Below are 72089 nucleotides of genomic sequence, written 5' to 3'. Positions count from 1 at the left end.
TAAGGCCTATGTGGTGGTAGAGACAGAGCCTTGTCCTTACTGAAAACCTCCGCTAAGTCATGGTATTCTTTGGGGACAGATGACAGATCGAGAGGAGCTGAGGGATGAGTTGGGTTACACTTAGTGGGGGGAAACGCTGACCTAAGGCACTCTGAATGGCAGTTAGTGCTCCAACTGAGAATGGTGTGACGTGTCCAATCAATTTGTGGGTTGTGAAGAGCCAACCAGGGGAAGCCAAGGATTAGGGAGGTAGCTGAGCCAGACATAACTCTTAACTGAATGCTTTCACAATGATTGCCAGAAATCACTAGGGAAACGGGGGTGGTTTGATGAGTTATCTCCGCGAGGAGGCGCCCATCAAGGGCTGTGACCCGAATGGGGGTAGGTAGTGGCTCCATGGGGATACAAGCTTGTGTAACGAACTGGTGGCTAATAAAGTTGTCTTCTGCGCCTGAGTCTAAGAGAGCTGAGAGTGGCAGGGAATGACTCTGGAAACGTAAGGTTACAGGTACTTGTAATCGGGGAATGATGGGTTCAGGATCTAACTCTGGGCTCGCAAGTAGACCCACCGTTACGAGCGAGCCTTGTCTTTTGGTCGCTTAGGGCATGTAGCCAGAATGTGTGTGGCGTCTCCACAGTACAGGCACTCACCCGCCTGGAGGCGCCGTTGCCGCTCTGCTGGAGGTAGTCGAGCTCGACCCACTTGCATTGGTTCCTCCTCTGTGCTCGGGATGGGATCAGGAACAAGAAGCTGCCGGCTCCGGGGAGGCGAGACTCGAGTGGTTGAAGGCTGGGGAACTCGTCCTCCTAGATGTGGCCGACCGCCTCTCTCCCGACGCCTCTCCCGCAACCGGTTGTCTAGCTTAATGGACAGGGAAACGAGAGAATGTAAATCATGTGGCTCATCACGAGCAGCCAGTTCATCCTTAATGGCTTCATTCAAACCGTTTAGAAATGCTCCTTGAAGTGCCACATTGTTCCACTTGGAGTCCGCTGCCAACGTCCAGAACTCAATAGAGTACTCAGCCACACTGTTAGAACCCTGCCTCAAATTAAAAAGTATCTTGGAGGAATTACCCACATGGTCAGGATGGTCAAAAACAGTCTTCAATTTAGCAGAAAAATCAGCAAAAGTCAATCCAGTCAAAGTTTGATCTGAGCACACAGCCTCAGCCCAAACCAGAGCTCTCCCTCTTAACAGCCCCAGAACATAATGTACCTTAGAGGAATCAGTAGAAAACGACAGTGGTCTCTGCCGAAAAATCAAGTCACACTGAAGCAAAAATCCCCGGCACTTGTCCAATTCTCCATTGAACGGTTCAGGCGACGTGACAGGGGGTTCCCGACGGAACGAAGCCTGCATAATGTCCGAGGAAACAACTTGGGGTGCATCAAACTGGGGGTCAGAGAGAGATGGAGAACTGATAACAGACAATTTAGAGACTTGTGTAGTTAACTGAGTCACCTGGTTCAGCAGTTGATGATTATCTTCCAAAAGAGTCCGAATCAATTGGTCATGCTGTCCTAGCAACGTTCCTTGAGCCTGGATAGCTTGTTGGAAGCTGTCTTCGTTTGCCCCGTGCTGTTTCTCTGTTGGGTCCATGGCCAGATCGTTCTGTTACGCTATGGTTAAACCCAGCACTCAGAGAAACAAAACACGACTAAGGGAGTGGAAGAAACAAAAATGATTTTAATAAAAGTTCAATTTGTCTTAGTCCAAAAACAACTGAAGAAAAGGAACAGAGTGGGCTAGTCGGCTCCGGAGGAAGGAGAGGCTGAGGCAGGCAGGCAGGCAGGCAGGTTGGGAGGTATGTCTGAACTGAAGACAAAACAAACGACAGGTTAAGGAGAGTAAAAAGCCAGGCTAAAGACAAAGGCAATTAAACTTTACTGGTGAGCCAAGTTACCGCTCTAGTAAGAACAACGATCTGGCGCCGGTGGAGAGCCATGCCCAGGAATTAGTAGTGCAGGTTGATGAGAGAATAGGATGCAGCTGCGTAGGCAGGAATCACTGGAAACAACCCGCAGCTGCACAGGAGAGGCAGATCCTGAGCACGCCCACCGATCCACTCCAGACACACCCACATAATGGGGACAAACACACATACAGATACAACAGACAAAGAGGGGACAAAACAAGGAGGAAGGGAAACAGAAAAGGGAGAGACAAGCTGCCCACATAACACATTCATGAGCTGCGAAGTGACTCCCGCTCAAGACGCCGGCTCATAAGATGAGATTTCTCACAATTTTGTGCGCTGGTCGGTTCGCTTGCTTATGTGGGTGTGTGCGCTGGAAAAATGTACCGTTTAAAATACTTATGTGTGCAATTTTGCTGTTATTTGCTGTGGGATGAGAGTCCGTTCTAAATTTCTAAATTTGTTTGCGCTGGTAACAACGCAAACAGGGGGGAGTGTCTATAACTATTGAAGAATAGAATGAAGGAATAAGGCCAAGGAAAATGTATACAAATTAGGACATTGCGAATCTATGTTAAGCCCTCTAACAAGGCGATCATTAGGATGGGCCGAAAAATCCTAAAAGCACATTAGGTGAATTTAGGTCAGTCCCGGGGACTGGGGGTTGTGGTATATACATTCAGTTGCAAGTTACCGCTCAACTTATAGTTGACGAAGTATGTTTGATGTAACCGCTCATTGGATGTCCGCGAACTCGTGGTAGCATAAATTTAGGAACAATGAAAAAACGGCGCAATGGAGGTAGAATACTGCCTTAGGGGTCCGTAGGAACGGAAAAAAGCCTCTTAAACTGTGTATGTGTGTGTGTGGGAGAGAGAAAAATAATACAATAAAGACGTCTCTGTTGTGTTTAAACTGTGTGTCGACTCATGTTAGGATAAGATTTATGTTAGAGATATATACATATATATGTTTTGGTTGAGGACAGGGGTTTTTGTTTTTATAAGGAAATATGTAAATTAAGGTTAAAAATCTTATGAGTCTCTATAAAAAGAGAACGTTTACTAACTATTAGAATATCATGAGCCTACAGGGAGGAGTTTTTAACAGTGTATAGAGATGTTTTGTAATGGATAAGAAAATAACTATAAATCTGCAGATTAGGATAAGTAAAGTTAAGAAGCTTCAAAGTAGGATTTGTGTTCTATGTTTTGTGTTGGTTTGTGAGCTCTGTTAAGTGTTACTGTTTATCTGTTGGGGGAAAGAACGGAGGTAAAGTTGGTCTGTCTACTTTCTGTTGTTTAGCTGGGAGAGAGCTCCTTCCACTCTGAAATCGCATTGGTGAATGAACTACGCATGCGTGGGATTTTATGAGTTTAGAGTTACGTAGAGCAAATATGCCACTCCCCTGCCTGCACTGAGCTGCTGGGAGACGCAGACTCAGAGCAGACAGAGAAGAAGGGGGAGATTTAGACACTAATAGAGTAGTCTGTTTGTTAAATCGGCTGTTGTTTAACGATGAAACTATTTGATTGAGACCTATTGAATTGATAAACTAGAGATATGTTGACGGATTAAAAATAAATAAAATAAAATGTTATTGAGCTATCTATAAATATTCCTGAGTTAAGTAGTTTGCTTATTTCTTAGCGCGAATGTGAACAGAGGAATATTGAATGGTTGAGATAACTCAGTGAGTGCATAAAATACTAAATTCTTGTCTGTCCTTTGTTCTTCTGTCATATGAGAGACGATAAGAAGGAGGAGACAGAGAGAGAGAGGAGGTGCTGACAAGTACATCACGCGACAGGGTGTGCTGCAATGGATCCAGTCAAATTAAGGCCAGTACTGTTCTATTTACAAAACTTACCTTCCCATACAGGATATTTTGTGTGCCTAGCATATTTGATGTTGTGACAATTTGACAGGGACTTGGCAACAGACTGATCAATTGATGTAATTGCATATTGGAGTTTTTGTGCATAAGTTGGTTTGATTAGAGTTGTGTTGGGAATCGAGTAATGACATTATTCTGTAAAATTAAGGTAATTGGGTGCTTATTAAGCAATTGGTTTGTGAGTGCTGTAGTGTTGCTGGATTATAGGTCTTTCTTTTATGGATTGCTCTGAAGTTGACTACTTTCCTTTACTTTTCCTGATCGGATGTGGTAAAATGGCCACTAATTAATAAATTGGTAAAATAAAAAAATAAAATTTAAATAAAAAAAATTAAATAATTTTTTTTTAAATTAAAAACATTATACATATATTGATTAATTAATTAATTAATTGTTTAATTAAAATAAAAAGAAGACAAAACAAATAAAAATTATATTTAAAAAAATATAATTAAAAGGGAGGATAGTCTAAAATAATAAAATAATTCACAATAAAGGAATATAAAAGAGTCGTTACAATGGGGAAAAGGGACATCAAAACTATGAAAGTAATTACTCCTGTTGATGTAGTACAAAATAGTAATCCTCTAGTTAATGGTATTGCAAGGTTATCTGGAAAATTGAATAAACGTTGGCCTGACATTGAACAACCATGGCCAGTGGAAGGGATTCTTAACCCTGATGTCATCAACATAATGAAAGTGCTTCTGTCAATTTATAAGGCAGATCAAAAGAAGGAAAAAAAAAGGTTACATCGTAAAGAAAAGAGACAAAGAGAGCTGGGTGTTCTTAAGCTGTTTGAAAATGAAGGACAAAAACTGATGAAAGATACCAACGATAAAAGAAACAAAGGTATAGAGAAAATGGTAAAAGAAGTGAAGGTGACAGAAAAACTAATGACAGAAGTCAGTACACCTTTCTCACATACGGATTCAGCAAAAAGACCCCCACCTTATGAGAAAGAAGTAGAGTTTAAGGACGTCTATCCTCAGCTTCCAGTGATCATTCAGGAGGGTGATTATTGCATCAGAGATGAAGATGAACGAATAATAGAGAGAGGACAAGCAGAAACGACCATAAAGATGAATCCAAACTCCAAAAGTAAGAAGAAAACGAGATGTCTGGAAACTAAGGGTGGAGTGATGTTCAGGAGGATGGAACTTGAAGATGATGATGATGATGATCAGAGTGATTCAGAAGAGATCATGGGTGGATATGACCCTGTGATCAGACGGAGGTTGGCCAGAGCGGAAAGAAGGGATGATGGATGTTTGAAGAAGAAGAAAACAAGATATTCTAGTTCTGATGAAAGCGAAGATGAAGACAGCGATAAAGATTTGGAGATTAAAGATGCTTCATATTGAAGAGGATTTTATCCTACAATGACTAGCACAGAAGAAATAGAAAGAGATATAGACCGATGTGTATCATGCCTGGATAAAGCGAATAATTTAGAAGAAGTAAGAGAACTGGAAGAACAACTCAAGAAGCTGAAGATACAGAAGAAAAAACTGCTGAGAAAAGGATCCCAAGAATTTGAGAAAAAGTATACATTGAGGCCAAGGAAAGAGGGCACCAGTAAGAAGATGATGCCAGTGATCATTCGAGGACAAAACCTAGAATATAAGCCTTTGCAAAATACCGATATGTCAGATATACTTGAGAAGCTGCCTACTCTTCAAGATGGAGCATATCCTTGGATTTCAAAATTGGAAGAAATTACGGTGGGAACACAGTCAGCCATAGGAGACATTAAGAGACTTTTGGCTAATCTCCTTGGGATTCCGGATATGGAAGAACTATTTCAGGAGGAAACATCAGAGGGAATTTCAGAGGAAGATACAGGGGTCAGTCAAGATCATCTGGAGGACCGGTGAACCCCTATAGGGGCCTGGATCAAGGATTCTAGGGGTGCCCAGAAGATCCGAAAGGGGGGTGTCAGCTGGTAGCATCAGGACCGGAAAAAGATCCAACAATTGAGGTGAAAATAAACAACCGACCATTGGAAGTGATGGCGGATAGCGGAGCTGCTTTTACCTGTGTTCGGCCTGAAGATGCTACACATCTCCCTATGTCCAATCAACTAACTAGAAGGCTGTCTGGTAGAAGTGCCAAAGGAAAAGGTTTACCAATTGTTGATGATGACAGAGATGGATTCGTCTTTAGTATTCTGGATTGGAAATCTCAGTGAAGATTTTTTGAAGCAGGCTAAGATATGGGAGAAATTTATTGTGGCAAATATGCCAGATGCGAGGCTTCCAGAATATCCATTTCATTGTACGCTCAAGTATTTCAAGAATGCTGCCCAATCGAACTCAGGGGAATGGTTGAGTCATCAACCAAATAAAGTTCAACTCAGCTCATGTTGCATTATTTTAGGACCACAAAGAGCAGCTATGAAGATAAACACAGACGATTATCTGAATAAAGAATTTGAGATTGAGAAGAGTGTGCCACATGTGACCTTGTTGGTTTCGGAAGGCTATGAGCAGAAGCAAATAGGAGAAATGATGACAGAGGCAGAGAAACCTGTTTTCATACCGATGAAAGAGAATTTGGCGATTTGGAGGAGCGAAGATCAGCGATTTCTCAAAATAATGATTTCGGCTCAAGGACAAGGAGAGCCACAAGTTGTACGGATGACACATGAATCTATTTGCAGTGTGCAGATGAATTCAGACCCTATGAAAGAGAAGATGTTGGAACAAGTTCCAGAATGTTTGTGGTCTCAACACAGTACCGATATTGGACAACCTGTGAAAGTTGAACTTCGACCAGGAGCCAGACCTCCTTGGAAGAATCAGTATCCATTGAAAGATGAAGCAATCCAGGGGATTGAACCACAAATTGAAGGACTTTCGAAAGCAGGTGTTTTAAGGACAACAAAAAACCCTCAGAGTAACACGCCTTTGTTGCCTGTGAAAAAAACAGATGAAACTTATTGTGTGGTTCATGATTTGAGAGCAGTGAATGAGGTAGTGCCTGACTTTCCAGCAGAAGTGCCAGACCCGCATACCTTGTTAGCCCAAATTCCTCATGATGCGACACATTTTACGGTATTAGACTTATGTGGTGCTTTTTTTAGTGTTCCATTTAGTGTGGAAAGTCAGGGTTTATTTGGGTTCACATATAAGGGACAATTCTATGAGTACAGTCGTTTGCCACAGGGGTACAAGCATAGTCCTCATATTTTCAATAAAGTACTGAAGGATGATTTGGTAGGGATAGATCAGATATTGCAAAGCACTGTCATTCAGTACGTAGATGATATAATTATTTGCTCACAGAATAAGGAAACATGTCATAGAGACTCAATTAAATTGCTACAGGTATTGGCAGAAAAGGGGCATAAGGTTTCACAGAAAAAGTTGCAATATTGCCAGGAGAGGGTTGTTTATTTGGGTCAGAAAATAACGCATGGACACAGAAGCATTTCGGACAGTCAATTGGAAGCTATTCGTAAGGCTCCGAAGCCTAGAACTGTCAGAGAGATGATGACATTTCTTGGTATTGCTGGTTATTCCTCAGCTTGGGTGGAGAGCTATACTAGTTTGATGGGACCTTTGAGAGCTATGGTTAAGGATACTGGAAGTGGACAACTCCATAGCAATCTTTCCTGGACACAGGAAGGCCATGTGGCATTTGAAACGATCAAACAGAGGTTGCAGGAGGCACCTGCACTTACACTACCAGACTACTCTAAGAACTTTTTGCTATATGTGTCTACTTCTACTGGAGGTAAATATGCATGTGCAGTCCTTTGTCAGCCGACAGGCACAGGGACGAATCCTCAGCCTATTTCCTACTACTCTACTGCCTATTCAGAAGTAGAACTAGGGCTACCACTGTGCTACAGAGCAATGGTGGGAGTATATTCAATGTATGACAAAGCATCATCGGTTACGATGGGTTACCCAGTAACAATTCTTAACCATCATAGTCTCAGAAATCTTCTGAACTATGGGAAATATACATTGACTATGCCTAGGCTCAGAGACTATCATAGGCTCTTAGAGCAGGAAGATGTCACCCTAGTGAGGTGTGATACGGTAAATCCACCCGAGAATTTGCCAACTTCAGAGGATGGTGAGTCACATGATTGTGTCCAAGAAGCAGAGAAATACTAGAGGCTTAGATCAGATTTGCAAGCCTTTCCATTACGTGAGGCAGACCTGGAGTATTGGACTGATGGGTCTTGTTATCGTGTGGGAGATAAATTGTGTGCTGGCTATGCAGTAATTAAAGCCCAAGGAACTGGATTTGTTGTTGAAAAGGCTGAAGTAATACCACAGCCTGCGTCTGCACAACTTGCTGAACTTGTGGGGCTAACAGAAGCGTGCTTGTTAGCAGAAGGAAAGCGAGTGACGATATACACTGATTCAGCATATGCACATAGTGTATGTCATCTGTTTGGGGCAGTATGGAAAGGTCGAGGGTTTAAGAAAACGGATGGTTCTCCGATACAACATCATGCGCAAATAATGAAACTGTTGCATGCTATGATGAAGCCTAAAGAGATAGCGATAGCTAAGTGTGCAGCTCATAAAACAGATGTGTCAAAAGTCACACAAGGGAACAAAGCTGCTGATGAAGCTGCAAAAGCCGTCACAGGAGCGGTCAAATTGGGAAAAGTTTTTCTGGTCACTCATGGAGTGGACTTGGAAGAAAAAATTACGCTTAAGGATGTGATTTTGATGCAGGAAGCTGCTTCTATGATCGACAAACAGCTATGGCTAGACCGAGGGGCGGTCAAAGATGCTACTGGTCTTTGGAGAAACCATGAGGGGTTGATAGTAGCGCCTCTAGACCTATTAGGTCTGATGATTCAGGAAGCACATGGGTTAGCTCATGTTGCAAGGGGGGAGGTTAGGAGAAAGATCACCAAGGGCAACTCTGTTACAGGAGAAGCTGGTGATTCGGTTAGACAAAGTAGGCCCAGACCAGTTAGGAGAAAAGTCAGACCAAAATGTTACGAAAACTAGGGTTGAAGCGAAATTTAGAGTTCAGTGGGAAGATAGATATGGCAGGAGTTTAGATCTGTTAGGAGCAGTTGCACTGAGAAAGTATGCGTTGCTGAATGATAAGAGAAGAATGAAGATTGAGGGTGATTGCAGTATCTATATTTACAATTCCCAGCAGGAAGATCAAGGTGATTATAAATGTATTTTTTTATAATCAACAGTTTGAAAGTGAGGGATTAGAGTTGGGACTGAGAGTTAATGTAGTGACACTAGTCGTGATAGATGGAAATACAAGTAAAGAGTTCAAAGCTTTAGGGAAAATGGATGAATCAACAACAATGACATCAACACTTCAGCCTATTATAACAACAGTGAGAAGCAATTCAACTCTTTCAACATTGACAGTTATTAAAGCTATAAATATATCACATTTGATTACAAGGGAGCCAATCGCTCCAGCACCAATTTTAGAGGAAAATACTGTCATTAGGGTTAGGATGGGTGGTACAGCCCATCTTCCTTATAGATGTGAGAGATGGAGTGGGGGTGGTGACGTTCCTGTTGTTATCAGGACCAGAAGTAGAAGCTGTGCCCCCTAGTCAAAGTGAGTATACAGTGGGGAAAGAAAGTATTTAGTCAGCCACCAATTGTGCAAGTTCTCCCACTTAAAAAGATGAGAGAGGCCTGCAATTTTCATCATAGGTACACGTCAACTATGACAGACAAAATGAGAAAAAAAATTCCAGAAAATCACATTGTAGGATTTTTTATGAATTTATTTGCAAATTATGGTGGAAAATAAGTATTTGGTCAATAACAAAAGTTTCTCAATACTTTGTTATATACCCTTTGTTGGCAATGACACAGGTCAAACGTTTTCTGTAAGTCTTCACAAGGTTTTCACACACTGTTGCTGGTATTTTGGCCCATTCCTCCATGCAGATCTCCTCTAGAGCAGTGATGTTTTGGGGCTGTCGCTGGGCAACACGGACTTTCAACTCCCTCCAAATATTTTCTATGGGGTTGAGATCTGGAGACTGGCTAGGCCACTCCAGGACCTTGAAATGCTTCTTACGAAGCCACTCCTTCGTTGTCCGGGCGGTGTGTTTGGGATCATTGTCATGCTGGAAGACCCAGCCACGTTTCATCTTCAATGCCCTTGCTGATGGAAGGAGGTTTTCACTCAAAATCTCACGATACATGGCCCCATTCATTCTTTCCTTTACACGGATCAGTCGTCCTGGTCCCTTTGCAGAATAACAGCCCCAAAGCATGATGTTTCCACCCCCATGCTTCACAGTAGGTATGGTGTTCTTTGGATGCAACTCAGCATTCTTTGTCCTCCAAACACGACGAGTTGAGTTTTTACCAAAAAGTTCTATTTTGGTTTCATCTGACCATATGACATTCTCCCAATCCTCTTCTGGATCATCCAAATGCACTCTAGCAAACTTCAGACGGGCCTGGACATGTACTGGCTTAAGCAGGGGGACACGTCTGGCACTGCAGGATTTGAGTCCCTGGCGGCGTAGTGTGTTACTGATGGTAGGCTTTGTTACTTTGGTCCCAGCTCTCTGCAGGTCATTCACTAGGTCCCCCCGTGTGGTTCTGGGATCTTTGCTCACCGTTCTTGTGATCATTTTGACCCCACGGGGTGAGATCTTGCGTGGAGCCCCAGATCGAGGGAGATTATCAGTGGTCTTGTATGTCTTCCATTTCCTAATAATTGCTCCCACAGTTGATTTCTTCAAACCAAGCTGCTTACCTATTGCAGATTCAGTCTTCCCAGCCTGGTGCAGGTCTGCAATTTTGTTTCTGGTGTCCTTTGACAGCGCTTTGGTCTTGGCCATAGTGGAGTTTGGAGTGTGACTGTTTGAGGTTGTGGACAGGTGTCTTTTATACTGATAACAAGTTCAAACAGGTGCCATTAATACAGGTAACGAGTGGAGGACAGAGGAGCCTCTTAAAGAAGAAGTTACAGGTCTGTGAGAGCCAGAAATCTTGCTTGTTTGTAGGTGACCAAATACTTATTTTCCACCATAATTTGCAAATAAATTCATTAAAAATCCTACAATGTGATTTTCTGGATTTTCTTTCCTAAATTTGTCTGTCATAGTTGACGTGTACCTATGATGAAAATTACAGGCCTCTCTCATCTTTTTAAGTGGGAGAACTTGCACAATTGGTGGCTGACTAAATACTTTTTTCCCCCACTGTATTTTGTACAACGATATGAAGTGGAAGAGGGTTATGAGTGATTGCTCACGCATTTTGCGTAATGTTACATGGAAAGATCAGGGAGAATATATGTGTACTTATTTAGTGCAAGCATTAAAATTTGTTCCGGTTAAGAATTATTGGTTAAAAGGCTATGTAACTCGTAAGGTGACGCTTATGATGGAAGATTTGAAGTCTGTTGAAGCTTCCACAGTCACCAAAGGAGTTCAGGAGAAGTATATTACAGTAGCCACTCCAACAGTAAATAATACACAGAGGAGATCTGTAACTTTCCCACTGGAAATAGTTAAGAGTGTTAATACATCAACTAAAGCAACTATTTTAATAGTAACTTTGAAAGAGATTAATGGTACGACGGCAATAACAAATTTAGGAAATATGACACAGACACCAACAACAACTTTTCTGAAACTAAAGGATGTAACAAGAGTGACTCAGGAGTTTATGATACGGATGGAGAGTGTTGTCAATGGTAGTAAGGATAGTGTTGAAATAGGAGAGCAGATGGTAGTAGAGAATGGTGTAGATTCATCTGAAATAGTGCAGAATACTATCATGGAGGTACAGGATGAGTTCTTTGATTTTAATGGAAGACAAGAAGATATATCTGATCAATACCGCTCGTTAGGGAAGAGAGAAACTAAATGGAAGGCATATGGATTTGATTCTTCTGTTTTGCAAATTAAAGATGGATGGGCAGGTAGGAATCTTTGGTTCCAGCAGTTAACTCATTCTGTAAGGTCAGTGAGGAATCTTGAGGGTCCATGTCTGTTGATAATTCCAGCACCAGGCACATGGGATTCAATCTTAGAGACGGTGGCTCATCCTCTATCAAGTACGTGTCAATCTTATGCTTTATCATGGCTGTTGTATCAGCAACAGTCATTAACAGATACAATAATGTCGTTGTCAAAGCATTTGTTTAGGCCTAGGTTTAAGTGTTCTTGGTTAAGTGAATTACCCTATGTGAATTTGTTAGATGGGAAGGAAAATCTGTTAACAGCGATTCCTGAAGCATTGGAGGTGAAACCAGTGAGGTCTAAAAGCTGTTTTTGTTCCAATAAAACATATGATGGAAAGGTTATGTTTATGGGAATATCAGATTGTGATGATTATATGATGACTTTGGGTAAGCATGAACATAAGGTTAGTAATGAGAAATATAATGTAACTTTTTATGTTCCAGTTAGTAAGAAGAGCAGGACTTTGATGGTGAAAGATCAGCTTTTGCCTGGTAATGTGACTATTGGGAATTTTAGAGATATTTGGTGGGTTTGTGGTGATAAAGCGTATATATTCTTACCCTATGGATGGACAGGATGTTGTTACATGTCGACGTTGAAGCTTCCATATGAGGTTTTTACCATTAAAAGAGGAGAAGCACCGGACACTGAGTCTAGGTTTGGAAATAGGGTGAAAAGGGACATGGCGAAATTTCATAGTCTGGAAGCCTACCATTGGAGGATAAGTCTAGGAGAGAAGTGGGGACTGGGACTTTTTCCATGGTATGGTGTAAAATTTTTGGCAGATCACATTGATAATATTACCTATACTTTGCAGGGTTTTGCAAATGAAACGATAAGAGGGTTTAACCTTCTGTCGAATACTCAAAGAAGTCACAGACTGACGCTGTTGAAACATGACATGGCTCTTGACTATATTTTAGCAAAACAAGGTGGCTTATGTTTGGCTATGAATTTGACGGGGGATGATTGTTATACTTTGATCCCAGATAGTTCCGATAATATCACTAGTGTTATAGATGCATTGAAGAATATAAGGGATGCGTTTGGTAGATCTGAAGGAGCTGGATGGTCAGCGAAGGCTTGGTTGCAAGATCAGTTAGGCCCAGTGGGAGCAGTGATAGTTCAGATTTTAGTAGCAGCTCTGATAGCGCTGTGTGTGATGTTTTGCTTTTGTACTTTGTTATTGACTTTTGCGAAGGCTATGATATTGAGATGGGTTGGAGTTGTGATGCCTGGAGAAAACACTCAGATGCCGTTGTTAACTGTTACTGATCTAGATGAAGATGAACAAGTGGGACTGGATGGAGTATTGATGGATAGATATCCATTTTGAATATCCGATCATTTTTCACATGTTTTTAAATATTAGTGTGATTTTAGTATTTTGTGATGAATCAAAGAGGGGAAATGGAATGTGATTCATTTTATATATCATTTTATATATCATTTTTAGTTGATATTGATGTTTTAATTTGAATGTGTTGTTTTGCAAAAGATACTCTTTGGTCTTTTCTTTTCTTCCAGAAGCATATAGGGGAATGTGTAGAGGGGATTCAAATACTCAAACATGGACAATATGAATGGACTGGAGGAAGTGGAACAAGGAAGGTGTGGAAATGTTCAGATTCCATCATCGACGTTGCATTGGAAGTCGACACTGCTGAGGACATGAAGTGTAGTGGACTACATTCCAGTGTCTGCAATGATATATAGACATATTTGCATGTGTAATACATAATTTGTGTCATATTCTTTCTGTATTAATTTTTGAAGAATGATATTTGCTGTTATTGGGTACATGTGGGGATCTCAGATGTTTTTGTTTATTTCGTGGATGCTTAGGGATATTGGGTCTAGGCAGGGATAGAGAGAATCCACAGGAGGGTCCGATGGGTCGACCAGCCTGAATGTGGACATTTTTGATTGTATTTTGTTTGCTGAGGCTTTCATGTGTATTCAAATTGCATCATAGTTTAAAATGCATTGATAAAGATTTATGAATTGATCTGGAGTACTTAGGTGGTTGCCTGGGGCAGAGGGGCCGTGAGAGAATTTTACTGTCTTGATTGATTTATGGATATTTGGAAAGAAAGCTGCCAGACAGGTTTTTCGCTCTCACACTCCATAAAGATTTGTTCATATTTCATAGAAATGTATTTACACTCCATAGAAAAATGTGTTTTTGGTTTATTGTTAAAGATACTCAATAAGAGAAATTGTTATTTGTCATAATCCTATTATTTTTGTTTTCGAGACTTAATTAGTCTCGAAGGGGGGAAATATGTGGTGTCAAAGCAATTTATGACTTTGCTAACGTTTGCAAATGGTATCTTAGAGGATGTTGATTCAGCTTAGGGAAGCATCTGGGGAACAGTTCTATAGGGGCACCCTAAAACAGAGGAAGTCTGCTGTGTGGAGTCATGGGATTGGTCTGTAGGGGAAACCACCCATATCATGTTAAAGATTATAAATACTTGGTTGGGACAAAGGAGGACAGACCAACATTTTATTTCGGGTCCGTTGTTCTCCAGATGCCTGCAGATGTCTGTAAACGTACGCTGAAATCCTTTGAAATAATAAACCTTTATAATCAAAGTACAGTGTAAGCGGACTCCTTGTTCTCACAGCATAATTAGCATCATTATTTAGATACCACACATGTGCATTTGATTTCTCAGCAACAGTTTGTTGTGTCCTGTCTGACAATGAAATATGGCTAGCTCTTACCGTACCTTCGACTATAGAGCAGCTAGCTAGTGTTGTAAAAGCCAAATTGCATTGCATGCATTGTAAGGTAGCAACGTGAAAATTTGCCCAAAGTTTGGTGTTGGATTTGAACTGCTGTAACTAACTACCTATGTTTTGTGGAAATATTTAGGACTGGCATTTGGAAGTTTACTAGTTATCATTAGTTACCTTCTGTGTTGAGGTCAGCTGTTGTTCTGGCTCTAGCTAGCTAATGGCTTTAGTTATTTGTGTAACAGACCTTCCATAAACAAATATCGCTAGCTACCTTTCTTTGCCTGTTCATTAGCTAGCTAGCTACAGAGGCTAGTTGCTGGACTTTGGACAAGCAAGCTAACGTTGCTAATAGCAGCTTTATTGTTGCAGAGCAACAGAGTTCCTGACCCGTTTAGATAGAACTCAGAAACGGCTTTAGAGATGTTATCATTGTCAGAAATGCTACAAAAAAAGGAGCTCATTGTTGGTTGTAATGGACGGAAATATTGATGAGCGACAAATTATCAAATGTAATAAAAATCTGTTGCACCTACAAATCCGACAGTTTTTAAATCAAATGATCACTTTATGGTAGCTCTATGCTCGTTTTAATCGGACTTCTAGAATTTGAGCTAAGTGGGCGCAGAAAATACTCTGAAAACTCAATTGCTAAGGACCCTGTTAGAAATCCGGTATATGGTAATCCGTAATGGCTAGACAGCTCATGATGAGAGGTGGGGAGTGTGTTGTGTATCTCCCATGAAGTTCATTTGTGAGATTTAATCGACATTGGTGTCATATTGGCTTTGATATGATGGTAGGGAGATTAATTTATTATTGAGCTTCAACCAATGCATACTCAGCTACAACATAGACTACAACATAATGGAATAATACAATAAAATAGAAAATGTAGCCAGTGCAAATGTGAGATGCAACATACATCATGCAACATGCATACTTATTTCTCCATGGATCTGACTTTACCTGCTGGTTGCGCATTGCTTGCATCGTCAACCTGTGTGCGATATCCTATTAGGTTACTTGGCTGAATTACCACCATGGTTTATTTTGTCTAGCTGTTCAAATGGAAAGCATGGATGTGGAAGATAAAAGAAAACTAGACCTACTAGACCCACAGTAGATATACTTTTCATAAAAGTCAACCAAACTTACCCGATTATTTATTTTGTCAATGCGTTCAGATAAATAAAAGATAGACCACACCTTTTTAAATATCAAAAATCGATGTAAATTGTGATAAATAAACATCTCATGTAGACTAATCTTACATCTGAATAAATCCTACAAAAGCCTGTGGAATTTTATTTGGTTTGAAAACTCGATAGAGGATGGTAACAAAGAACTTCCTGTAAATGCTTTTCGGCTTCTTCTGTGGTTTTTAAGAGGTGCCGCCATCTACAGTACATAGTCTTCAACACTTTTCTTCAAGTGGGTGAGGCGGTTTAGAAAGTCATTTATTGCTAGAAAATAACTGTTTGTATTGTCTCAAATATATAGTATGTTAAATGAATGGCAACATTTTTGGCTATTTTTTCCATAATCAATAAAATCTATTTAAACTATAAATTATTATTTGAATCACGTTTTTGGTGTCATCCTCAATGATTGTAAGTGCATGATGTCCATGTGTGGCAATTGTGTTTCCATTTGCTAATAAAATCTAATTAAAATCACAACAAATCTAAGTTATTTATAGAAACAATAAAAACAGCTTGCTGTTATGGGTGGAAGATGGCAAAACTACAACCTCAAGGTGGTGTATAAGCCAGGGCCAGAGATGTATGTGAGTGACACGCTCAGCAGGGCTACTGCATCAGGCACTCACACACGCTCCATGCATGAACAACACGCAGTGTGCAGCTTACAAACAGAGCAAGTGGATGTTGAACACATCAACCAGGCTGACTACCTCAATGTTACGGACCAGCGCCTTATACAAATCAGACAGTACACAGACAGGGATGAGCAACTCCAGGCATTGAGGTCTGTGATTCTGATGGGCTGGCCCGACTGCAAGGAAGAAACTGCTTTAGCCATCAGAGAATATTGGCCAGTCAAAGAAGAGCTCAGTGTTCAAAGTTGAGTAATATTCAAGGGTCAGAGAGTCGTTATTCCCCGGTCTCTGCACCCTGAGATGTTGGCGCGCGTGCACTCAAGTCACATAGGAGGTGAGGCCTGTTACAGACAAGCACGTGACACACTGTATTGGCCAGAAATGCAGAGTGAAATCAAAGACTGTCAGTAAATGCACAATCTGCAATGAATATGCCATTGAGCAACAGAGAGACGATGATGTCCCACGAGCTACCAATGCGCCCCTGGCAGATAGTAAGTCTAGTTCTCTTCCAGCACAGTGGCAAAGACTTTCTGCTGGTAGTTGATCACTACTCAGACTTCTGGGAGATTTACCTCCTCCCCGACCTCTCAGCAGAGACAACAATCAAATGCTGCAAGGCTCAGTTTGCCCGCTATGGCCAGCCAGATAGGGTAATTTCAGATAATGGACCCCAATTCTCCGGATGTGAGTTCCGAAAATTTGCTGCAGAATGGGAATTCGAGCACGTCACTTCATCACCACGACACCCAACAGCTAATGGGAAGGCTGAGTCGGCAGTCAAAATCGCAAAGAACCTCTGCAAAAAAGCTCTGCGAGAGGGCAAAGATGCCTGGAAAGCAATCCTGCAGTGGCGCAATACCCCGACAGAAGGCATGGATAGCAGCCCGGCCCAGCGCCTCATGGCACAACGTTTAAAAGCAGCTCTGCCAGTAGCAAGCACTCTCCTGGAGCCATGTGTGGTGACAGACGTGCTGGTGAAGCTACGTCACAGAAGACAGGTCTCCAAGTTAATCTACGACAAATCAGCAAAATACTTACCTGAACTCAGGGTGGGTGAAACGGTGCGAAAGAAGCCACTACCAGGGGACCGGACGGGCCTCTGGAGACTCGGATCCTGTGTACAGAAAGTGGCACCACGCTCCTACTTGGTCGAAGTGAATGGATTACTGTACTGTCGTAACAGGGTTGACTTTCGGATTGCTGAGCCAGCATCTACTCAGAACTCTGATGGTCATAGGGGTCGCATGACAAAAGACGGAACCCCAGCAAGTCACATGGGGCCTGAGGCACTGGGCGAAGAGCCAGGGGATCACAGGTCGGCCACTCCCTTGCCCATCAATACTCCCCTTAGACAGTCAGGTGACACGCCTGTGCGGGAGCCCGCAGTCCACGCAGACAAGCCCCCTGTCTTTTCACGCTGCAAGCGTCTGTCCCAGCGAACAAAAATACTTAATCTGTAGGTTTCCCATTAGGGATTGTTGACAGACAGAGATAAAAGTGAAGAGAGTATCAAAATGTGTTAAGTGGTTAACTGAAAATAAATAAAAATAAATACTAAACTGTTCATGTTGGAAATTACTACTAGGTTTGTTTTGTTAGTGAATTGACAGCTCCTGTCCTATTTTATAAAAGGGAAGATGTTATGGGTGGAAGATGGCACAATGATTCCATCTGTTGGTACTGCAACTCCAGTGTTTTACCGGTGTACTTGAGATACCCGGATGTATTGCAATATACTGAACAAGACTGGTTACTCGCATCAATGCCTCTGTCTCGTCATTTAGGGAAAAAAGTATTTGATCCCCTGCTGATTTTGTACGTTTGCCCACTGACAAAGACATGATCAGTCTATAATTATAATGGTAGGTTTATTTGAACAGTGAGAGACAGAATAACAACAAAAAAATGTCAAATGAAAAACGCATGTCAAAAATGTTATAAATTGATTTGCATTTTAATGAGGGAAATAACTATTTGACCCCTCTGCAAAACATGACTTAGTGCTTGGTGGCAAAAACCCTTGTTGGCAATCACAGAGGTCAGACGTTTCTTGTAGTTGGCGACAAGGTTTGCACACATCTCAGGAGGGATTTGTCCCACTCCTCTTTGCAGATCTTCTCCAAGTCATTAAGATTTCGAGCCTGATGTTTGGCAACTCAAACCTTCAGCTCCCTCCACAGATTTTCTATGGGATTAAGGTCTGGAGACTGGCTAGGCCACTCCAGGACCTTAATGTGCTTCTTCTTGAGCCACTCCTTTGTTGCCTTGGCCGTGTGTTTTTGGGTCATGGTCATGCTGGAATACCCATCCACGACCCATTTTCAATGCCCTGGCTGAGGGAAGGAGGTTCTCACCCAAGATTTGACAGTACATGGCCCTGTCCATCGTCCCTTTTATGCGGTGAAGTTGTCCTGTCCCCTTAGCAGAAAAACACCCCCAAAGCATAATGTTTCCACCTCCATGTTTGACGGTGGGGATGGTGTTCTTGGGGTCATAGGCAGCATTCCTCCTCCTCCAAACACGGCGAGTTGAGTTGATGCCAAAGAGCTCAATTTTGGTCTCATCTGACCACAACACTTTCACCCAGTTCTCCTCTGAATCATTCAGATGTTCATTGGCAAACTTCAGACGGGCCTGTATATGTGCTTTCTTGAGCAGGGGGACCTTGCGGGCGCTGCAGGATTTCAGTCCTTCACGGCATGGTGTGTTACCAATTGTTTTCTTGGTGACTATGGTCCCAGCTGCCTTGAGATCATTGACAAGATCCTCCCGTGTAGTTTTGGGCTGATTCCTCACCGTTCACATAATCATTGCAACTCCACGAGGTGAGATCTTGCATGGAGCCCCAGGCCGAGGGAGATTGACAGTTATTTTGTGTTTCTTCCATTTGCAAATAATTGCACCAACTGTTGTCACCTTCTCTCCAAGCTGCTAGGCGATGGTCTTGTAGCCAATTTCAGCCTTGTGTAGGTCTACAATCTTGTCCCTGACATCCTTGGAGAGCTCCTTGGTCTTGGCCATTGTGGAGAGTTTGGAATCTGATTGATTGATTGCTTCTGTGGACAGGTGACTTTTATACAGGTAACAAACTGAGATTCGGAGCACTCCCTTTAAGAGTGTGCTCCTAATCTCAGCTCGTTACCTGTATAAAAGACACCTGGGAGTCAGAAATCTTTCTGATTGAGAGGGGGTCAAATACTTATTTCCCTCATTAAAATGAAAATCAATTTATAACATTTTTTACATGCGTTTTTCTGGATTTTTTTGTTGTTATTCTGTCTCTCACTGTTCAAATAAACCTACCATTAAAATTATAGACTGATCATTTCTTTGTCAGTGGGCAAACGAACAAAATCAGCAGGGGATCAAATACTTTTTTCCCTCACGGCTGGCTTCGGTTTGCTGGAAAGTGGCAGGCCGAATTTGAGATGAGTGTAATTCCTTGCTATTGTCTTTCAAATTAGTTCATGGCTTGATGGCTTGCCTAGGGCTTATAGCCGTCCTCTGAAAGGAAGATGCAAAAGCGGCCTGCCAAGGGCTTGTAGCGGTCCTATGAGTGCAGGCTAAGAAACTTCTATTCGATCAAATTAACCTCACGTAGAAAATAAGCCATTTGTTTTCTGGATGACCAAATTCAACACTCTCATTGACCTGAAAAAACAAACAAATGCCACCACCTCCCTCGAGTTGGGCCTCTCTCTTTGCCTCTTCCTCTCTGACAATGTTCTCTTCGAGAGTCCAGATATTGTTATTGGCTGACGCCCAGTAAGAGTAGCCTTGTAAATACCAGACTGATTACCGATACACTATCCATGCAGTAAACCAGTAAAGCCCGATTTATGTTCAATCCGACCTCTACAGTGGCCATACACAGTGGCGATTTCAGCATGTAAATCTTGGTGGGGCGAACCCCAAACATTTTTGGATGTATGGCCACTGCAGAGATGCATACCAGAAAAGTGTAGTATCTGAACAGTTTATAATTTTGGCTGACGTTTGCAAATGGTGTGTTAGATGAACTTTAATTTGCTTTGCTGAATCATCTGGAAAGCATTACTATAGGGGCCCCCTGAAACAGAGGAGACTTGGATATGTGGAAGCCAGGGATTGGTCTATTCAAAACACCCATATTATGTTACATGGGATAAATACCATGTTTGAACAAAGTCCTGGGAGAATAATCATTTTTAGATTGGGTTAGTTGTTCTCCGGATTTCTGCAGAAATCTGTAAATTGACGCTGGAACCTTTGATATAATAAACCTTTATAATCAGGTACAGTGTCCGCGGATTTCTTGTCTACACAGCATATCAGCATCGTTGTCTCGACACCACATTAATTGGCGACAAGGATTTTTGGGACGTGTTGCGTCTGTTCAACGTTTCATCATGGGCTGCGAGCTGACTCCCGCTACAGAGGCCGGCAGATAAGGTGAGCTTTCTCACAACTTTGGGCGCTGGTCAGTTTGTGTGCTGTGTGTGCGTTGAGGGGATGTACCGTTAAAGAACTTGTGTGTGCGCCTTGCTGTTATTTGCTGTGGGATGACAATCCGTTCTACGCAAACAGGGGGGAGTGTCTATAGGAATTGATAACACTGGGCACAGGGATATTTGGCTTGAATAAAATCAAAAGAGTGTCCAGGAATAGAATGAAGGAATAAGACAAGGAAATAAGGAAAAAAGTATACTGTTAGGACGTTGCTGATCTACGGAAGCCCTCAAATGAGGCGATCATTAAGATGGGCCGCAAATCCTAGGAAAGTCACTAGGTTGACTTTCGGGTCAGTTCTGGGAACTGTGAGATTGTAGAATATATATTAAATTGCATGTTACCTCTCGGAATATAGTTGATGAGGTATATGTCCGATGTAGCCTCTCATTGAATATCTGCAACTCAAGGTAGCAGAAATTTAGGAAGGAATATAAAGGAAAAAAGGAGCGACGTAAGCATGCTTTAGAGTATTGTATGAACGGATGCATTCTTGTTTGATTATGTGTGTGTGTGTGAGACAAAGAGAGCCTATGCGTGTGTGTACATGGGGAGGTCTCTGCTGTGTTCCAGCTGTGTGTCGACTCATGCTATGATAAGATTTTATGTTAGAGATACAGTGGGGAGAACAAGTATTTGATACACTGCCGATTTTGCAGGTTTTCCTACTTACAAAGCATGTAGAGGTCTGTAATTGTTATCATAGGTACACTTCAACTGTGAGAGACGGAATCTAAAACAAAAATCCAGAAATTCACATTGTATGATTTTTAAGTAATTAATTTGCATTTTATTGCATGACATAAGTATTTGATCACCTACCAACCAGTAAGAATTCCGGCTCTCACAGACCTGTTAGTTTTTCTTTAAGAAGCCCTCCTGTTCTCCACTCATTACCTGTATTAACTGCACCTGTTTGAACTCGTTACCTGTATAAAGACACCTGTCCACACACTCAATCAAACAGACTCCAACCTCTCCACAATGGCCAAGACCAGAGAGCTGTGTAAGGACATCAGGGATACAATTGTAGACCTGCACAAAGCTGGGATGGGCTACAGGACAATAGGCAAGCAGCTTGGTGAGAAGGCAACAACTGTTGGCGCAATTATTAGAAAATGGAAGAAGTTCAAGATGATGGTCAATCACTCTCGGTCTGGGGCTCCATGCAAGATCTCACCTCGTGGGGCATCAATGATCATGAGGAAGGTGAGGGATCAGCCCAGAACCTGATCCAAGATGGCGTAGCAGTGCGGTCGCTTTTATTCATTGTCCCTGTGTAAATATCCCGTTTCTTGTTTTTTTGTCTATTTTGTATATATTTCTCAATTTTTACTTTTCATTCTTTAACTAAATATACTTTCCTGCAACCCGCCTCAACCAACGTGGAAAGGATTCTATTATTTCTTTATAACTTTCATCAAGAACCGTAAGCTGAAAATAGTGTAGCTGCAACTGAATGGCTACTTACTATTAGTCACCGTTAGCGTCTTCACCACTGTCCGTGGCCTACACTATCCACCAGCCAGCTCTAGCTCTAGCCTGGACAATTCGTCGGCCAGTCTGCACAGCGTGCTATCGACCCAGCGTGCTATCGACCCAGAGCTTATTGGACTTTCTGCCGGAATCACTGGACCCTAGCGCCGGATCATCGCAACCAGCTAGCTAGCTGCAACCTGTTGTTGGCTGATTACCATTGCCCTATAGCAAGCACCAGTTAGCCTTGAGCTAGCCTCAGGCCCATCTCCCGGCTATCTACCTCTCTGTCAACAGGACGGGACCTCCTAGTGTTGACACTGAGCCCCGCCGATCCAACACGACTGGTCTGCCGACGAAATAGTCTGATGTGGTTTCAACAGGCTTCCCGTTGCGACGACCACGAAGATCCATCTGCCAGCCCCGGCCCGCTAGCACACGCAAACTACAACTGTGCTCCCTGCTAGCTGTGCTGAAGCACCAATTTGAACTGCTCTCGGACTCACATATTGCTGTTCACTGGACCTTATGATCACTCAGCTGCACAGCTGATGCCTGCTGGACTGTTCCTTTACACGGTACCCTGTCCTGTTTATTCTGTTTAGCCTTAGCCCAAACGTTATCGCTATTTCCAGTTGTTGTCTTAGCTCTCTCTAATAACACCTGTGACTGCTTTATGCCTCTCTCCCATGTCAATTATGCCTTGCCTATTGCTGTTTGGGTTAGTTCTTATTATACAATTTCACTGTAGAACCCCTAGTCCCTCTCAAACTGCCTCAAATATTTCCTTTGTTCCACCCCCCATACACGCCGAGACCGGCTCAATCGGTGCCTCTAGTGACGCTATCTCTTTCATTGTTACCCAACGCTTAGGGTTACCTGAACTGTACTCATATCCTTCCATATCCTTTTCTGTACATAATGCCCTGAATCTTTTCTGCAACGCCCGGAGAACTTCCCCCTTTTTTCTATGTACCCAACGCACTAGAAGACCAGTTCTTAAAGCCTTTAGTCATATCCTTATTCTAGTCCTCCTCTGGTGATGTAGAGGCTAACCCAGGCCCTGCAGCCCCCAGTATCACTCCTACTCCCCAGGAGCTATCATTTGTTGACTTCTGTAACCGTAAAAGTCTTGGTTTTCTGCACGTAAATATCAGAAGCCTCCTTCCTAAGTTTGAGTTATTCACTGCGTTAGCACACTCCGCCAACCCTGATGTTCTAGCAGTGTCTGAATCCTGGCTCAGGAAGGCCACCAAAAATTCTGAAATTTCCATCCCCAACTATAACATTTTCCGTCTAGATAGAACTGCCAAAGGGGGTGGAGTTGCAATCTACTGTAGAGAAAGCCTGCAGAGCTCTATCATACTATCCAGGTCTGTGCCCAAACAGTTTGAGCTTCTACTTCTAAAAATCCACCTTTCCAGAAATAAATCTCTCACTGTTGCCGCTTGCTACAGACCCCCCTCAGCCCCCAGCTGTGCCCTGGACACCATATGTGAATTAATTGCCCCCCATCTATCCTCAGAGTTCGTACTGCTTGGTGACCTAAACTGGGATATGCTTAACACCCCGGCCATCCTACAATCTAAACTAGATGCCCTCAATCTCACACAAATTATCAACGAACCTACCAGGTACAACCCTAAATCCGTAAACATGGGTACCCTCATAGATATCATCCTGACTAACTTACCCTCTAAATACACCTCCGCTGTCTTCAACCAGGATCTCAGCGATCACTGCCTTATTGCCTGCGTCCGTAACGGGTCCGCGGTCAAACGACCACCCCTCATCACTGTCAAACGCTCCCAAAAACACTTCAGCGAGCAGGCCTTCCTAATTGACCTGGCCCAGGTATCCTGGATGGATATAGATCTCATTCCGTCAGTAGAGGATGCCTGGTTGTTCTTTAAAAGTAATTTCCTCTCAATCTTAAATAAACATGCCCCATTCAAAAAATACAGAACTAAGAACAGATATAGCCCCTGGTTCTCCTCAGACTTGACTGCCCTTGACCAGCACAAAAACATCCTGTGGCGTACTGCATTAGCATCAAATAGCCCCCGCGATATGCAACTTTTCAGGGAAGTTAGGAACCAATATACACAAGCAGTTAGGAAAGCAAAGGCTAACTTTTTCAAACAGAAATTTGCTTCCTGTAGCACTAACTCCAAAAAGTTTTGGGACACTGTAAAGTCCATGGAAAATAAGAGCACTTCCTCCCAGCTGCCCACTGCACTGAGGCTAGGAAACACCATGCTTTCCACCTGGCTACCACTACCCTGGCCACCAGCTCTGCACCCTCCGCTGCAACTTGCCCATGCCCCCCCCGCTTCTCCTTCACACAAATCCAGACAGCTGATGTTCTGAAAGAGCTGCAAAATCTGGACCCCTACAAATCTTCTGGGCTAGACAATCTGGACCCTTTCTTTCTAAAACTAGCCGCCGAAATTGTCGCAACCCCTATTACTAGCCTGTTCAACCTCTCTTTCGTAACGTCTGAGATCCCCAGAGATTGGAAAGCTGCCGCGGTCATCCCCCTCTTCAAAGGGGGTGACACTCTAGATCCAAACTGTTACAGACCCATATCCATCCTGGCCTGCCTTTCAAAAGTTTTTGAAAGCCAAGTCAACAAACAGATCACCGACCATTTCGAATCCCACCGTACCTTCTCCGCTATGCAATCCGGTTTCCAAGCTGGTCATGGGTGCACTTCAGCCACGCTCAAGGTCCTAAACGATATTATAACCGCGATCGATAATAGACAGTACTGTGCAGCCGTTTTCATTGACCTGGCCAAGGCTTTCGACTCTGTCAACCACCGCATTCTTATTGGCAGACTAAATAGCCTTGGTTTCTCAAATGACTGCCTCGCCTGGTTCACCAACTACTTCTCAGATAGAGTTCAATGTGTCAAATCGGAGGGCCTGTTGTCTGGACCTATGGCAGTCTCTATGGGGGTGCCACAGGGTTCAATTCTTGGGTCGACTCTTTTCTCTGTGTATATCAATGACGTCGCTCTTGCTGCTGGTGACTCTCAGATCCACCTCTACGCAGACGACACCATTTTGTATACATCTGGCCCTTCATTGGACACTGTGTTAACAAACCTCCAAACGAGCTTCAATGCCATACAACACTCCTTCAGTAGCCTCCAACTGCTCTTGAACACTAGTAAAACTAAATGCATGCTCTTCAACCGAACGCTGCTTGCACCCGCCCACCCGACTAGAATCACTACTCTCGACGGGTCTGACCTAGAGTATGTGGACAACTACAAATATCTAGGTGTCTGGTTAGACTGTAAACTCTCCTTCCAGACTCACATTAAGAATCTCCAATCCAAAGTTAAATCTAGAATCGGTTTCCTATTTCGCAACAAAGCCTCCTTCACTCATGCTGCCAAACATGCCCTCGTAAAACTGACTATCCTACCGATCCTTGACTTCGGCGATGTCATTTACAAAATAGCCTCCAACACTCTACTCAGCAAATTGGATGTAGTCTATCACAGTGCCATCCGTTTTGTCTCCAAAGCCCCATATAATACCCACCACTGTGACCTGTACGCTCTTGTTGGCTGGTCCTCACTACATATTCGTCGCCAAACCCACTGGCTCCAGGCCATCTATAAATCACTGCTAGGCAAATCCCCGCCTTATCTTAGCTCATTGGTCACCATAGCAACACCCACCCGTAGTCTGCGCTCCAGCAGGTATATCTCACTGGTCATCCCCAAAGCCAACACCTCCTTTGGCCGCAATTCCTTCCAGTTCTCTGCTGCCAATGACTGGAACAAATTGCAAAAATCTCTGAAGCTGGAGACACTTATCTCCCTCACTAACTTTAAGCATCAGTTGTCAGAGCACCTTACCGATCACTGCACCTGTACACAGCCCATCTGAAATTAGCCCGCCCAACTACCTCATCCCTATATTGTTATTTATTTTGCTCATTTGTACCCCAGTATCTCTATTTGCACATCATCTCTTGCACATCTATCATTCCAGTGTTAATACTAATTGTAATTATTTTGCACTATAGCCTATTTATTGCCTTACCTCCATAACTTGCTACATTTGCACACACTGTATGTATATATGTATTTCTGTTGTATTTTTTACTTTGTTTTGTTTTACCCCATATGTAACTCTGTGTTGTTGTTTTTATCGCACTGCTATGCTTTATCTTGGCCAGGTCGCAGTTGTAAATGAGAACTTGTTCTCAACTGGTTTACCTGGTTAAATAAAGGTGAAATAAAATAAAAAAATAAAAAGAACTACACGGCAGGACCTGGTCAATAACCTGAAGAGAGCTGGGACCACAGTCTCAAAGAAAACCATTAGTAACACACTACGCCGTCATGGATTAAAATCCTGCAGCGCACGCAATGTATCCCTGCTCAAGCCAGCGCATGTCCAGGCCCGTCTGAAGTTTGCCAATGACCATCTGGATGATCCAGAGGAGGAATGGGAGAAGGTAATGTGGTCTGATGAGACAAAAATATAGCTTTTTGGTCTAAACTCCACTCGCCATGTTTGGAGGAAGAAGAGGGATGAGTACAACCCCAAGAACACCATCCCAACCGTGAAGCATGGAGGTGGAAACATCATTCTTTGGGGATGCTTTTCTGCAAAGGGGACAGGACGCCTGCACCGTATTGAGGGGAGGATGGATGGGGCCATGTATCGCGAGATCTTGGCCAACAACCTCCTTCCCTCAGTAAGAGCATTGAAGATGGGTCGTGGCTGGATCTTTCAGCATGACAACGACCCGAAACACACAGCCAGGGCAACTAAGGAGTGGCTCCGTAAGAAGCATCTCAAGGTCCTGTAGTGGCCTAGCCAGTCTCCAGACCTGAACCCAATAGAAAATCTTTGGAGGGAGCTGAAAGTCCGTATTGCCCAGCGACAGCCCCGAAACCTGAAGGATCTGGAGAAGATCTGTATGGAGGAGTGGGCCAAAATCCCTGCTGCAGTGTGTGCAAACCTGGTCAAGACCTACAGGAAACGTATTATCTCTGTAATTGCAAACAAAGGTTTCTGTACCAAATATTAAGTCTGCTTTTCTGATGTATCAAATACTTATGTCATGCAATAAAATGCAAATGAATTACTTAAAAATCATACAATGTGATTTTCTGGATTTTTGTTTTAGATTCCGTCTCTCACAGTTGAAGTGTACCTATGATAAAATTTACAGACCTCTACATGCTTTGTAAGTAGGAAAACCTGCAAAATCGGCAGTGTATCAAATACTTGTTCTCCCCAATGTATATACATATATATGTTTTGGTTGAGAACAGGGGTTTTAGTTTTTTGTAAGGAAATATGTTAATTACGGTTAAAACCTTATGAGTCTCCATTTGAGAGAACGTTTCCAGAATTGTTAAAAATATATGAGCCCTCCGGGAGGACGTTACGGTTAAAACCTTATGAGTCTCCATTTGAAAGAACGTTTTAAACATTGTTAAAAAACGATGAGCCCCCCGGGAGGACGTTATGATTGTATAGAGATTATTTGTAATGGATAGGAAAATAACTATAAATCTGCAGATGAGAGTAGAAAAAGTGAAGATAATAAAGTTAAGAAACTTCTAAGTAGGATTTGTGTTCTATGTTTTGTGTTGGTTTGTGCGTTTTGTTCAGTGTTACTGTTTGTCTGTGTTAGAAAAAACGGAGGGACAGCTGGTCTGTCTGCTGTTTGACATAGAGAAAAGTTGCTTGCGGGAGCTCCTCTCACCATGAAATCGCACTGGTGATTGAGCTGCGCATGTGTGGGATTTTAGGAATTTTGAGTTGCGCGGAGTGAGTGTGCCACTCCCCTGCCTGCACTGAGCTGCTGTGACATGCAGACTTAGAGCTGAAAAAAAGAAAGGGGGAGACTTTGAATACACACGAGTAAAGTATTCTGTTTGTTAAGTGGCTGTTGCTTAATTATGAAACTATTTGATTGAGATCCATTGAATTTATAAATAAGAGTTATGTTGACAGATTAAAAAATAAAAATAAATAAATAAAATAAAATATTATTACGCTATCTATAATATTCCTGAGTTAAGCTGTTTGCTTATTTCTTAGCGCGAATGTGAATATAGGTATGTCTAAAAGGGTATTGTATGATTGAAATAACCCAGTGAGTGCATAAAATACTAAATTCTTGTCTGTTTCTTTTGTTCTTCTGTGATGTGAGAAATGAGAAGGAGGAGACAGAGAGAGAGGAGGTGCTGACCAGTGCGTCACGCGACAGCGTGTGCTGCCCCGAATCCAGTCCAATTAAGGCCAGTACTGTTCTATCCACAAACTTACTTTCCCTTACAGGATATAATAGATACATTGTGTATGCATAGAATATCTTTTGTTTTGTGCATGAGTTGTGGCATTTGAAACGATCAAACAGAGGTTACAGGAGGCACCTGCACTCACACTACCAGACTACTCTAAGAATGTTTTGCTATATGTGTCTACTTCTACTGGAGGTAAATATGCATGTGCAGTCCTTTGTCAGCCGACAGGTACAGGGACGAATCCTCAGCCTATTTCCTACTACTCTACTGCCTATTCAGAAGTAGAACTAGGGCTACCACTGTGCTACAGAGCAATGGTGGGAGTATATTCAATGTATGACAAAGCATCATCTGTTACGATGGGTTACCCAGTAACAATTCTTACCCATCATAGTCTCAGAAATCATCTGAACTATGGGAAATATACATTGACTATGCCTAGGCTCAGAGACTATCATAGGCTCTTAGAGCAGGAAGATGTCACCCTAGTGAGGTGTGATACGGTGAATCCAGCCGAGAACTTGCCAACTTCAGAGAATGGTGAGCCACATGATTGTGTTCAAGAAGCAGAGAAATACTCAAGGCTTAGATCAGATTTGCAAGCCTTTCCATTACGTGAGGCAGACCTGGAGTATTGGACTGATGGGTCTTGTTATCGTGTGGGAGATAAATTGTGTGCTGGCTATGCAGTAGTTAAAGCCCAAGGAACTGGATTTGTTGTTGAAAAGGCTGAAGTAATACCACAGCCTGCGTCTTCACAACTTGCTGAACTTGTGGGGCTAACAGAAGCGTGCTTGTTAGCAGAAGGAAAGCGAGTGACGATATACACTGATTCAGCATATGCACATAGTGTATGTCATTTGTTTGGAGCAGTGTGGAAAGGTCGAGGGTTTAAGAAAACGGATGGTTCTCCAATACAACATCATGCGCAAATAATGAAATTGTTGCATGCTATGATGAAGCCTAAAGAGATAGTGATAGCTAAGTGTGCAGCTCATAAAACCGATGTGTCAAAAGTCACACAAGGGAACAAAGCTTCTGATGAAGCTGCAAAAGCCGTCACAGGAGCGGACAAATTGGGCAAAGTTTTTCTGGTCACTCATGGAGTGGACTTGGAAGACAAAATGACGCTTAAGGATGTGATTTTGATGCAGGAAGCTGCTTCTACAATCGACAAACAGTTATGGCTAGACCGAGGTGCCGAAAACATGAGGGGTTGATAGTAGCGCCTCTAGACCTATTAGGTCTGATAATTCTGGAATCACATGGGTTAGCTCATGTTGCAATGGGGGAGGTTAGGAGAAAGATCACAAAGGAGTATGGTTTTTGGGCACCATATTTGCTTGAAAAGGTTGACTATGTCATAGGCAGGTGCACAATCTGTCTGAAAAATAATGTTCGCAGGGGTGTGACTGTTCTTCCTGGTCACATTCCTACACCGAGAGGTCCTATGCGTGAGTTGGTTATCGACTTTGTTGATATGATAAAACCAGTTGAAGGGAAAAGATACATGCTGGTGGTTGTGGATAGATTTTCACGATGGCCGGAGGCCTGTCCAACCAAGTGAAAAGATGCTCAGTCGGTTGCTAAGTTCTTTTGTAAAGAAGTCATAAGCAGGTGGGGATTTCCCGATTGAAATATCCTCAGATAGTGGGAAAGAGTTTTGTGGATAAATCAGTGAAATTGATTTTTCTAAAATTGGGAAAAAAGTCAGACCAAAATGTTACGAAAACTAGGGTTGAAGTAACTCTAGGAAATGTTGAATATCCGATCATTTTTCACGTCTTTACATATTATTGTGATATTTAGTATTTTCTTATGAATCAAAAGGGGGAAATGGAATGTGATTAATTTTTTATATCATTTTTATATTATTTTTGATATTGATGTTTTAATTTGCATGTGTTGTTTTGCAAAAGATACTGGTTGGTGTTTTCTTTTCTTCCAGAAGTATATGGGGATGTGTAGAGTGGGATTCAAATACTCAAACATTGACAATATGAATGGACTGGAGGAAGTGGAACAAGGAAGGTGTGGAAATGTTCAGATTCCATCATCGACGTTACATTGAAAGTCGACACTGCTGAGGAGATGCAGTGTAGTGGACTACATACCAGTGTTTGCAATGATTTATATACATATTTGCATGTGTAATACATAATTTGTGTCATATTCTTTCTGTATTAATTTTTTGAAGAATGATGTTTTCTGTTGTTGGGTACATGTGGGGACCTCAGATGTTTTAGTTTTTTTCGTGGATGCTTAGGGATATTGGGTCTAGGCAGGGACAGAGAGAATCCACAGGAGGGTCCGATGGGTCGACCAGCCTGAATGTGGACATTTTTGATTGTATTTAGTTTTCTGAGGTTTTCATGTGTATTCAATTGCATCATAGCTTAAAATACATTGATAAAGATTTATAAATTGATCTGGAGTACTTAGGTGGTCACCTGGGGCAGAGGGGCCGTGAGAGAATTTTCCTGTCTTGATTGATTGATGGATATTTGGAATGAAAGCTGCCAGACAGTTTTTCGCTCTTACACTCCATAACAATTTGTTTACACTCCACAAAAATGTGTCTATATAAAAATGTGTTTACTCTCCATAAATTTTGTTTTATTGCTAAAGTTACTCAAGAAGAAAAATTGTTATTTGTCATAATCCTATTCTTTTTGTTTTCGAGACTTAATTAGTCTCGAAGGGGGGAAATATGTAGTATCTGAACAGTTTATAATTTTGGCTGACGTTTGCAAATGGTGTGTTAGATTAACTTTAATTTGCCTTGCTGAAACATCTGGAAAGCATTACTATAACAGAGGAGACTTGGATATGTGGAAGCCAGGGATTGGTCTATTCAAAACACCCATATTATGTTACATAGGATAAATACCATGTTTGAACAAAGGACTGGGAGAATAATCATTTTTAGATTGGGTTAGTTGTTCTCCGGATTTCTGCAGAAATCTGTAAATTGACGCTGGAACCTTTGATATAATAAACCTTTATAATCAGGTACACTGTCAGCGGTTTTCTTGTCTACACAGCATATCAGCATCGTTGTCTCGACACCACAAAAGCAACAACACAACACTAAACAATACATTAATTGCACTATAAGTTAGCGACAAACGGTGCCCACTAACTATTAGGGCCTACATAAAGCTGTCCCAACAGCAAAGCTTTATTTTCAGCACCATGGAGTGCATCCTCAATACCGCTACACCTGGCTATCAGCGGAGCCTTGTCTGGCAGCAGTGAAACAGTTCATTCAGCCTCATTTCCTGCCTTTGAAAAAAACTAGCTTAAACAAATGTGGTTTCTACTGACAAGTGAGATGTACAAACTATGGCAAAAGCAAACGATGAGCGTATAAGAGGCAATCCGTAGCAACGTAGTAGTAGTCAATATAACTATTTGTTCAGCACTTTTGAAATGTAGTGACAGAATTCAGAACATGGGCCGTTATTACAGTATTGTCCCTGTACACCAAGTCAGACCTTAGGATAAATAAAGGGGGTATATAAGCAGACAATGAAAGCTCTTACAATATTTGATGATGACATTTCTCTAAAACAGGCTATAGGCTACATGTACACCACCAAGTCAGAACAGTTGGCTACGTTACGAGGGGGAAAGGACCAAATTATTAGGGAGAGGCACATGTGCTATTAACAGCTTACTGCACAACATACACTTAGTATTACTTTCTTACTACAGTAAACACATTTCCCTGACATATTACATCATTTATGCAGCAGCATACAATACATTTTTGAACTCACCTTGTTGTGCTGAGCACTTCTAATGTAAATCTATGGCAGCACCCAAGGGGCTTGAATTTGATCTCTCCCCGTAGATTTTGCAGTGACGTACAGTAGTGTCCCCATGAGTGACAGAACGCTGAGCCAATCAAGGTGCAACTAGAGAACATTACCAACCCCTACGCACCGTATTATCCGTTGGCTGCCCTACCACCACAGAAAGCACGGAGCTAGGCTGAAACACCTGCCTTACTCAAGAAAGCAAAAAAAAGACCATGTTTGTATGCAGCTTTATAAACTCAATAATTATTAGATATTTTTTACATTGTTTTTAAACTGATATGTGACACGTATTAATACCAAAATAACATGCAATATTTGCCTATGGGACAACTGAATGGGTTGTAGGGATGAATAGAAATAGTGATAACACACAGAAAACTACCATTGCTGCAATGATAGAACACATTTTCCAATTAGGGACATTTTCACCCCAAGTGAACGTGACCGACCCACTGTCTCATTGATTATAAAGCCTACAGAATAATTCAGGTATTTTATTTATCAGTGTGTGTGTGTGTGTCTGACTGTACAGATGTGTACATTTCAAGTGTGTTTGTGAGTGTGTGTGAGTACAAGTGCATAGGTTTGTGAGTGTGGGTTTGCAATTGGTGGAGGGTGGTATGTGCATTAACATTAGTGAAGTAACACATAAAACATTGGTTTAGGTGTTATTACATGATCGGTTGAAGTTATTTTATTCATCAAAAGTTGTTATTCACCTGATAATGTAACTTATTACATTAAATGGAAAAGTTATTACTATAACAATTCAACATTTTATATTACCTGACAATATATTACATTTCCCGGTTTTATTACATAAATCTAAAAGTTATTACATTAACCGTTGTTACACAGTATGCATAGTGCTTGCCTTGACCTCATGGATATTATTATCCAATGTATCTTTGATTCGTTTTAGGAGCATTTTAATCAATTTAGATATTATACAAATATACAATTAAAGTGATAACTTCTTAATTAGAAGATGATTGCATTTATTGATCAATTGAATACATGAATACACCTATTGTTGAAACATTATTCTACATAATGACATTTAATAATAATAGTATCATGAGTATATGAAAGAAGATACAATTATCAACATCCCCCCAACACACACAGGTTCACTATGACATTTTCTATGATAACATTTATCCATTTAGATCACAATGTGTGATATTACATAGACACAGGGGAGACCTGATCCTAGATCAGAGCTGCATATTATGATCCAGAGGTTACCATGGTGATCAGACTAAACTGTTTAAGAATGGGAGATGGATATGACTGTTCACTATTGATCCTTTATTTAGGGATCTGGAACCGGTGCCGGATAGGAGGGAGATGAAATACGGCATGTTTGTGCTTTCTGGTTGTTCTCATTGGCCCTAAATGAACAAAGCTCTTCCCACATATACAATACCAATCAAAGGTTTGGACACACCTACTCATTCAAGGGTTTTTCTTTATTTTTACTATTTTCTACATTGTAGAATAATAGAGAAGACATCAAAACTATGAAATAACACATTGTAAAATAGTAGAAAATAGAAAATAGTAAAAATGAAGAAAAACCCTGGAATGAGTAGGTGTATCCAAACTTTTGACTGGTACTGTATAGGAGTGTCCGAACTGGTACTGTATCTATCTAAGGTTTCTCTCCAGCGTGTGTTCACTGGTGTGAATTCAGGGTCCCTGATTGACTGGACCTTTTCAACAATGATCAAAGCTGTAAGGCTTCTCTCCTGTGTGTGTTCGCTGGTGTGTATTCAGGTGTACTGACTGACTGAAGCTCTTTCCACAATGATCACAGCTGTAAGGCTTCTCTCCTGTGTGTGTTCGCTGGTGTGTATTCAGGTGTACTGATTGACTGAAGCTCTTCCCACACTGATCACAGCTATAAGGCTTCTCTCCTGTGTGTGTTCGCTGATGTCTAGTTAGTTTTTCTGATACAGCAAAGCTCTTTCCACACTGATCACAGCTATAAGGCTTCTCTCCAGTGTGTGTTCGCTCGTGTGTAGCCAAGGTGGAAGCTAGAGCAAAGCTCTTCCCACATAGACAGACATAAGTTCTCTCTCCAGTGTGTGTTCGATGGTGTCTAATCAGGGAGGAAACTACAGCAAAACTCTTCCCACACTGATCACAGCTATAAGGCTTCTCTACAGTGTGTGTTAGCTGGTGTCTAATCAAGGTCGAAGCTACAGCAAAGCTCTTCCCACACTGATCACAGCTATAAGGCTTCACTCCTGTGTGTGTTCGCTGGTGTATAGTTAGTTTTTCTGATACAGCAAAGGCCTTTCCACACTGATCACAGCTATAAGGCTTCTCTCCAGTGTGTGTTCGATGGTGTCTAATCAGGGAGGAAACCACAGCAAAGCTCTTCCCACACTGATCACAGCTATAAGGCTTCTCTCCTGTGTGTGTTCGCTGGTGTATAGTTAGTTTTTCTGAAACAGCAAAGGCCTTTCCACACTGATAACAGCTATAAGGCTTCTCTCCAGTGTGTGTTCGATGGTGTCTATTCAGGGAGGAAACTACAGCAAAGCTCTTCCCACACTGATCACAGCTATAAGGCTTCTCTCCAGTGTGTGTTACCTGGTGTCTATTCAGGGTGGAAGCTACAGCAAAGCTCTTCCCACACTGATCACAGCTATAAGGTCTCTCTCCAGTGTGTGTTAGCTTGTGTATGTTTATAGCTTCCAAATAAGCAAAGCTTTTCCCACAATCAAGGAAGGGGTGAGGCCTCTCCCCTGTATGAATTTGCAGATGAGATTTGAAAGTGTTAGAAGCAGTGAAACTCTTCCCACACTCTGAGCATGTGTAAGGTTTCTCTCCTGTATGGATTCTTTGGTGTACTTTAAGACCTCCTGGACAGGTGAAACTCTTCCCACACTGAAAGCAGCAGTACGGTTTCTCTCCGGTGTGAATAATGAAGTCACTCTGTCTAGTGAAACTCTTCCCACAGTCAGAGCAGCAATGGTGAGGTTTCTTCCCTATATGTCTCTGCTGGTGTTTCTTGAGATGTTCTGATCGGGAGAGACTCTTTGCTGACTCGTCAGCAACATGATGTTGAGGCTCCCCAGATGATAAGCCCCTCCCACTGAGAGAATGACAGTTAATGGTGTCCCCTGTGAAACAAAGACATTGAATAACTACGTTGTGGAAATATGGGTCCATAAACAAATACTATAAAAACATGTTTTTTTGTTTGTTATTTAGCAGACGCTCTTATCCAGAGCAACTTACAGGAGCAATTAGGGTAAGTACCTTGCTCAAGGGCACAGACAGATTTTTCACCTAGTCGGCTCAGATTCGAACCAGCAACCTTTCGATTAGTGGCCCAACGCTCTTAACCACTAGGCTACCTCCCGCCCTTATCACCAATATACACCCCCCTCCGTTCACGAAATTGGATCGACAATTTACTGGCCACTGAGTGTGTATATTGTTTATCAATCAATTAACAGAAGAAGCAGAAGCAGATTGTAGTCTAATTCACACATCCCATTGTTCTTACTTGATGAAATCAAATCTCCCTCTCCCTCCTCGTGTCCTTCTCTCATAGTTCCACTCTGCCCTGGTGTTTTCCTGCAGTCGACCAGCCGCACAGACACCCTCTTCAGACCCAGCAGTAAGGTGCTACCGGGAGAGTTGCGACCAGGGGACTCTGGCAGGGTGGAGGGGGACGGGCAAGCTCTGTCCTGGTGACCACAGCAAGTATCGTACAAAGAATATCATTAGACCAAACATTTGATTACTTTAGTCTAAACCTCTGATTGGAGCATCCTTATAATATCTCCTTTCTCCTGAAGTGTGTAATTGTTCACTACTTTCCACCACAAAATGTTCAATCACTTTGGCAAATTTTTCAAATGGAAATTGTGTATTTTTTTCAAATGTTAAAACGTATAACACTTCTAATGCCCCCTGTATTATGTTCAGAACCTTTGATTGAGCATTCTTTGGAGTTGAACATCTTTCACCCAAGTTAATCTTAGTTAACCCTGAATTTAAGTGTCACGTAATTGGTCAGCCCCTCGATTAAGATCGGTGTTCATACGTGGAGAGATGAAGAGATTCTAAAACAAGGAGCAGAACCGGAATGAGGAGCTCCTCCTTCTTTCAAGATACGGGGCGAATGTCCCCTCCCCTTCAAATATGTGAAAGATGCTAACACCTGCTAAATCGTGATTTGTTCAAATAACCAGTGAGGAAAAACCTAAACACCTGAACTACTGCTGCTCATTATCCCACTATTGGAGCATGTTGAGAAAAATGTCATTCTTACAGTTTCTGTATCCTTATACACTACATGAGTAGAAGAAACCATCAGATATAGGGGTATTGTGGCATGTAGCAGAAGCCTACAGTAAAAAGGTATTGGTGTATCCTGGTGCAATTTCTGCCCCATGCAACATTGCTCAATATCCACTTTTCTATGTGACTTGTTACTGTAAAAGCATCCTCATCTAAAATCACCAGCTTACAGTATATCATTGACATCCAGATGAGTGGAATGAAATGTAATTTACCACCCAAGTATTTCAGCAGTGCATTGTACACTACACCATCATTTCAAATGGTAGCACAGTGACCCACTTTGCCCTACTGTATAGAAGCACACTGGCTGAAGAAGGATGTAGTATATACAGCCATATCCATAAATGATTTGGTTTTACCTTCCAACCTAAATTAAATTATTGTCAATTCATACAGTTTTCAAACTGTACGTAAACTAGACACTATACAATTCTGTCTTCGTAGTTCAGTTTTTAGCAGTTTGATTACATTATAGTTCAATGTATTGTTAACAAATGACAGGGAAATCTTTTAAAAAGTAATCAATTGAAAATGGCCTAAAATATTTTTGTGCTTAGTTGTGAAAATGTATTACACACTGGTGAAAATTGTACCAAAGAGAGAAAAATAAAACGTCATTGGATTGGTGGAGTCATGGGCTAGTGGGAGTATCCGCCATATGTTTTATACCAGTCATTTCCTTTCAAATTAGTGAAGGGAAGTGAACAAGTGCACACTTTGGGAGGAAGGAAAGACAATTAGAGATTCATTAACATAGTATCTAGGCAGAAGTGGAGCTAGCGTGAGGGCCATGTGGGTGACTGTTCCAAAACGAACACACACAAAAACATGCGAAGGTATTCACCCCCCTTGGCATCTTTCCTATTTTGTTGCCTTACAACCTGGAATTAAAATTGATTTTTTGGGGGGTTTGTATCATTTGATTTACACAACATGCCTACCACTTTGAAGATGCAAAATATTTGGGGGTGAAACAAACAAGAAATAAGACAAAAAAACAGAACTTGGGCGTGCATAACTATTCACCCAACCCATAACTAACCCAACCCTGATCTGTACTTCTCCACAACTTTCAGAACAGATGTGTGTATGTGTATATATATATATATATATATATATATATATACTGAGATCATGTGACACTTAGATTGCACACAAGTGGACTTTATTTAACTAGTTATGTGACTTCTGAAGGTAATTGGTTGCACCAGATCTTATTTAGGTGCTTCATAGCAAAGGGGGTGAATACATATGCACGCACCACTTTTCCGTTATTTATTTTTTGAAACAAGTTATTTTTTTCACTTCACCAATTTGTACTATTTTGTGTATAAAAATCAATTTACATTACAGGTTGTAATGCAACAAACTAGGAAAAACGCCAAGGGGGAAGAATACTTTTGCAAGGCACTGTAGGCCTACCATTATTTAACACTATAAAACATAAATTAACATTAAAACATGTAACACTAAACGTTATTTAACACTATAAAACGTTATTTAACACTAAAATATGATGTAACATGGCAAAATGGATACAATGATTTAATTAAATCCTGGAATTGGTCTAGGTGGTTGTTGCTTATTTTATAAAGCAATGTACCCTACAACTGTCTGTCACGATGCCTCCTTGAGGGGCCCCCTGGTACTGGTGGCTGCACTGCTGGTTGGGGTAAGACCAGGGTATTCACATACTAAGTTATTTATTAAGTTAAATATTTTAAATTAAGTTAACACACTGCCGGGACTTGAGGTAGGCCAATCCAAGAAGAATCTAACAATGACGCATGTTGTCTATTTTTTAAACAGTCTAATAAATCTTTAGGCAGGAATTAAGAAACAAAAAACATCCCAAAAAACAGAACAGCATATTCTGAGTTTAAAAGGTAGACTCAGCGATATAACGAAAGCTATATGCACAAAGTAAACAGCATAGTGGGTCACTTTCCGCAATAACCAAGGAAGTTGAAGCGCAGGCTAAACTTCTCCAATATTTTGGTCCCATGGCTAGCATGCTGGAACAGCGTGAAGCGTACCCTTGCACATGCACAGATACTGTGTGTGACTGTGTGAGAGCGAAGTCTTGCATCTCGCTCATTGCAATATCTGCAGTGCTACTTGTGACATCATTTCACTGAGTCTACCTTTAATGTAGCCTATTTTAGTGTGTATGCAATTTAGTAGACACACATATTGCTGTGCCCTAATCATAGTGAAGACATCTATTTTATAGTAAGAATTAAAAACAAATAACTGTTATAAGTGAGAAGTAGGCATTGGTCTGAAGCTTCAAAAGGAAATGCCACTATTGTACATCAAATAATGTTTATTCAGGTTGCTTAGGATTCAAACCTTCTCAAACAGCCCAATTCAGACTCTTAGAGGAGGTGCTCCCACTTTTTTTTATTTTTTTTATTTCACCTTTATTTAACCAGGTAAGCCAGTTGAGAACAGGTTCTCATTTACAACTGCGACCTGGCCAAGATAAAGCAAAGTAGTGCAATAAAAACAACAGAGTTACATATGGGGTAAAAAAAAACATAAAGTCAGAAATACAACAGAAAATATATATACAGTGTGTGCAAATGTAGCAAGTTATGGAGGTAAGGCAATAAATAGGCTATAGTGCAGAATAATTACAATAGTATTAACACTGGAATGCTAGATGTGCAAGAGATTATGTGCAAATAGAGATACTGGGGTGCAAAATAGCAAAATAAATAACAATATAGGGATGAGGTAGTTGGGTGGGCTAATTTCGGATGGGCTGTGTACAGGTGCAGTGATCGGTAAGGTGCTCTGACAACTGATGCTTAAAGTTATTGAGGGAGATAAGAGTCTCCAGCTTCAGAGATTTTTGCAATTCGTTCCAGTCATTGGCAGCAGAGAACTGGAAGGAATGGCGGCCAAAGGAGGTGTTGGCTTTGGGAATGACCAGTGAGATATACCTGCTGGAGCGCAGACTACGGGTGGGTGCTGCTATGGTGACCAATGAGCTAAGATAAGGCGGGGATTTACCTAGCAGTGATTTATAGATGGCCTGGAGCCAGTGGGTTTGACGACGAACATGTAGTGAGGACCAGCCAACAAGAGCGTACAGGTCACAGTGGTGGGTAGTGTATGGGGCTTTGGAGACAAAACGGATGGCACTGTGATAGACTACATCCAATTTGCTGAGTAGAGTGTTGGAGGCTATTTTGTAAATTACATCGCCGAAGTCAAGGATCGGTAGGATAGTCAGTTTTACGAGGGCATGTTTGGCAGCATGAGTGAAGGAGGCTTTATTGCGAAATAGGAAGCCGATTCTAGATTTAACTTTGGATTGGAGATTCTTTATGTGAGTCTGGAAGTTGAGTTTACAGTCTAACCAGACACCTAGGTATTTGTAGTTGTCCACATACTCTAGGTCAGACCCGTCGAGAGTGGTGATTCTAGTCGGGTGGGCGGGTGCCAGCAGCGTTCGATTGAAAAGCATGCATTTAGTTTTACTAGTGTTTAAGAGCAGTTGGAGGCTACTGAAGGATTGTTGTATGGCATTGAAGCTCGTTTGGAGGTTTGTTAACACAGTGTCCAATGAAGGGCCAGATGTATACAAAATGGTGTCGTCTGCGTAGAGGTGGATCTGAGAGTCACCAGCAGCAAGAGCGACATCATTGATATACACGGAGAAAAGTGTCGGCCCAAGAATTGAACCCTGTGGCACCCCCATAGAGACTGCCATAGGTCCAGACAACAGGCCCTCCGATTTGACACACTGAACTCTATCTGAGAAGTAGTTGGTGAACCAGGCGAGGCAGTCATTTGAGAAACCAAGGCTATTTAGTCTGCCAATAAGAATGCGGTGGTTGACAGAGTCGAAAGCCTTGGCCAGGTCGATGAAGACGGCTGCACAGTACTGTCTATTATCAATCGCGGTTATAATATCGTTTAGGACCTTGAGCGTGGCTGAAGTGCACCCGTGACCAGCTCGGAAACCGGATTGCATAGCGGAGAAGGTACGGTGGTATTCGAAATGGTCGATGATCTGTTTGTTAACTTGGCTTTCGAATACTTTCGAAAGGCAGGGCAGGATGGATATAGGTCTGTAGCAGTTTGGATCTAGAGTGTCACCCCCTTTGAAGAGGGGGATGACCGCGGCAGCTTTCCAATCTCTGGGGATCTCAGACGTTATGAAAGAGAGGTTAAACAGAGGTTAAATTTCAGCGGCTAGTTTTAGAAAGAAAGGGTCCAGATTGTCTAGCCCAGCTGATTTGTAGGGGTCCAGATTTTGCAGCGCTTTCAAAACATCAGCTGTCTGAATTTGTGTGAAGGAGAAGCGGGGGGGGCATGGGCAAGTTGCAGCAGAGGGTGCAGAGTTGGTGGCCGGGTTAGTGGTAGCCAGATGGAAAGCATGGCCAGCTGTAGCAAAATGCTTGTTGAAATTCTCGATTATTGTAGATTTATCGGTGGTGATAGTGTTTCCTAGCCTCAGTGCAGTGGGCAGCTGGGAGGAAGTGCTCTTATTCTCCATGGACTTTACAGTGTCCCAAAACTTTTTGGAGTTAGTGCTACAGGATGCAAATTTCTGTTTGAAAAAGTTAGCCTTTGCTTTCCTGACTGCTTGTGTATATTGGTTCCTAACTTCCCTGAAAAGTTACATATCGCGGGGGCTATTTGATGCTAATGCTGTACGCCACAGGATGTTTTTGTGCTGGTCAAGGGCAGTCAAGTCTGAGGAGAACCAGGGGCTATATCGGTTCTTAGTTCTGTATTTTTTGAATGGGGCATGTTTATTTAAGATTGAGAGGAAATTACTTTTAAGGAACAACCAGGCATCCTCTACTGACGGAATGAGATCTATATCCATCCAGGATACCTGGGCCAGGTCAATTAGGAAGGCCTCCTCGCTAAAGTGTTTTAGGGAGCGTTTGACAGTGATGAGGGGTGGTCGTTTGACCGCGGACCCGTTACGGACGCAGGCAATAAGGCAGTGATCGCTGAGATCCTGGTTGAAGACAGCTGAGGTGTATTTAGAGGGTATGTTAGTCAGGATGATATCTATGAGGGTACCCATGTTTACGGATTTAGGGTTGTACCTGGTAGGTTCGTTGATAATTTGCGTGAGGTTGAGGGCATCTAGCTTGGATTGTAGGATGGCTGGGGTATTAAGCATATCCCAATTTAGGTCACCAAGCAGTACAAACTCTGAGGATAAATGGGGGGCAATCAATTCACATATGGTGTCCAGGGCACAGCTGGGGGCTGAGGGGGGTCTGTAGCAAGCGGCAACAGTGAGAGACTTATTTCTGGAAAGGTGGATTTTTAGAAGTAGAAGCTCAAATTGTTTGGGCACAGACCTGGATAGTATGATAGAGCTCTGCAGGCTCTCTCTACAGTAGATTGCAACTCCACCCCCTTTGGCAGTTCTATCTAGACGGAAAATGTTATAGTTGGGGATGGAAATTTCAGAATTTTTGGTGGCCTTCCTGAGCCAGGATTCAGACACTGCTAGAACATCAGGGTTGGCAGAGTGTGCTAACGCAGTGAATAACTCAAACTTAGGAAGTAGACTTCTGATATTTATGTGCAAGAAACCAAGACTTTTGCGATTACAGAAGTCATCAAATGATAGCGCCTGGGGAGTAGGAGTGATACTGAGGGCTGCAGGGCCTGGGTTAGCCTCTACATCACCAGAGGAACAGAGGAGGACTAGAATAAGGATACGGCTAAAGGCTTTAAGAACTGGTCTTCTAGTGCGTTGGGTACATAGAATAAAGGGGGCAGATTTCCGGGTGTTATAGAAAAGAAAGTGATTTGTACCGGATACAAGGATTCTTCACACACCACACTAATCCCATTGTCCTACCGTTTCAAGCTTTAAAAAAAATTATACTGTACAAAAATATAAAATGCAACAATTTCAAAGATTTTTAATTCATGAGGAAATCAGTCAATTGAAATAACTTAATTAGGCCCTAATCTACGGATTTCACATGACTGAGAATACAGATCTGCATCTGTTGGTTACAGCTACCATAAAACAAAACTTAAAATAATTAGCTTCACAATGTGCCTCAAGTTGCACCTGTGTAATGATAATGATGTTTAATCAACTTCTTGATTTGTCACACCTGTCAGGTGGATGGTTTATCTTGCAAAGGAGAAATGCTCACTGACAGGGATATAAACACATTTCTAAACAAATTTGAGAGAAATAAGTTGAGCGTATGGAACATTTCTGGGAAATTTTATTTCAGCTCATGAAACATGGGACCAACACTTTACATGTTGCGTTTATATTTTTGTTCAGTGCACATGAAAGCAAGCTTTGCTTTTATACTTACAAGACCATCATGATTAATTGACTGAACGGTTTTGTCTTGTATAATGTGGTGCCTGCCTGTATTTCCTTAACTTTGTTTTAGCAATACATGTCATAGAGAAAAATATAAATAATTAATAACATTTGTTTGCCCCCATTAGCCCCCACCCCTGGCCATGCATGGCAGAGTTGTTGACAAATATCCAACACATGGGCTAGTCCAGCATCCAGATCGGAGCTGTAAAAACAATCAAGCTGGTTAAATGACAGATGTTAGTTTTGCACTGTTGATCTAACCAGATTTGGATGAAAATGTCAAGAAGACAGGAGAAGGCGCATACTTGAATTTATTCTGGATGTTTGAAACTGGTGAGTTTGTCCTGATCCTAGCCAGCATGCATTTGTTCACTGCAGTGCACAAAGTGCTGTTTACATGTGTATTTGTTTTCTCAGCTACAGTTTCAGTTGTGTCCTGTCTGACTGTGAAATATGGCTAGCTCTTACCATAGCTTGGTATATGGAATAACTAGCTAACTGGTGTTGTAAAAGTCAATTTCATTGCATGCATTGTAAGATAGCGGCGTGACAAATTGGTTTTGAACTTATGTAGCTATGTTTTGTGCAAAAATGTAAGACTGGCATTTGGACGTGAACTAGCTATCGTTAGCTAGCTTCTGTGTCGATGTTGTCTGGTTCTAACTAGCTACCTAGCTAGCTAATGGCTGAAGTTATTTGTGTAGCAAACGTTCCATAAACAATTACAGCTAGCTACCTTTCTTTACCTGTTTGTTAGCTAGCTAGCTACTTTCAGCTGACTGGTGTTAGCTAGCTAAAGAGGCTAGCTGCTGGACATTGGACAAGAAAGCTAATGTTAGCTAATAGCAGCTGTATTGTTGCCAAGCATCCAAGTTGCTGACCAGGTTAGATAGAACTCTGAGATTTGGCTAAAAAAGAAGTTAGCATTGTCATAAATGCTATGAAAAGGTAGCACATTATTGGTTCTTAATGGACGGAAATGTGCACCTACAAACTTAGTCAAACATTTTTTAAGTCCAATGGTCACTTTATGGAAGCTATAGTGCCGTTTTATTACGAAGCAAGAATTTTAGCTAAGTAGGCGCAGAAAATACTGAACACTCACGACTAGAATATAAAACAATAAAATAAACTATAGTCCAAATTATTTCGTTTTGCCAGTTACTTCTCAAAAAGAGTAATCATTTGAAAAGGGGCTATTAATTAGCTGGCCTGGTGAATCGTTGCCCATGAATGGAAGTTACTAGGCTAGCGAGCAATCACCTTAGCCAGGTAGCCTTGGACAAAAAAATCCTACAAGTGTGTACTGTATGACAGACTGATAGACCGTTTAGGGAACATGAAAGAGGAGGATGGCATTGGCATTTCTCTACAAGTCGGGTGAGAACATGATTTTTTCTACTTGCACGCACACAAATCAGTACCATGGATAGACACATCATATTTAGCTTAGGTTGATCGGACTAAATCATTTTTGGCAGGGGCGCAACTTTGGTTTTAGAAGTGGATGGGGTTATATATATATATATACACACTCTACAAGTTAAAAGTTTGGACACACCTAAACATTCAAGGGTTTTTCTAATAGTGAAGACATACAACTATGAAATAACACATATGGAATCATGTAGTAACCAAAAAAGTGTTAAACAAATCAAAATATATTTTATATTTGAGCTTCTTCAAATAGCCACCCTTTGCCTTGATGACAGCTTTGCACACTCTTGGCATTCTCTCAACCAGCTTCATGAGATAGTCACCTGGAATGCATTTAAATTAACAGGTGTGCCTTCTTAAAAGTTAAATTTGTAGAATTTATTTCCTTCTTAAAGCGTTTGAGCCAATCAGTTGTGTTGTGGCAAGGTATACAGAAGACATCCCTATTTGGTAAAAGACCAAGTCCATATTAAGGCAAGAACAGCTCAAATAAGCAAAGAGAAACTGGCTCTCATGAGGACCACCACAGGAATGGAAGACCCGGAGTTACCTTTGCTGCAGAGGATAAGGTCATTAGAGTTAACAGCCTCATAAACTGCAGCCCTTCATGGTCGAATTGCTGTAAAAAAAAACAACACTACTAAAGGACATCAATAAGAAGAAGAGACTTGCTTTGGCCAAGAAACAAGAGCAATGGACATTAGACCGGTGGAAAAGTGTCCTTTGGACTGGTCTCCAAATTGGAGATTTTTGGTCCCAACTGCCGTGGCATTGTGAGACGCGGTGTGGGTGAACGGATGCATGTGTATTTCCCACCGTAAAGCATGGAGGAGGAGGTGTTATGGTGTGGGGGTGCTTTGCTGGTGACACTCAGTGATTTATTTAGAATTCAAGGCACACTTAACCAGCATGGCTACCACAGCATTCTGCAGCGATACGCCATCCCATCTGGTTTGGGCTAAGTTGGACTATCATTTGATTTCAACAGGACAATGACCCAACACACCTCCAGGCTGTGTAAGGGCTATTTTACCAAGAAGGAGCGTAATGGAGTGCTGCATCAGATGACCTGGACTCCACAATCCCCCGACCTCAACCCAATTGAGATGGTTTGGGATGAGTCGGACGGCAGAGTGACGGAAAAGCAGCCAACGAGTGCTCAGCATATGATCCCCTGCTGATTTTGTACGTTTGCCCACTGACAAAGACATGATCAGTCTATAATTTTAATGGTATGTTTATTTGAACAGTGAGAGACAGAATAAAAAAAATATCCAGAAAAACACATGTCAAAAATGTTATGAATTCATTTGCATTTTAATGAGGGAAATAAGTATTTGACCCCTCTGCAAAACATGACTTAGTACTTAGCAATCACAGAGGACACTCGTTTCTTGTAGTTGGCCACCAGGTTTGCACACATATCAGGAGGGATTTTGATCCACTCCTCTTTGCAGATCTTCTCCAAGTCATGAAGGTTTCGAGGCGGACGTCGAACCTTCAGCTCCCTCCACAGATTTTCTATGGGATTAAGGTCTGGAGACTGGCTAGGGCACTCCAGGAGCTTAATGTGCTTCTTCTTGAGCCACTCCTTTGTTGCCTTGGCCGTGTGTTTTGGGTCATTGTCATGCTGGAATACCCATCCACGACCCATTTTCAAGGAGGTTCTCACCCAAGATTTGATGGTACATGGCCCCGTCCATCGTCCCTTTGATACGGTGAAGTTGTCCTGTCCCCTTAGCAGAAAAACACCCCCAAAGCATAATGTTTCCACCTCCATGTTTGACGGTGGGGATGGTGTTCTTGGGGTCATAGGCAGCATTCCTCCTCCCCCTCCGAACACGGCGAGTTGAGTTGATGCAAAGAGCTCGATTTTGGTCTCATCTGACCACAACACTTTCACCCAGTTCTCCTCTGAATCTTTCAGATGTTCATTGGCAAACTTCAGACTGCCCTATATACAGTGGGGGAAAAAAGTATTTAGTCCAATCAAATCAAATCAATTGTGCAAGTTCTCCCACTTAAAAAGATGAGAGGCCTGTAATTTTCATCATAGGTACACGTCAACTATGACAGACAAAATCACATTGTAGGATTTTTTATGAATTTATTTGCAAATTATGGTGGAAAATAAGTATTTGGTCAATAACAAAAGTTTCTCAATACTTTGTTATATACCCTTTGTTGGCAATGACACAGGTCAAACGTTTTCTGTAAGTCTTCACAAGGTTTTCACACACTGTTGCTGGTATTTTGGCCCATTCCTCCATGCAGATCTCCTCTAGAGCAGTGATGTTTTGGGGCTGTCGCTGGGCAATACGGACTTTCAACTCCCTCCAAAGATTTTCTATGGGGTTGAGATCTGGAGACTGGCTAGGCCACTCCAGGACCTTGAAATGCTTCTTACGAAGCCACTCCTTCGTTGCCCGGGCGGTGTGTTTGCGATCATTGTCATGCTGAAAGACCCAGCCACGTTTCATCTTCAATGCCCTTGCTGATGGAAGGAGTTTTTCACTCAAAATCTCACGATACCTGGCCCCATTCATTCTTTCTTTTACACGGATCAGTCGTCCTGGTCCCTTTGCAGAAAAACAGTCCCAAAGCATTATGTTTCCACACCCATGCTTCACAGTAGGTATGGTGTTCTTTGGATGCAACTCAGCATTCTTTGTCCTCCAAACACGACGAGTTGAGTTTTTACCAAAAAGTTATTTTTGATTTCATCTGACCATATGACATTCTCCCAATCCTCTTATGGATCATCCAAATGCACTCTAGCAAACTTCAGACGGGCCTGGACATGTACTGGCTTAAGCAGGGGGACACGTCTGGCACTGCAGGATTTGAGTCCCTGGCGGCGTAGTGTGTTACTGATGGTAGGCTTTGTTACTTTGGTCCCAGCTCTCTGCAGGTCATTCACTAGGTCCCCCCGTGTGGTTCTGGGATTTTTGCTCACCGTTCTTGTGATCATTTTGACCCCACGGGGTGAGATCTTGCGTGGAGCCCCAGATCGAGGGAGATTATCAGTGGTCTTGTCTGTCTTCCATTTCCTAATAATTGCTCCCACAGTTGATTTCTTCAAACCAAGCTGCTTACCTATTGCAGATTCAGTCTTCCCAGCCTGGTGCAGGTCTACAATTTTGTTTCTGGTGTCCTTTGACAGCTCTTTGGTCTTGGCCATAGTGGAGTTTGGAGTGTGACTGTTTGAGGTTGTGGACAGGTGTCTTTTATACTGATAACAAGTTCAAACAGGTGCCATTAATACAGGTAATGAGTGGAGGACAGAGGAGCCTCTTAAAGAAGAAGTTACAGGTCTGTGAGAGCCAGAATTCTTGTTTGTTTGTAGGTGACCAAATACTTATTTTCCACCATAATTTGCAAATAAATTCATAAAAAATCCTACAATGTGATTTTCTGGGAAAAAAATTCTCAATTTGTCTGTCATAGTTGACGTGTACCTATGATGAAAATTACAGTCCTCTCTTATCTTTTTAAGTGGGAGAACTTACACAATTGGTGGCTGACTAAATACCTTTTTCCCCCACTGTATGTGCTTTCTTGAGCAGGGGACCTTGCGGGCGCTGCAGGATTTCAGTCCTTCACGGCGTAGTGTGTTACCAATTGTTTTCTTGGTGGCTATGGTCCCAGCTGCCTTGAGATCATTGACAAGATCCTCCTGTGTAATTCTGGGCTGATTCCTCACCGTTCTCATGATCATTGCAACTCCACGAGGTGAGATCTTGCATGGAGCCCCAGGCCGAGGGAGATTGACAGTTATTGTGTGTTTCTTCCATTTGCGAATAATCGCACCAACTGTTGTCACCTTCTCACCAAGCTGCTTGGCGATGGTCTTGTAGCCCATTCCAGCCTTGTGTAGGTCTACAATCTTGTCCCTTACATCCTTGGAGAGCTCTTTGGTCTTGGCCATGGTGGAGAGTTTGGAATCTGATTGATTGATTGCTTCTGTGGACAGGCGTCTTTTATACAGGTAACAAGCTGAGATTAGGAGCACTCACTTTAAGAGTGTGCTCCTAATCTCAGCTCGATACCTGTATAAAAAGACACATGGGAGCCAGAAATCTTTTTGATTGAGAGGGGGTCAAATACTTATTTCCCTCATTGAAATGCAAATCAATTTATAACATTTTTGACATGCGTTTTTCTGGATTTTTGTTGTTGTTATTCTGTCTCTCACTGTTCAAATAACCCTACCATTAAAATTATAGACTGATAATTTCATTTTCAGTGTGCAAACGTACAAAATCAGCAGGGGATCAAATACTTTTTTCCCCTCACTGTGTGTGTGTGTGTATATATTTAATTTTTTTATCCAGTCGGATAAACACTCCTAACAGCCTACCCGACTGCTTGGAGGCATCCGCATGGTCCTAAAGCACACCATTGCCTCGTTTTATATCACATTCCAATAATAAAACTGGTGGGGACAAAAATGCAATTTCATAATGTGTGGGGGGTCCAGTCCTCAGTGAAAGTTGCGCCCCTGGTTTTTGGTATCTTTTACTTGTCACTGTAGTAGACTAAGCATAGGTGATTAGATGATGTTCAACAGCTCAGACACGAGACGTATGTGGCAGGGTCTACAGACAATCACAGACTACAAAAGGAAAACCAGCCACATCGCCGACACCGATGTCTCGCTTCCAGACAAGCTAAACACCTTCTTCACCCGCTTTGAGGATAACACAGTGCCACTGACGAGGCCCACTACCAAGGACTGTGGCCTCTACTTCTCCGTGGCCGACGTGATTAAGACATTTAAGCATGTTAACCCCCGCAAGGCTGCCGGCCCAGACGGCATCCCTAGCCACGTCCTCAGAGCATGCGCAGACCAGCTGGCTGGTGTGTTTATGAACATATTCAATCTCTCCCTTTCCCAGTCTGCTGTTCCCACATGTTTCAAGATGGCTACCATTGTTCCTGTACCCAAGAAAGCAAAAGGTAACTGAACTAAATTACTATCGCCCTGTAGCACTCACCTCTGTCATCATGAAGTGCTTTGAGAGACTAGTCAAGGATCATATCACCTCTACCTTACCTGTCACCCTAGACCCACTTCAATTTGCTTACCGCCCCAATAGATCCACAGACGATGCAATCGCCTGCACACTGGCCTATCCCATCTGGACAAGAGGAATACCCATGTCAATGAACAGCATTCTTACTACAGCTCAGCATTCAACACCATAGTACCCTCCAAACTCATCATTAAGCTTGAGGCCCTGGGTCTGAACCCCACCCTGTGCCACTGGGTCCTAGACTTCCTGACGGGCCGCCCCCAGGTGGTGAAGGTAGGAAACAACATCTCCACTTCGCTGATCCTCAACACTGGGGCCCCACAAGGGTGCGTGCTCAGCCCCCTCCTGTACTCCCTGTTCACCCATGACTGCATGGCCAAGCATGCCTCCAACTCAATCATCAAGTTTGCAGACGACACAACAGTATTTGGCTTGATTACCAACAATGACGAGACCGCCTACAGGGAGGATGTGAGGGCTCTGGGAGTGTGCCACTTTAAGAAATGGAACACTAGTCACTTTAATAATGTTTACATATCTTGCACTACTCATCTCATGTAGATACTGCATTCTATTCTATAATATTATACTGTATCTTAGTCCATACTGCGCTGTCATTGCTTGTCCATATATGTATATATTCTTAAATTCCATTCCTTACTAGTTTTGTGTGTATTGGGTATATGTGAAATTGTTAGATATTACTACACTGTCGGAGCTAGAAGCACAAGCATTTCGCTACACCATCTGCTAAACACGTATGTGACAAATACAATTTGATTTGAAATTGAAATGGTAATTGAATAGTGGAAGCAGCACCTGTTTTCTTTCTAAATCAATAGTTGTTTAGTAGTCCGAAAACGTTGGAAACATTAACTTGCTTGACCATTCTGTAGGGCATATAACTATTTGTTACATGCAACATGTTTTGTGAACTTAACCTGACAGATGTTGCTCTCCGGTTTTATGATTGAACAAAGGTGTGGTTGAATTTATTCTGCCACTGTCGTCTTGTCTCGGCTGTGTCAAGGCGTATGAAGTAACAGGTTATAGAGCAAACAACGCAATTATCACAACACATAGGTGGCAATATAGCTATTTTTCTGGATTGGCTTCCCAGTGATTTTACCCACGCACCCCTACTGCAAGGTGTAGACTTGGCCTCATTATTTCTCCATGGTTCTGACTTTAGCTGCTCGTTGCGCATTGCCTTGTATCAATCTGTGTGCTTTAGGATAGTAGGCTACTTTGCTGAAGGACAAAATATACCAAGTGTTTATTACCACCATTGTTTTTTTTTTTTACCAGCTGTTCAAATGGAACGAATGGATATAGAAATCAAATGATGAAAACTAGGCCTAGACATGTTATACACCACAGTAAGCATATTGTTAATAAAAATACTTACCCGATCCATCATGGAATCTATTTTCTTCAGCGTTTCTTCGAATAAAAAAACGTGACAGTAAATCTGTAGCTAGCCTACACTACAGTTACTTTATCACAGCGTTCAGATAAAGAACAGCTAGACCAGAGCAATCAAACGTTCTTTTAAATATCAAAACTCGATTTAAGTTGTAACAAATAAAACGTCTAATGTAGGCTAATCTTACTTCAGAAATATCCTGGATGAGATTTTAACTGATCTATTAGTCAATAAAACGTTCAACACCCTATTCACCAAGAATCCTATAGTCTGTTATCATCTACCTCCACCCAAGAGCCACTTGGAACAACATCCTCGTCGAGAGTCCAGACAGTTTTAATTGTCTGAGGCCCAGTAAGGGTAGCCTATAAAATACCAGACTGATTACAGCAGCGCTATCCGTGCAGCGAAGCAGTAAAAACCAATGTATGTTCAATCCGACGTCTGCAATGGCCATGCAGCAGTCGTAGCAATGCAACCTCCGCAGTAGTAAGTGCATTCATACTCCTTCCGCTTCGCAGAGCAGACTCAGAGCTGTTGTGAAGGAAGTGGGCTTCTTCTTTGGTATTATGGCAGTTCGCAAACATTTGTTATAGGTGCATGCCGCCACCTATTGCTTTGTCTGTTTATCAGCCCACTATTCTGTAGTATGAATTCATTACACTTTGTGAAAAAATTGCCCAACCAACTAACCCTACACCCATTTAAACATCATCATTATTATTCCACTACTTTGGCCCTCTGATCCTACACCAGGCCAGCAGACTTGGAGGACGGGATATCGTTCAAAACACCTTGTAACTCTGCAGTAAAATATTGTACACCCAAGTACTTCTCTGCAGCTGCCACCACAACATCTATCCACTGTGATTTATGTTCTATTCCTGCGGTACAGTTTACACCCATGGCCATGAATGCAAAAAAAAAGACAACCTTACTGAAGCATGTTATTCCTATCACTCTCTATTGACCTCGGCCTAATCACAGTGATCCTCTCAGGATCCCTCACCCTGGAGCCATCTTCCTCTAATACTCTCTTCACTGCCTCAGCATATGGCACCTTCTGCACTACTCTGATCCTGGCAACCTCAACCTGTCTTTCTCTCACCAAACACGTTTGATCTCCAGCACCATGGGTACCCCTACAGTTTACACACACAACTTTTTCCATCAATACTATACATTCCTTTGTCTCATGTCCTCCTGCACACTTCTCATATCTAGGAATCTCCCTGCTACACACTGCTGGAAGGAAGTAGTCAAGGAAGGTAGTTTGTGTTTATACAGGAAGTACCGCCCCCACTTACCGTCAACTAATCATGTCAATGTCGACCTATACGAGCTCGCCAGCTTGTAGTCTTAAAACTCGGAAATGAGTCACCTCTGGCTCGTTCAGCCATCCCTACGGGAAAATTAATGGGGAAAAATTTGGATTTCGGAATAAACGCCGTAAAGAAATGTAGCACTGGCTTAGGAGATCTTAAATGTTTTGTTATTTGAGATGATAGCAGTCAGTTAATATGACCTTTATGAATTATGAAGCCTTTATGTGATTTATGTGCTTTTTATTACATAAATTCTTACAAATTCACAAGAAATGATGTTAGCTGATAAAGATTGTAGAACAAAACATATAAGATCTCCTAACCCTGTGTTTACAGCAGACCTTGTTTTCGGCATTTATCCAAACACCCTACAAAAAAGCCATTACTTTTCACAATAGGCTTTGTCCAACGAACAATGGCAAAATTAGTGCCTATAAAAAGATGCCATTACTATTTCTCTCTTTAGAGCCCCACAGTGGACGAGTCATAATACCCATAAAACCTAGTGGTCAAACAGGGAAATGGTTCCAATTATTTTCTACCATTCATTTTTCCCATAGGGGATTTCCCAAAGGCTTACCCTGGCGAGACATTTTGATAACCGTGTAAATCTCTCTCGGACAAGGTGACTTCCATCAATATAGTCGCTCTATTTACTCTTTAATTTCGCTAACGCTAATTAGCATGAAAGTAGACATCATGAAAGACTACAAATCCCTGCAAGCTCCTGCACATCATCTCTAGATAACGCCTTTGCTAACAGGTATTGTGTCATTTTAAAACTTGCCCATGACGGGTCACAGAATTGTCAATTTAAAGAAATGTAGCCAATATATTCATTACTACATTTAGCTAACATTAGATAGTTAATCCAGAGATTCTTACCTTTAATTCTAGGTCATTGATTGCAAGATATTAGCTCTTGTCCCTTAGTCTTTTAAAAAATGACTAAAGAAATGGTAAACCTAGACACTTGCATGTTATAGTATTATGTGTGGTGATGCAAGGCTTGCTATCTTGGTTAGATTCATTGATACAATTATGGGCCTTTAGCATTCACATAATATTGTCAGAGTCAAAATATTATTTACTCTTCACCTTCTTCTGGCAACGGTCCATACTTGGTCCCTTACTCTTTAATTTACATTAATGATATTTTCCAAATGTGTATGTTGGTCCTGTTTCATCCAACTGACAATACATTACATTAGCAAAGTATGTTTGTCTATTTTATGTTTCTATCTGAAAATATTTTTCACTCTTTCCGTCTTCTGAAGTTGACATCTGAGTCCTTTGAGTCGTGTAGTGACCTCTCCGAGGAGTGGTGGTCGGGGTGGAGGTGGTAGACCATGATGGGGTGGGGGTGGGGGTCCGGTCGGGGTCTGGCCACGTTTTAAAGGTCATTTTTATGACGTTTCAGAACCACTTGTCAAACAAAGTTTAAAATGTATCATTTTCTTGTTAAAGCAATGGCCGGTAATTCTGATATGTATCCTAGAGGTCAAAGATCACATTTCTGTCGATCTGAACATTCTGAAAATGTGTCTGATGGCTATGAATCTAATATTTCCAATGAAATATGATTAAAGGGTATACATGAGCAATAACCTGATGTACTGTATGCTGACATTGTCATAGGGTAAAACCCCTATGGGAAAACGGAATGGGATGGAGGGATGAATAGAAATAGTGATAACACACAGAAAGCTACCAATGCTGCAATGATAGAACACATTTTACACTCTAGGGACATAGACCTTCAAAAAAATCACTATGAGACATTTTCGCCTCAAGTGAGCCCCACCGAGCCCCCTGGGCCATCGACTATAAGGCCTACAGATTAGTTCAGTTTATTTTTTTTATAAATGTGTGGATCTGTGTGTGTGTATGATTGTATAGGTGTGTACATTTCAAGAATTCCATTACTTTACTTTTAGATGTGTGTGTGTGTGTGTGTGTGTGTGTGTGTGTGTGTGTGTGTGTGTGTGTGTGTGTGTGTATTGTTAGATACTACTGCACTGTTGGAGCTAGGAACACAAGCATTTCTACACCCACAATAACATCTGCTAAATATGTGTATGCGACCAATACAATTTGATGATTAGAGTGTGTGTTTGTGTGTGAGTACAAGTGCATAGGTTTGTGTGTGTGTGTGTGTTTGCAATTGTTGGAGTGTTGTATGTGCATTAACATTAGTGAAGTAACACATAAAACATTGGTTTAGATGTTATTACATGATCGGTTGAAGTCATTGTTATTCATCAAAAAAGTTGTTACTCACCTGATAACGTAACTTATTACATTAAGTGGAAAAAGTTATTACTATAACAATTCAACATTTTATCATATTAACCAACAAGATATTACATTTACTGGTTTTATTACGTTATAAATCTAAAAGTTATTTCATAAACCGTTGTTACAAGACACAGTATGCATAGTTCTTGCCTTGACCTCATGGATATTATTATCCGATGTGTCATTGATTAGTTGTAGGAGCATTAAAAAATATATATATCTTTTTTTTAATCATTTATTTGTTAGGGGTCTCAGCTCTGAAGTCAAACCCCTCACACCTGAGAGAGCTGGATCTGAGTAACAATGACCTGAAGGATTCAGGAGTGAAGCTTCTCTCTGCTGGACTGGGGAATCCCCACTGTAAACTGGAGACTCTGAGGTCAGTATTCCTGTAGTTCGAGAACAAGTGATAACTGTTCACCAGATCCACATGTGTTTACCAGGCACACATAGTCCACACCATATGTGTTTGGACAGTGAAGCTTACAGTTTTAAATTTGGAGGTATGCTCCAGCATTTTGGATTTGAGATAGAATGTTTCATATTAGGCGACAGTACAGAATGTCCCCTTTTATTTGAAGGTATTCATACATATCTGTTTTACCATTTAGAAATGAAAGCACTTCATATGTCCAGTTCTCCCATTTGAAAACTTTGTAATTATTTGGACAAATTCACTTATAGTGTATTAAAGTAGTCAAAAGTGTAGTATTTGGTCCCATATTCCTTGCCTGTAGTGATTACATCAAGCTTGTGATTCTACAAACTTGTTGAATGCATTTGCAGTTTGTTTTGGTTGTGTTTTGGATTATGTTTTTCCCAATAGAAACTGAATGGTGAATAATGTCCTGTCATTTTGGAGTCACTTCACTTGTATTTTAATTAAGAATAGAAGATGTTTCTGAACACTTCTACGTTCATGTGGATGCTACCATGATTATGAATAATCACGAATGAATCGTGAATGATGATGAATGAGAAAGTTACAGAGGCACAAAGATCATACCCCCTCTGGTATTGGTAATAGTGAGAGGTTAGCATGTTTTGTTGCAGCCTCTGTAACTTTCTCACTCATTATTATTCATTCATGAGTTTTATCATGGAATCATCAGGATTAATTTAGTAGTGTTTAGAAACATGTTTTTTCTACTCACTTACTCCAGTCATCATCCACCATTCAGTTACTATTGGGCAAAACATAACCCAAAACACAACCAAACAAACTGCAAATGCAACCAACGAGTTTGGGACCAAATACTAAACTTTTGACTACTTTAATACACTATAAGTGAATTGGTCAGAATACTTATGACTTCTTCAAATGGGGGGACTAGATACATAAAGTACTTTCATTTCTAAACGGTGTAAGAGATATGTATGAAAATACTTTCAAAATAAAAGGTGACATTATATACTGTCACCTCATATGAAACATTTTATCTCAAATCCAAAATGCTGGAGTATAGAGCCACATTTAAAATGTTAGCTTCACTGTCAAAATAGATATGGTGTGGACTGTATACTCAAAACAATCTAAATCTGATACCTCACTGTCTGTCTTTTGACTGATACTGCTTTTTAAACTGGTCTGGTCAGTCTACTCAAATATTTGTACTATACATGTTTCTATCTACAAGCAGTACTTCGATCATCTGGTATTGTTAATAATGATACATTCCTTTATACAGTGAGGGAAAAAATATTTGATCCCCTGCTGATTTTGTACGTTTGCCCACTGACAAAGAAATGATCACTCTATAATTTTAATGGTAGGTTTAATGGAACAGTGAGAGACAGAATAACAACAACAACAAAAATCCAGAAAAACGCATGTCAAAAATATTATAAATTGATTTGCATTTTAATGAGGGAAATAAGTATTTGACCCCTCTGCAAAACATGACTTAGTACTTGGTGGCAAAACCCTTGCTGGCAATCACAGAGGTCAGACGTTTCTTGTAGTTGGCCACCAGGTTTGCACACATCTCAGGGGGGATTTTGTCCCACTCCTCTTTGCAGATCTTCTCCAAGTCATTAAGGTTTCGAGGCTGACGTTTGGCAACTCGAACATTCAGCTCCCTCCACAGATTTTCTATGAGATTAAGGTCTGGAGACTGGCTAGGCCACTCCATGACCTTAAATGTGCTTCTTCTTGAGCCACTCCTTTGTTGCCTTGGCCATGTGTTTTGGGTCATTGTCATGCTGGAAGACCCAGCCACGACCCATTTTCAATGCCCTGGCTGAGGGAAGGAGGTTCTCACCCAAGATTTGACGGTACATGGCCCCGTCCATCGTCCTTTTGATGCAGTGAAGTTGTCCTGTCCCCTTAGCAGAAAAACACCCCCTTAGCATAATGTTTCCACCTCCATGTTTGACGGTGGGGATGGTGTTCTTGGGGTCATAGGCAGCATTCCTCCTCCTCCAAACACGACGAGTTGAGTTGATGCCAAAGAGCTCGATTTTGGTCTCATCTGACCAGAACACTTTCACCCAGTTCTCCTCTGAATCATTCAGATGTTCATTGGCAAACTTCAGACGGGCCTGTATATGTGCTTTCTTGAGCAGGGGGACCTTGCGGGCGCTGCAGGATTTCATTCCTTCACGGTGTAGTGTGTTAGCAATTGTTTTCTTGGTGACTAGGGTCCCAGCTGCCTTGAGATCATTGACAAGATCCTCCCGTGTAGTTCTGGGCTGATTCCTCACCGTTCTCATGATCATTGCAACTCCACGAGGTGAGATCTTGCATGGAGCCCCAGGCCGAGGGAGATTGACAGTTATTTTGTGTTTCTTCCATTTGTAAATAATCGCACCAACTGTTGTCACCTTCTCACCAAGCTGCTTGGCGATGGTCTTGTAGCCCATTCCAGCCTTGTGTAGGTCTACAATCTTGTCCCTGACATCCTTGGAGAGCTCTTTGGTCTTGGCCATGGTGGAGAGTTTGGAATCTGATTGATTGATTGCTTCTGTGGACAGGGGTCTTTTATACAGGTAACAAGCTGAGATTAGGAGCACTCCCTTTAAGAGTGTGCTCCTAATCTCAGCTCGTTACTTGTATAAAAGACGCCTGGGAGCCAGAAATCTTTCTGATTGAGAGGGGGTCAAATACTTATTTCCCTCATCAAAATGCAAATCAATTTATAACATTTTTGACATGCGTTTTTCTGGATTTTTTTGTTGTTATTCTGTCTCTCACTGTTCAAATAAACCTACCATTAAAATTATAGACTGATCATTTCTTTGTCAGTGGGCAAACGTACAAAATCAGCAGGGGATCAAATACTTTTTTCCCTCACTGTAAATATATATGGCAGGTTTCAGGACACTGATATATCTGAATATGTTGAAAATATACTGCCACTATTTTCACCACCAAAGAATAGCAGTGTGGTTTTAATATGATTTGACTCTTTGCAGGCTGTCAGGCTGTCTAGTCACAGAGGAATGCTGTGCTTCTCTGGTCTCCGCTCTGAAGTCAAACCCCTCAGACCTGAGAGAACTGGACCTGAGCTACAATCACCCAGGAGACTCAGGAGTCAGACTGCTCTCTGCTGTACTGGAGGATCCACACTGCAGACAGGAGAAACTCAAGTATGTAGAGGGTTTATGTCAATGTTCATATCAGACATGTTTGAGTTATCAGGCTAGTTAAGACAAACATTCTTACAACCACTTGGACAAAGTTATATGCTGACCGTGTGTGTGTGTGCGTGTGTGTGCATGTGTGTGTGAGTTCACATTTATCACTCAATGACTGTCTGTTGTTCTGTTTACCGCACAGTTTGGAACATGGTGGAGAGAACACAATGAAACCTGGGCTTAGAAAATGTAAGTGTTGACTGCTGTGAAGAATATGACTAAGAATAAGTCTTAATTCAAGTTAAGTCAAAGACCACCATCATTACTTAATTGGTCATATTAAATATAAGCTGTAGTTCTACAGAAGCAGAAATCAGGGACACCAACGTTTAGAAGGTGTTGCTTTGACAATGTTTGTCTGTGTATGTGTGTGGCGTGTTCGTGTTACATTAGAAATGTGTGTGTGTGTTCATATATGCATGTGTGAGTGTGTGTGTAATTAATGGGAATAAGTGTGTTTTATATTACCATACAGTATAACATATGATCATTCAACAAGTCTCTCAAGTTGCCTTAACTTCTCCTTTTGATAACTAGAAACATCTACATTAAATGAATTAGTGAAAAGTGAGTTAACATTCTAATGTGAATGATGACGATTTCTAATATCGTGTCTGGTTTCATTCATCAGATGTCTGTGATCTCACACTGGACCCAAACACAGCAAACAGACTCGTCTCTCTATCTGAGGAGAACAGAAAGGTGACACATAGGACAGAGGAGCAGCCGTATCCTGATCACCCAGAGAGATTTGAGGACAGGGAACAGGTGCTGTGTAGAGAAGATCTGACTGGGCGCTGTTACTGGGAGGTAGAGTGGAGTGGGAGTGGGGCTGGTATAGGAGTGACATATAAAGAAATCAGCAGGAGAGAAGGGGGTAGTGACTGTGTGATTGGATACAATGACAAGTCCTGGAGTCTGTTCTGCTCTGACAACAGTTACAGAGCCAGGCACAATAATAATCTCTACCATAGACGTCCCCTCCTCCAGCTCCCACAGAGTAGATGTGTATCTGGACTGGCCAGCCTGCACTCTGTCCTTCTACAGAGTCTCCTCTGACACATTGACCCACCTGTACACATTCCAAACTACATATATGGTAAATAATAACCATGGTAACTCTGTGTCTGTCTCTTTCCGTGATCCTGCGCCCTGTGAGATCGGTGCAGATGCACCACACACACTGGACACAAATACACACTGGACACACACACACACACACAGGACACACACATTTATACTACCTACTGATAGTAGGAAACAACATCTCCACTTCGCTGATCCTCAACACTGGGGCCCCACAAGGGTGCGTGCTCAGCCCCCTCCTGTACTCCCTGTTCACCCATGACTGCGTGGCCATAAGCCTCCAACTCAATCATCAAGTTTGCAGACGACATAACAGTAGTAGGCTTGATGACCAACAATCAATCAATCAATAATATAATAATACTTTTTGCAAAAATGTTTATTTTCAATTTACAATCTGTAGAAACAATGAGAATAGACAGATTCAGAACTTTTGTAAAACATCACAGTACAGTTGAAATATATATGGCAAATAGAAATCCTATATGGATGGTGTTAAGAGATAGATGTGTGGTGTTTAATGGAGTTGAAAGATGGGACTAATAACAACTAACAACAACTAATAACAACAAGATAACTAATGTAAAGCATACTGTGTCCATAATAAGTATATAGGTTATAGGTTGATAGCTTTTGAGAAAGAGCACAGTTAGAAAGATTTGGCATATAGAAGCAAACCGGATGGACATCATGAAAATGATCGGATAGGTTGAGGGTAGAGGAAGTTCAGGAGTAAAAACAAACAAACAAAATATAATTATTGTAAAATTGACTGTGTCCATGTGTCACGCCCTGACATTGATCTCTAGTTGAGTTGGTCAGGGTGTGAAATCTAGTTTTTATATATTTCTATGTTGGCCGGGTGTGGTTCCCAATCAGAGGCAGCTGTCGGTCGTTGTCTCTGATTGGGGATCATACTTAGGCAGCCATGTTGCCTACCTTAGTGGTGGGATCTTGTTTCTGTTTGATGTTTAGCCTCTTGAACTTGTTATTTTGTCTGTGTTTATTAAAATAAACAACTATGTACGCATACCACGCTGCACCTTGGTCCGATCCTTTACACAACGGACGTGACACCATGAAATGTATTTAGTATGTATAAGCTGGAAGTAGAGGCCTAAGCATTGTTGTTCACTAGTTTACTCCAATTAGGGAAGGGGTGGTGGGGTTGGAAAGTAATAAAGGGAAATATTTTACGTTTCGCGTAGCCTTCCACAAGCTTCCCACAATAAGTTGGGTGAATTTTGGCCCATTCCTCCTGACAGAGCTGGTGTAACTGAGTCAGGTTTGTAAGCCTCCTTGCTCGCACACACTTTTTCAGTTCTGCACACACATTTTCTATAGGATTGAGGTCAGGGCTTTGTGATGGCCACTCCAATACCTTGACTTTGTTGTCCTTAAGCCATTTTGCCACAATTTTGGAAGTATGCTTGGGATCATTGTCCATTTGGAAGACCCATTTGCAACCAAGCTTTAACTTCCTGACTGATGTCTTGAGATGTTGCTTCAATATATCCACATAATTTTCCTTCCTCATGATGCCATCTATTTTGTGAAGTGCACCAGGCCCTCCTGCAGCAAAGCACCCCCACAGCATGATGCTGCCACCCCCGTGCTTCACGGTTGGGATGGTGTTCTTCGGCTTGCAAGTGACCCCCTCCTCCAAACATAACGATGGTCATTATGGCCAAACAGTTCTATTTTTGTTTCATCAGACCAGAGGACATTTCTCCAAAAAGTACGATATTTGTCCCCATGTGCAGTTGCAAACCGTAGTCAGGCTTTGTTATGGCGGTTTTGGAGCAGTGGCTTCTTCCTTGCTGAGCGGCCTTTCAGGTTATGTGGATATAGGACTCGTTTTACTGTGGATATAGATACTTTTGTAACTGTTTCCTCCAGCATCTTCACAAGGTCCTTTGCTGTTGTTGTGGGATTGATTTGCACTTTTTGCACCAAAGTACATTTATCTCTAGGAGACAGAACTCATCTCCTTCCTGAGCGGTATGACGGCTGCGTGGTCCCATAGTGTTTATACTTGCGTACTATTGTTTGTACAGATGAACGTGGTACCTTCAGGCATTTGGAAATTGCTCCCAAGGATGAACCAGACTTGTGGAGGTCTACAATTTTGTTTCTGAGGTCTTGACTGATTTCTTTTGATATTACCATGATGTCAAGCAAAGAGGCACTGAGTTTGAAGGTAGGCCTTGAAATACATCCACAGGTACACCTCCAATTGACTCAAATGATGTCAATTAGCCTATCAGAAGCTTCTAAAGCCATGATATCATTTTCTGGAAATTTCCAAGCTGTTTAAAGGCACAGTCAACTTAGTGTATGTAAACTTCTGACCCACTGGAATTGTGATTCAGAAATTATAAGTGAAATAATCTGTCTGTAAACAATTGTTGGAAAAATTACTTGTGTCATGCACAAAGTAGATGTCCTAACCGACTTGCCAAAACTATAGTTTGTTAACAAGAAATGTGTGGAGTGGTTGAAATACGAGTTTTAATGACTCCAACCTGTGTAACTAAACTTCCAACTTCAACTGTACATTTTATAGACACAATTTTATAATAATTATATTTTGTTTGTTTTTACTCCTGAAGTTCCTCTACCCTCAACCTCTCCGATCATTTTCATGATGTCCATCTGGTTTGCTTCTATATGCCATATCTTTCTAACTGTGCTCTTTCACAAAAGCCCTCAACCTATAACCTGTATACTTATTATGGACACAGTATGCTCTACATTAGTTATCTTGTTGTAATTAGTTGTTGTTAGTTGTTATTAGTCCCATCCTTCAACTCCATTTAACACCATCCATCTATCTCTTAACACATCCATATTGGATTTCTATTTGCCATATATTTTTCAACTGTACTGTGATGTTTTACAAAGGTTCTGAACCCTTCTATTCTCATTGTTTCTACAGATTGTAAATTGAAAATAAACATTTTTGCTAAAAGTATTATTATATTATTGATCGATTGACTATGACTTTTCAGATCACCCAGTAGTGCTATCTGCAGGGTTAGCTCCAGGTAAATATTGCAATCCTTTAGCCATTCCTGGACCTGTGTCCAGAAACAACCTACAAATGGACATTACCAAAACAAATGATCTAATGATTCTGTCTCTTCGCAGCAAAATCTGCAGAACTGGGAAGATTGTATCCCCCATATAAATAACATTCTATTGGTAGAATTTCGTTTAATAATTTAAATTGAAAAATTCTAAGTTTTGAATCCGGCGCGGTTTTGCGTATCAGTTCATAAACAATATGGCATGGAATCAGTACGTCATAAATCTCTTCCCAACTATTTTGCAATCTATATGGGACGGCTGTCAATCCTTTGGTCCTTAAATGAAACTGGTATACTTTTTTATTTATCACAATTTTCTTTAACCAATTATGTTCTTGAATGCAGGGCCGACAGACAAGTTCCTTACTTTTCCCCCTTCCACTTTCCTCTTCCATTTCTGCAGCAATGGTGCAAATAGTTGGTTGTAATTTTGGGTAGAGCAGACATTTCCATTTGTTTTTGTTAGCTGCATGTGCGACATAACTCCACCAGTCCTACCTATGATATAATTTACAAAGATTATACCTGTAGGAGCATTTTAATCAATTTAGATATTATTAATATAAAAATATAAAACTAAAGTGATAACTTATTGTTTAGAAGATAATGGATTTAATTTATTGATCATTATTCTACATAATGACATTTAATAATAATAGTATCATGAGTATATAAAAGAAGATACAATTATCAACATCCCCAACACACACAGGTTCACTATGACATTTTCTATGATAACATTTATCCATTTAGATCACAATGTGTGACATTACATAGACACAGGGGAGACCTGATCCTAGATCAGAGCTGAATATTATGCTCCACAGAGGTTACCATGGTGATCAGACTAAGTCAACTGTTTAAGAAAGGGAGATGGATATGACTGTTCACTAGATGTTTTCTATTGATCCTTTATTTAGGGATCTGGAACCGGTGTCGGACAGGTGGGAGATGAAATACGTCAGCTTTGTACTTTCTGGTGTTTTCTCATTGGCCCTAAATGAACAAACTCTTCCCACATACAGTGCTGCTTGAAAGTATGTGAACCCTACAGGGCTTGTCATTATTATGCTATAAAATATTAAAATAAACATATACAATCCTTATTTAAACCCCAATTCGTAAAATAAAGCGATTCCAAGTAAATGACAGAAACAAAAAAAACGTATTTAACAAAAGTGGTTTATTTAACAAACTCAGATTTGATGTGTGCAAAAATATGTGAACCCCTTCAATAAATAGCTTGTGGCACCTCCATTGGCAGCAATAACTTGGACTAAACGTCTCCTATAGCCAGTAATCAGTCTCTGACATCTGCTTTGAGGGATTTTTGCCCACTCCTCCTTACAGAACTACGCCAATTGAGTGAGGTTTGAGGGGTGTCTGGCATGAACTGCCTGCTTCAGGTCTTGCCACAGCATCTCGATTGGATTCAGGTCAGGACTTTGACTTAGCCAATCCAAAACACAAATCTTCTTTCTCCTGAGCCATTCTTTGGTAGATGCTTTGGGTCGTTGTCTTGTTGGAAGACACATTTTCGGCCCCGCTTTAGCTCCTTGACTGATGGCCTGACGTTCAAGAATCACCTGGTATACCTCAGAATTCATGGTTCCCTCAATGATGTGGAGTCGTCCAGGTCCAGAGGAGGAAAAGCATCCCCTGATCTTGACATTCCCACCACCATGCTTGACTGTTGGGATAAGGTTATTTTGGTGGTAGGCAGTGTTGGGTTTTAGCCAAACATAGCAGTGTTGATTGTGACCAAAAAGGTCTAGAGAATGGACTTCCAGAAACCTTTAGGTTTGTCCAGGTGTTCTCTGGCAAAGTTAAGACGGGCAGTTTGGTTATTTTTTGACAGCAGAGGCTTCTTCCTAGCAACCCTCCCATGAATGGCATTTCGATTCAGTGTTCTTCTTATTGTTGAAGCATGCACAGTTACCTGAGATGCAGCAAGGGAGGTCTGCAAATCTCTAGATGTTATGTTTGGGTTGGCTTTTACCTGATTTTATTATTGTTCTTGTGGCTCGAGGAAATATTTTGGAAGGGCGTCTACTTCCAGGCCGAGTTGCTGTCATGTTAAATGCTCTCCATTTGTAAATTATTTGTGTTACAGTGGACTGATGGAGCTCAAATATTGTTGAGATGATTTTATAGCCTTCCCCAGACTGATGTGCTCTCACTACCCTTGTACTGATGTCCTCTGAGATCTCCTTTCCTCTTTGCACTCACCTGGCTGCGTAACACCAAACGACCAGGTTTATTATCTCGATTTATCAGAGTCCTGCCCAAACTCTTTCCTAACGATCTCTCCTTTGATTGGTTCATTTGGTAGCTAATTTATTTACCCACCTGATTCTACTTACCGACTTGATTTAACCAATGCAACTTGGGGTTCACTTATTTGTTTTTCTACTACACGCTTGATTTCCTCTACACCAACATATGGTATTGGTAAATATAAACCTGTTATGTCAGATCAAAAAGACTGGTTCTGATTAAATGAAGATCTGTAATTGCACAAGGGGTTCACATACAGTGGGCTCCAAAATTACTGGCACCCCTGACTGGCAATGCACAAACAATACTGTAAAAAATATCAACAATATAATTATAGAGAAACTCAAAATACCAACATGTGAGCAATACTGTACTATATTAATGTTCCATTGGAACCCACCAAAATCATTTATTGATTTAATTAAAAACCAATGTCCTCCAAATCAATGTTTCACAATTAATGGCACACTTAAAGATTATTGTAAATAACATCTACCAAAATTAAACCAGGAATTAAATTCCACTTATTTAAGTTTATCTGTCTTAAGGAATTATATTGAGCCATTACATCACTTCCTGTTTCACTAGGGTATAAAAATGAGGTAACACGCTTGCAATATCCCTTTGTCATCCAACACCATGAAGAAAACAAAAGAACTGGCAGTTCAAAAGAGACAGATGGTCGTAGACCTTCATAAATCTGGTAATGGCTACAAGAAGATCCACAAACGATCGAATATACCACTGAGCACTGTCAGGGCAATTATTAACAAATTAAAAAGATATGGAACAGTTAAACCTCGCAGGTAGAGGACGCAAATGCATTTTGCCCCACAGGATAGGGAGGAGGATGGTGAGAGAAGCAACAAAATCCCCATGAATCACTGTGAAAGAATTGCAGGCCTTGGTGGCATCTAGGGGTCACCAGGTTTCAAAAAGCACCATCAGACGCCACCTCCACAACCACAGGCTCTTTGGAAGGGTTGCCAGAAGAAAGCCCTTTCTGACCCCAAGACACAAACGCAAGCGCTTGGAGTTTGCCAAACGTCATTTAAATTATAACTGGAAGAAGTTGCTCTGGTCAGATGAGACCAAAATTTAACGTTTTGGTCAGATACAGCATCAGCATGTTCGGCGTCGAAACAGAGATGCATACAAGGATAGGCACCTCATACCCACGGTGAAATATGGTGGTGGGTCAGTGATGTTTTGGGGCTGTTTTAATTCCAGAGGTCCAGGGGCACTGGTTAAGATTTATGGCATAATGAATTCCACCAAGTATCAGGCAATTTTGGCTGACAATCTGGTTGCCTCTGCCACAAGGCTGGGACTTGGCCGTAGGTGGAATTTCCAACAAGACAATGACCCAAAACATGCCTCAAGATCCACACAGAAATGGTGAAAACAAAATCAATGTTCTGCCATGGCCATCTGTTGCCTCAATCCAATCGAAAATCTGTGGGCTGAGTTGAAGAGGGCAGTTGATAAGCGCAAACCCAAGAATGTGAAGGATCTTGAAAGTATCTGCATAGAGGAATGGTCCAAAATCCCTCCAAATGTGTTCCTTAACCTTGTCAAACGTTACAGGAAAATACTCCATGCTGTTATCCTTGCCAGAGGTGGTTGCACTAAATACTAAATGAGGGGTGCCTATAATTATGAAACCTTGATTTTGGTGACATTTATTTTGTATTAAATAATTGTATGATTTTGGTTGGTTCCATTGAAACATTAATAAAGTACAGTATTTCTCACATGTTGGTATTGTTTATATTTTTTAAAGTATTGTTTGTGCATTGCCAGTCAGGGGTGCCAGTAATTTTGGAACTTGTAACACCTTCAAATCTCATCTAATAATTCACACAGGGGAGAAGCCTTACCCCTGCCTTGATTGTGGGAAAAGCTTTGCTAACTCGGGAGCTCTAACCATACACCAGCGTGTACACACTGGAGAGAAGCCTTATAGCTGTGATCATTGTGAAAAGAGCTTCAATAAGTCAAGCAACCTGACTACACACAGGCTAACACACACTGGAGTTTAGCCGTATACCTGTGATCAGTGTGGGAAGAGCTTTGCTGTAGTTTACTCCCTGATTAGACACCATCAAACACACACTGGAGAGAGAACTTATGTATGTCTATGTGGGAAGAGCTTTGCTCTAGCTTCCACCCTGACTACACACCAGCAAACACACACAGGAGAGAAGCCTTACAGCTGTGATCATTGTGGAAAGAGCTTCAGTCAATTAGGGAATCTGAATTCACAGCAGCGAACACACACTGGAGAGAAACCTTAGATATATATACAGTGCTCCTTGAAAGTATTCGTTCGGAATAGGGATTGTGGTGCTCATATGAATTTCCTTTGTTTTTCGGTTTCACACCAATGCCTACTTCTCACTTAAAACAGTTTTTTTTTGTTTTACATTTCCATGATTTTTACACTGGAAGGTTATTTTCTGTTAAAGCTGCATTATACAACATTTCCACATGCAAAGCCAGATTTTCTTTGAGCAACCAAGTCTGCCATTGGCAGTGCATTTGTAACCTTTAATTTGGCCTCTGCCAAAGGTCTGGACCTTAATGGCACTCCCCAAATACAGGTGTGCCAAGCTTGTAGTGTCATAACCAAGAACACTCAAGGCTGTAATCACTGCCAAAGGTGCTTTGACAAAGTACTGAGTAAAGGGTCAGAATACTTATACAAATAAGGTATCTGTTTTTTTATTTTCAATATCTAAAAACCTGTTTTCGCTTTGTCATTATGGGGTATTGTGTGTAGATTGTTGAGGCAAAACATGTATTTAATCCATTTTAGAATAAAATGTGGAAAACGTGAAGAGGTCTGAATACTTTCCAAATGCATAAAGTGACCATTTGATTAAAAAAAATCCGGATTGACTAAGTTTGTAGCTGCAACAGATTTGATAATTTATCACTCTCACATGCACATTTCCATCCATTAGGAACCAACGATTTCTGACAATGCTAACATCTTTTCAGCCGTATCTCAGAGTTCTATCTAAACGGGTCAGCAACTCTGTTTCTCTGTAACAATACAGCTGCTATTAGCTAACGTTAGCTTGCTTGTCCAAAGTCCAGCAACTAGCTTCTGTAGCTAGCTAGCTAACACCAGTCAGCTGAAAGCTAGCTAGTTAATGAACAGGCAAAGAAAGGTAGCTAGCTATACAGTGAGGGAAAAAAGTATTTGATCCCCTGCTGATTTTGTATGACAGTTTGCCCACTGACAAAGAAATGATCAGTCTATAATTTTAATGGTAGGTTTATTTGAACAGTGAGAGACAGAATAACAAAACAATCCAGAAAAACGCATGTCAAAAATGTTATAAATTGATTTGCATTTTAATGAGAGTATTTGACCCCCTCTCAATCAAAGATTTCTGTCTCCCAGGTGTCTTTTATACAGGTAACGAGCTGAGATTAGGAGCACACACTTAAAGGGAGTGCTCCTAATCTCAGCTTGTTACCTGTATAAAAGACACCTGTCCACAGAAGCAATCAATCAGATTCCAAACTATCCACCATGGCCAAGACCAAAGAGCTCTCCAAGGATGTCAGGGATAAGATTGTAGACCTACACAAGGCTGGAATGGGCTACAAGACCATCGCCAAGCAGCTTGGTGAGAAGGTGACAACAGTTGGTGCGATTATTCGCAAATGGAAGAAACACACAATAACTGTCAATCTCCCTCGGCCTGGGGCTCCATGCAAGATCTCACCTCGTGGAGTTGCAATGATCATGAGAACGGTGAGGAATCAGCCCAGAACTACACGGGAGGATCTTGTCAATGATCTCAAGGCAGCTGGGACCATAGTCACCAAGAAAACAATTGGAAACACACTACGCCATGAAGGACTGAAATCCTGCAGCGCCCGCAAGGTTCCCCTGCTCAAGAAAGCACATACAGTGGGGAGAACAAGTATTTGATACACTGCCGATTTTGCAGGTTTTCCTACTTACAAAGCATGTAGAGGTCTGTAATTTTTATCAAAACAAAAATCCAGAAAATCACATTGTATGATTTTTAAGTAATTAATTTGCATTTTATTGCATGACATAAGTATTTGATACATCAGAAAAACAGAACTGAAGATTTGGTACAGAAACTTTTGTTTGCAATTACAGAGATCATACGTTTCCTGTAGGTCTTGACCAGGTTTGCACACACTGCGGCAGGGATTTTGGCCCACTCCTCCATACAGACCTTCTCCAGATCCTTCAGGTTTCGGGGCTGTCGCTGGGCAATACGGACTTTCAGCTCCCTCCAAAGATGTTCTATTGGGTTCAGGTCTGGAGACTGGCTAGGCCACTCCAGGACCTTGAGATGCTTCTTACGGAGCCACTCCTTAGTTGCCCTGGCTGTGTGTTTCGGGTCGTTGTCATGCTGGAAGACCCAGCCACGACCCATCTTCAATGCTCTTACTGAGGGAAGGAGGTTGTTGGCCAAGATCTCGCGATACATGTCCCCATCCATCCTCCCCTCAATACGGTGCAGTCGTCCTGTCCCCTTCGCAGAAAATCATCCCCAAAGAATGATGTTTCCACCTCCATGCTTCACAGTTGGGATGGTGTTCTTGGGGTTGTACTCATCCTTCTTCTTCCTCCAAACACGGCGAGTGGAGTTTAGACCAAAAAGCTCTATTTTTGTCTCATCAGACCACATGACCTTCTCCCATTCCTCCTCTGGATCATCCAGATGGTCATTGGCAAACTTCAGACGGGCCTGGACATGCGCTGGCTTGAGCAGGGGGACCTTGCGTGCGCTGCAGGATTTTAATCCATGACGGCGTAGTGTGTTACTAATGGTTTTCTTTGAGACTGTGGTCCCAGCTCTCTTCAGGTCATTGACCAGGTCCTGCCATGTAGTTCTGGGCTGATCCCTAACCTTCCTCATGATCATTGATGCCCCACGAGGTGAGATCTTGCATGGAGCCCCAGACCGAGGGTGATTGACCGTCATCTTGAACTTCTTCCATTTTCTAATAATTGCGCCAACAGTTGTTGCCTTCTAACCAAGCTGCTTGCCTATTGTCCTGTAGCCCATCCCAGCCTTGTGCAGGTCTACAATTTTATCCCTGATGTCCTTACACAGCTCTGTGGTCTTGGCCATTGTGGAGAGGTTGGAGTCTGTTTGATTGAGTGTGTGGACAGGTGTCTTTTATACAGGTAACGAGTTCAAACAGGTGCAGTTAATACAGGTAATGAGTGGAGAACAGGAGGGCTTCTTAAAGAAAAACTAACAGGTCTGTGAGAGCCGGAATTCTTACTGGTTGGTAGGTGATCAAATACTTATGTCATGCAATAAAATGCAAATTAATTACTTAAAAATCATACAATGTGATTTTCTGGATTTTTGTTTTAGATTCCGTCTCTCACAGTTGAAGTGTACCTATGATAAAAATTACAGACCTCTACATGCTTTGTAAGTAGGAATACCTGCAAAATCGGCAGTGTATCAAATACTTGTTCTCCCCACTGTATACAGGTCCGTCTGAAGTTTGCCAATGTACATCTGAATGATTCAGAGGAGAACTGGGTGAAAGTGTTGTGGTCAGATGAGACCAAAATCGAGCTCTTTGGCATCAACTCAACTCGCCGTGTTTGGAGGAGGAGGAATGCTGCCTAGGACCCCAAGAACACCATCCCCACCGTCAAACATGGAGGTGGAAACATTATGCTTTGGGGGTGTTTTTCTGCTAAGGGGACAGGACAACTTCACGCATCAAAGGGACGATGGACGGGGTCATGTACCATCAAATCGTGGGTGAGAACCTCCTTCCCTCAGCCAGGGCATTGAAAATGGGTCATGGATGGGTATTCCAGCATGACAATGACCCAAAACACATGGCCAAGGCAACAAAGGAGTAGCTCAAGAAGAAGCACATTAAGGTCCTGGAGTGGCCTAGCCAGTCTCCAGACCATAATCCCATAGAAAATATGTGGAGGGAGCTGAAGGTTTGAGTTGCCAAACATCAGCCTCGAAACCTTAATGACTTGGAGAAGATCTGCAAAGAGGAGTGGGACAAAATCCCTCCTGAGATGTGTGCAAACCTGGTGGCCAACTACAAGAAACGTCTGACCTCTGTGATTGCCAACAAGGGTTTTGCCACGAAGTACTAAGTCATGTTTTGCAGAGGGGTCAAATACTTATTTCCCTCATTCAAATGCAAATCAATTTATAACATTTTTGACATGCGTTTTTCTGGATTTTTGTTGTTGTTATTCTGTCTCTCACTGTTCAAATAAACCTACCATTAAAAGTATAGACTGATAATTTCTTTGTCAGTGGGAAAACGTACAAAATCAGCAGGGGATCAAATACTTTTTTCCCTCACTGTATATGTTTTTGAAGGTTTGTTACACAAATAACAAAGTCATTAGGTAGTTAGAGCCAGACAACAACAGATGACCTCGACACAGAAGGTAGCTAACGATAACTAGTTCAATTCCAAATGCCAGTCCTACATTTTTCCATGAAACATAGCTAGCTAGCTAACTAAATTACATCAGTTCAAAACCAACATCAAACTTTGGGCAAACTGTCACTCTGCTACTTTACAATGCATACAATGCAATTGGCTTTTGCAACACTAGCTAGCTCTATAGTCCAAGCTATGGTAAGAGCTAGCCATATTTCACTGTCAGACAGGACACAACTCAAACTGTAACTGAGAAAACAAATGCACATGTAAACAGCATGTTGTGCACTGCAGTGAGCAAATGCATGCCTGCTAGCATCAGGAAAAACTCACAATTTTCGAACATCCAGAATACATTCCAGTATGCTCCTTCTCCCGTCATTGTAATCCAAATCTGTTTAGATCAACAGTGCCAAACTAACAAATCTGCCATTTGACAGGCTTGATTGTTTTTACAGCTCTGATCTAAATTGTGGACTAGCCCATGTGTTGGAAATGTGTCAACAACTCTGCAGTACACGCTATTCCAGTGGTGTGGCGCTTGGGGTGGGAGACGGGGCTAATATCCCCCAAACCCAGATTATATAAATGTATAGGATGCATAACTGCAATGGTTTAGGCTAGAAACAAGCTGTAAACGGCACAAGAAAGACCTGGCTCTATTGTACATGGGGATATCTTTGTTTAGTTTCTATGGCTGAGTTATATGACCTTCAGGTATACAACCTTTAATTAAATGACAACCATTTTCCTTTACTTAGCTTTTAATGGGAATTGATTAATATTTTACAATGCAAGACCGTCACAATCAACTGAGCTATTCACCTTCTGAAAACTGTAGACAATTACCTTTGACTATCCATGGTCAATTCTAAAAACATACTTTAATATTTAGTTTAAAACTGATTTGAGCTATTAGAGGACAACAGCCAATAGATTGTATATTCCCATTTTAATC

General features: G+C 41.5%; 1 protein-coding gene across 1 annotated transcript; it reads right to left on the bottom strand.

The window, feature by feature from the left end:
* Positions 1–33407: 33407 nt before the first annotated feature.
* LOC311143061 (uncharacterized protein) lies at positions 33408–51028 on the bottom strand. The gene is made up of 3 exons (XM_084178872.1): positions 50962–51028; positions 35941–36124; positions 33408–35551 (listed from the first exon to the last, which is right to left on the bottom strand). Exons 1-3 carry the CDS (start codon positions 50971–50973, stop codon positions 34137–34139), a joined length of 1611 nt encoding a protein of 536 aa, XP_084034998.1. The 5' UTR covers positions 50974–51028; the 3' UTR covers positions 33408–34136.
* Positions 51029–72089: the final 21061 nt, after the last annotated feature.

This window comes from Coregonus lavaretus (genome assembly GCF_964263955.1).
Source record: "Coregonus lavaretus genome assembly, chromosome: 2".
NCBI lineage: Eukaryota > Metazoa > Chordata > Actinopteri > Salmoniformes > Salmonidae > Coregonus > Coregonus lavaretus.
This window is presented reverse-complemented; position numbering and strand designations above follow the sequence as displayed.

Excerpts from the sequence above, each read along its gene's own strand:
- LOC311143061 (XM_084178872.1), bottom strand. Across the intron at positions 35,552-35,940 it reads GGGAGATTTGATTTCATCAA|GGGACACCATTAACTGTCAT; the intron begins GTAAGAACAATG and ends TTTGTTTCACAG.